This window comes from Mobula birostris, chromosome 24 (assembly GCF_030028105.1).
Source record: "Mobula birostris isolate sMobBir1 chromosome 24, sMobBir1.hap1, whole genome shotgun sequence".
In the NCBI taxonomy this organism is placed as follows: domain Eukaryota; kingdom Metazoa; phylum Chordata; class Chondrichthyes; order Myliobatiformes; family Myliobatidae; genus Mobula; species Mobula birostris.
Genome location: NC_092393.1, coordinates 55516360 through 55588154, shown reverse-complemented (window position 1 = coordinate 55588154; position 71795 = coordinate 55516360). Strand labels below are relative to the sequence as shown.

Sequence of the window (71795 nt, the reverse complement as noted above, 5' to 3'; positions counted from 1 at the left end):
CCATCTGGCAGTAGAAGCAGTTCCACTAGGGTTAGTAGCTAAGCCACATATCAAGACCAGGAGCAAGACTTGGATGTCAGAGGCTATTTGAGACACACACCACTGGGAGCATTTAATAGGTATTGGGAGCTTATCCCCACTTCCTCTCCCCACCCCACACCCTGGCTGTGACAACCTTAAGGAACTGTATTTCATAACTGGCTACATTAAATACACAACATAGTGACTATGGAAGCCCATCCAGTGAAACGCCATTCACCCCACCCTCCAGCTCCTGTCACCACCCCTTGATACATCCTCAGATTCTGCATCTACCCGATTTATGCTTGAAAGTCGAATCTCTGTCCACCACTTTTAGGAGTGTGATCAGAATGCTCAACGTGTTAATAATTTCCTTTATCTTCAATCTCTGCCCTCTGATTATCAGCCCTTAATTGTTCCTTCTAACTCCATCTCACAGCCCTCTTATTACTTCCCCACCTACAATTTAAGCTCTAAAGTTGAATCTCTATCCTCCACCCCTTCAGGGAGAGCAATCGAACCATAATCCATATAACCATATAACCATATAACAATTACAGCATGGAAACAGGCCATCTCGGCCCTTCTAGTCCGTGCTGAACTCTTACTCTCACCTAGTCCCACTGACCTGCACTCAGCCCTTAACCCTCCATTCCCTTCCTGTCCATATAACTATCCAATTTAACTTTAAACAACAACATTGAACCTGTCTCAAGCACTCCTGCTGGAAGCTTGTTCCACACAGCTACCACTCTCTGAGTAAAGAAGTTCCCCCTCATGTTACCCCTAAACTTTTGCCCTTTAACTCTCAACTCATGTCCTCTTGTTTGAATCTCCCCCACTCTCAATGGAAAAAACCTATCCACATCAACTCTATCGATCCCCCTCATAATCTTAAATACCTCTGTCAAGTCCCCCCTCAACCTTCTACGTTCCAAAGAATAAAGACCCAACTTGTTCAACCTTCCTCTGTAATTTAGATGATGAAACACTCAATATTTTCCTTTACCTTAAGTCTCCGCTCTCTGATTATCAGCCCTTTATCTTTATTTACTTTATCTTCACTCTTTAGGCTATTAAGTACTTCTATCAAATCTCCTGGTAACCTTCTTTGCTCTAAGGAGAACAGTTTGACTTCTCGACTGTGTAACCGGAATCCCTGCGGCTGAGATCCTTCCAATAACTCTCTTCCTCCTCCTCTCCAAAAATCGTCATGTCCTTCCCAGCCGGTAGCACAATGTCCTGACCCCTGTGCTCTGTTAAAGCACTGGCTCCAATGATAATCACTGATTAACCAGTCTGCATGTTCACTAATCAGACTATAAACTTTCCCAGGTGCCTGAGTCCTGAAGGTGGTGTTGTGAGGGTGAGAGTCTGACCTACAGAAAGGACAAGAGACCCCATGCCTGTTCATTGTTGGATTCCCATTGTAACATCTATTCCACCCACTCTCCCTCACTCTTGTCCCAGCCTTGTGTGATGGAGTTTCCTCCCAAGCCCACCCCCTATCCTCCCCTCCCTTTGTGGGGAGCTCCTTCCATCCTTCCTTCTTGCCCCATTTGCAGTGTTATTTCCGGTTTATGCTCCAGAGCACATCACACCACCTGAAAGATTCTGTGTTACCATCGTAAACGCAAGAGATTCTGCTATATAAGCTGTATTCAGCTATAAAGACCTTGGTCAGACCCCACTTGGAGTCCTGTGCTCAGTTCTGGTCACCTCACTGCAGGAAAGATGTGGATACTATCGAGCGTGCAGAGGAGATTGACGAGGATCCTGGATTGGAAGGCGTACCTTATGAGAATAGATTGAGTGAACTCGGCCTTTTCTCCTTGGAGCGACTGAGGATGAGAGGTGACCTGACAGAGGTGTATAAGATGACGAGGGTCATTGATCGTGTAGATAGCCAGAGGCTTTTTCCCAGGGCTGAAATGGCTAACACGAGGGGGCACAGTTTTAAGGTGCTTGGGAATAGATACCAAGGGGACGTCAGGGGTAAATTTTTCAGACGGAGAGTGGTGGCTGCGTGGAATACACTGCCTGCAGTGGTGTTAGAGGTGGATACAAAAGGGTCTTTTAAAAGACTCTTGGATAGGCACATGCAGCTTAGAAGAACAGAGGGCTATGTGGTAGGGAAATTCTAGGTGGATTCTAGAGTAGGGTACATGGTCGGCGCAACATTGTGGGACAAAGGGCCTGTAATGATTTCTAGGTTCTATCTTCCACGTTCTATGCTGGAAATCTTGAAGATCTCACACACAAAACGCTGGAGGAACTCAGCAGGTCAGGCAGCATCTATGAACGGGAATAAACAGTTGATGTTTTGGACCTGATGAAAGGTCTCTGTTTCTTCCTCTCCATAAATGCTGCCGGACCTGCTGAGTTCCTCCAGCATTTTGTGTGTGAGATCTTCAAGGTTTCCAATATCTGCAGAATCTCTTGAGTTAATGATCTTACCAGGAGTCCTGGGTTCAGTTGTATCACTGCTGCATTTCAACACCACTGCCTCTACTTCCTAGAAGGCTGAGGAGATTTGGCAAGTCCCCAACACCCTCAATAGAGTTTACAGATGCACTGGATCTTATCCAGATTGGATGGAGTTGGAGGTCAGGGGCAGTAAATGAAGAGCCAGGGTGGGAGCTGAAGTCGATTTCAGAGTTCTCTGGAGTAGGAGGCCATGATCTCTATGGACAGCAGATGTTGACCCTGTGGACAAGGACTAGCGACTTGCTACCCCACCCTCCTCCAAAGAAAGATCCCCCAGTTCTGGGATCAGAAGTCCTCACGAACAGGAGACACAAATGCCAGTGACCGCCCCCCCCCCACCCCCACACACATGCCAGGTCAGCGGGCTCTGAGGACAAGGGCTGGTGAGCTGCCCTCCCCCAAGGTTGGCAAGGTCCCCCAGTTTCAGGGTCGGAGGTCCCCTCGGCCAGGAGGCACAAAGGCCGGGGACAGCCCGGGCTGGTGAGTCCTGGGGTCAGAGGTCCGTGCAACTCTGGAGTTTGAAGCACCATGGTCGGCGAGTCCTGGGGTCGACACCGGAGGCTGACGGTCACAGACCAAAGCGAGCAAGACAGGAAGTCGAGGCCCAGGGGTCGAAGCTCCTGGATGGGCGTGTCCAGAAGTCAGAGGCCCGATGTCTGCGAGTCCGGGCCAGGGGCTGGACGTTGGAAGCCTGGACTAGCCTGTGCTGGGGTTGGAGGTATGCCTGGTGTGCGTAAGGAGGTGGGAGGGAGGAAAGTGGTGTTAAGTTTGTGTTACTGGGAAGCCAGGCGGCCGTGAATAACACACACGAGAGACAGAGAGGCGAGGAACAAACATGTGCAGAGTATCTTACTTGTAAGTCATCCAGCCAGAACGCCCTCCCCAGTATGTTCAGTACGAAACACCCAGGGAAGCAGCAACCCCTAAGGGTCAAAATATACATCAATACATAACTTGGGGCTTGTTCCGTTGTCATTTTGTGTTCTGCTGAACACCGTGGGCATGCTATGTTGGCACCAGAATGTGTGGCGATATTGCGGGCGCGTCCCATGAATGTGTTGGTTGTTAATGCAAACGACGTATTCCTCTGTATGTTTCAATGTACGTGTGATAGATAAACCTGAATCTGAAACTGCCAGGGCAGACCCACTGCTTTGGAGCCGACTGCACTGTCTCCTGGCCAGGCACAGCTGACACTGCAATCATCTTTGAAGTTAAAACACTCCTGACAAGCTGCATCTGCGTTCACCAACATCCCTGCTGAGCTACAATCAGGACGTCTGAATCAGATAAGGCTCCACTCACACAGAGTGCTGAGCTGGTGAGGACTGATTGGACCAACAGTGCAACTTGGCAGTTACAGGACAGTTTTCGTTAACTTTCAAGACTCAGATCAGTAGCACATTAATCAAACGGTCTATCCAGCTCCTGAGAATTCTGATCCAGTTCCAGAGTCTTCTGCTTCTCAGGGCAGCTCACTTGCTGGATTCTCTCCCAGCAGAGACATCCTTCCAACATTCCTCTAATTTTTCTTTACAGCTGTACGACCAACCATTGCTCTGACCAGGAAATTTTCACGTGGCCTGAACACTGGACAGCATTTTAAATGTATTTATTTGTAAAATACACATCAAACAAACACAAACCACAACTCGCCACACAAGTAAACAATGTCAGGCTGTCAAAACAATTGACAAGGTCCAATGGCAAAAGGAAAATGTTTTGACAAAACAATTGACAAGGTACAATGGCAAAAGGAAAGTGCAGCGGCTCTTCCTCTTTAAAAGCCCTCCCGCACAGGTGTCCTGCCACCGTCCGATATGATAGACAACCATCACCTTGCACCCCCTCTTTGCTCAGTCCGTTTGTCGCTCAAGGTCAAATTTGTTTAGATAACCTTCCCACAATGTTCCTTGGAATTTTATACCATGTTAACAGTGTGTAATTGTGTAAGACTCTATTGTTTTATCAAGTCTGGATGGATTTATTGTGTTCCCGATAGTCAAATTAACAATGCAGCCCACTAAAGCACACATAATTCTGAACAGTATTTACTCATCTTTTAATGTAACTACGTTAAAAGGACCAGGGGGCACGGCCTCAGAATAGAGGGACGTCCCTTTAGAATAGAGATAAGGAGGAATTTCTTTAGGTAGAGGGTGGTGAGGTACAGAAGCCTGGAAACACACACTCAATAGTTTAGGAAAAGCTTTTTTCCTTCTGCTATCAGATTTCTGAACAGGCAATGAACCCATGAACACTACCTGCCTATTTTGCTCTATCTCTGCACCGTACATTTATTTTGCATTTCTTATTCTAACTATCGGTAATATTTGTTGTACTACACCCTGCTGCTGCTCCAAAGCAGCATATCGCACGATGAACTCTCTGCGGCCTCTTCATGAGGTACACCAGTACATCTGCTCGTTAATGCAAGTATCTAATCAGCCAATGATGTGACAGCCACTCAATACATAAAAGCATGCAGACATGGCCAAGAGGTTGTGTTGTTGTTCAGAGCAAACATCAGAACGGGGAAGAAATGTGATTCTAAATCAGTTTGATTGTGGAATGATTGTTGGTGCCAGACGGGGTGGTTTGAGTATCGAAGAACCTGCTGATCTCCTGGTACTTTCACGCACAACAGTCCCTAGAGTCTACAGAGAATGGTGCAAGAAACAAAAAAATCCAAATGAACAGCAGTTCTGTGGGCAAGAATGCCTTGTTAATGAGAGAGGTCAGAGGAGAATGGCCTGACTGGGTCAAGCTGACAGGAAGGCGACAGGAACTCAAATAACCACAACGATGTGCAGAAGAGCTTCTCTGAACAGACAACAAGTCAAACCTCGAAGTGGATGGGCTACGGCAGCAAAAGACCAGGAACAAGCACCCAGAGGCCACTTTATTAGGTACAGGAAGTTCATAATAAAGTGGCCACTGAGTGTATGTCAGCGATAATGAACGTGATTCTGAATCTGTGGAATTAATGGCACAAACTGCTGTGGAGGAAAAGTCATTGGGTGTATTTACAGCAGACATCGATAGGTTCTTGATTAGTAAGAGTGTCAAAGATTATGGGGAGAAGGCAGGAGAGTGGGATTTTGAGGAAAAATATATTAGCCATGATGAAATGGTTGGAGGAGCAACACCTCATATACCGTCTAGGTAGTCTCCAGCCCCTTGGTATGAGCATAGAGTTCTCCAACTTCTGGTAATTCCCTTCCCCTCCCTTCCCCTATCCCTATGTCACTCTGCCCCCTCCCCCAGCTGCCTATCACCTCCCTCATGGTTCCGCCTCCTTCTACTACCCATTGTGTTTTCCCCTATTCTTTCTTCACCTTTCCTGCCTATCCGCTCCCTGTCTTCCCTCCTCCACCCCTTTATCTTTCCCCTTACTGGTTTTTCACCTGGAACCTACCAGCTTTCTCCTTCCCACCCTCCCCCCCCCACCTTCTTTATAGGGGCTCTGCCCCTTCCCTCTACAGACCTGACGAAGGGTTCCGGCCCGAAACGTCGACCGATCTTTTCCACGGATGCTGCCCGACCTGTTGAGTTCCTCCAGCGTGTTGTGAGTGATGAAGAAGACTCGATGGGCCAAATGGCCCAATTCTGCTTAGAAGTTTTGTGGTCTTAAATTTTAGCTAAACATATTATTGTAACCTTGTATCTACATGAAACGCTGTTGCAGGAAAGCAGCATCCATCATCAGAGACCCCATCACCACCCAGGACATGCTCTCTTCTCACTGCTGCCATCAGGAAGACAGTACAGGAGCCTCAGGACGTGCATCACCAGGCTCAGGAACAGTTATCACTGCTCAACCATCAGGCTCTTGAACCAGGGGGGATAACTTCACTTGGCCAATCTTCCAAATGTTCCCACGACCAATAGATTCACTTTCAAGGACTCTCCATCTCATGCTCTTGATATTTGTTGCTTATTTATTATTATTATTTTCTTTTTGTATTTGCACAATTTGTTGTTTTATTGTGCACTGGTTGAACACCCAAGTTCTTTATTTTATTTATTGAGAGCAAACTACAGCTCAAACGGCCCTGCGAGCTGTGCCAGCCACCGATCCCCCGATTTAATCCTAGCCCAATCACGGGACAATTTACAAAGCCAATTCACCTACCAACTGGTATGGCTTTGGACTGTGGGAGGAAACCAGAACACTTGGAGGAAACCCATGTGGTCACGGGGTGAACGACAAACTCCTACAGGCAGCGTCAGGAACTGAACTCAGGCTGCCTGGACTGTAAAGCATTGTGCTAACAACTACATTACTGTGTGGTCTTTCATTGATTCTATTATGGTTTTTATTCTATAGATTTATTGAGCACGCCCAGAAGAAAATGAATCTCAGGGTTGTAAATGGTGACATATACAACCCATCCTCCTCCACTCTCACCCTCAAGGCTGTGTGCTGAGCCCTCTTCTGTACTCCCTTTTCACCTATGACTGCGTTCCTGTACATGGTTCGAACTCCATAATCAAGTTCGCAGACGACACCACGGCGGTTGGCCTGATCAGAGGGGATGACGAGACGGCCTACAGGGACGAGGTCCAGCACCTGGCCGCGTGGTGTGCCGACAACAACCTGGCCCATAACACCCAGAAGACCAAGGAGATCATTGTGGACTTCAGGCATGCTAGGAGCCACACTCATGTCCCCAACTACATCAATGGAGTTGTAGTGGAGCGTGTATCAAGCTTCAAATTCCTTGAATTTCCGATGATCTCACCTGGTCCCTGAACTCCTCCATCCTAATCAAAAAGGCGCAACAGCACCTTTATTTCCTGGGGGGAGCACCAAGAAAGCTCACCTCTGTCCCAGGATACTGATGGACTTTTACCGCTGTACCATTGACAGCATACTCATCAACTGTATCTCAGTGTGGTATGGCAATTGTCCCATATCGGACCGTAAAGTGGTATGGTGAAAACTGCCCAGCAGATTATCGTCAGCCAATTGCCCACCTTTGAGAATATCTACCATAAACGCTGCCTGGGCAGGGTGAAAAGCATTATCAAGGATGCATCTCACCCTAACCATGGACTTTTTACTCTCCTCCCACCCAGTAGGCGCTACAGGAGCCTCTGCTCCCACACCAGCAGGCACAGGAAGAGCTTCTTCCCTGAGGCTGTGACCCTGCTGAACCTCACATCACAGCGCTAAGCAGTATTGCACCCATATTGTACTGTCTCAGTACTTTTATATTTGTGTGCTGTAGCACTTTTTATTCGCAGTTATTTTGTAAATAACACTATTCTTTGCATTTCTGGCCAGATGCTAACTGCATTTCATTGGCTTTGTATCTGTACTCGGCACAATGACAATAAAGTCGAATCTAATCTAATCTAATATGTACTTTGATAATAAATTTACTTTGATCTTTGAGTATTGAACACTTAATGCAATGAAATATTAATGTAGTGTTAACAAAATTTTTAAAATAATCACTACTGCTATAGATTACACAAGAGGTTACTACATACAGAAATGGTATAGTATTGCAATAAGCAGGTGCCTTGGTGACCAGCAAGTGAAACATGGTTAACTCAAACAGAGAGAGGATCAATAAATCAGAATGGCTTTAAATGAAGTCGCATTTTATATTGTGAACTTCAACATTATTTCCTCATAAAACTGCCTCTTGTTTTCAAATGATATTTGCATTCACAGTGTAACAAAAGTGTGAGAGAGTTGGGCTGTGGGCACAGGAGCAGGTGGATTCAGTTTAATATTTTGTCTGACAGTGCAGGGGGATCAAGAGTTCGTCTTTTAGTGTTCAATAATCTGATAACAGTGGGATAGAAGCAGTCGTTGAGCCTGGTGGTATGTATCCTTAGGCGTTTGTATCTCCTGCCTGATGAGAGGGGAGCAGAAGTAAAAATAACTGGGGTGGGATGGGTCCATGATTATTCTGGCTGCTTTCCAGAGCCAACAGGAAGTGTAGATGCCACGTGGCACCATGGTAATGTTGCAGTTAGTACAACACTATCACAGATCAGGACAAAGTAGATCAGAGTTCAAGATTAATTGTCATCCAACCATACGTGAGTACCCAAGAATACAGCGTTACTCTGGGGCCAAAGTGCAAAACTCATTACCAACAGTCACACACAGCTCAAGGTGCACATTACATAACAAGCACATGGATATTGGTAAAATGAACCTAGCCCCGGACCCTGGGTCCGTGAACGTTGCAGCAGTCTGCAGTTGAACACAATCAGACTTGTCTTCTGCCAAGTGAACAGTGGGGGGCAGCACTGGACACCATGCCACACCAGCCCCGGCGCTCCGATAGAGCGTGCCGACTCCAACGCCTCTCTCCCGGGTTCAAGTCCGGCTTCGTCTCTAAGGAGTTTGTGTGTTCTCCCCGTGACCATGTGGGTTTCCTCTGGGTGCTCAGGTTTCCCCCCGCTATCCAAAGGACATACGGGTTGGTAGGTTAATTGGTCGTTGTAAATTGTCCCGTGACTAGGTTAGTGGTAAGTAGGTGGGTTGCTGGGCTCGTTGGGCTGGAATGAGTCTGTATCTCTAAATAAAATAAAAATAGAGATAATGAAGGGGAAGCTGGTTTGCATGAAGTGCTGAGCTGAGTCCACAACTCTCTTCAGCTTCCTGCAGCTTTGAGCAGTTGCGTGGAGATTGACAGGTAGTTTCTGGGAGGATGTTTCCTCTGGTGGGGGGTATCTACACTCAGGGGTAGGGCACCACTTCAGAATGAGGGGTTGCCATTTTAGGCAGAGGTGTGGAATGGTATCTTCCCACTCAGAAGGACATGAATGTTTGGAATTCTCTGGATTCAGATTAGCTTAGACCAGCATGAAATTCCTTGCTCCCGTGAAGACCAGGGTAAGCAGTGTATGAAGTAATGTTCAATACGGAGCGGAGCACAAGACGACAGAATGGTGCATAGTTCAGTAGGATAATGCGAGGACTGTAGTACAGTCTGAAGTCGTGACAAGAATATGTGGCCGCGTGGTAGCGTAGTGGTTAGCAAAATGCTTTACAGTTCGGGTGACCTGGGTTCAATTCCCACCGCTGTCTGTAAGCAGTTTGCATGTTCTTCTGTACGTGTGGGTTTCCTCCGGGTGCTCTGGTTTCCTCCCACAGTCCAAAGACCTTTCAATTAGTAGATTAATCGATTAGACTAGGATTAACAATTGGAAGACTGCTGAGCGGCGAGGCTCAAAGGGCTGGAGGGGCATGATTATCTCAATAAATAAATTTAAAAATAAAGAAATGCTGAAGTGACTGTAATGGAATAACTGAGAGGTGTGTAGCCCCCCGGCCAACCTCAGGGTCGCTCAGCTCGCTGTTGTCTAGGGAAACAGCCTTCGGCCCCGGCAAACTGGGTAATAGTTTGTGTGGATGCTGTCTGACCCTGCCCAAATAACAGACAATACACCAGATACGATTAAATGATTTACAGTTTATAGATATTACTGGAACTATATAATTAATAGAGAATAAAATATAAAAGGAAGATAAAAGGCGCCACACTTATCAAAGTTCAATCTCTTCGTGCACAAACAGTTGGAGCTCAGGACCTTCTTCTTCACCCTGCGACCCCTCAGACCACCTCGACCGGCCGCCTGGGATCAACAACGGTGGTCGACCGGACGCTCCACATGAGTCCGTCTTCGTCTCCTCGCCGAATGCCCTCCTCAGGGTCTGACCCCGTTAGCGGACATCACAGCACCTGGTCCATCCTCTGTCTCGCTCTCCCGCCTTCTGCCCCAAAACCCCACGCATACAGTATCTTCAAATACACCAAAACCATAACAACTATCCCAATTGGTTCGTAACATCTTCTTATCACCGCCTAACCCAAAACAAACTGCTAGTGCAAAAACTTATTCAGCGTTTAACATAACAAAGAAGCATTTGCAAGTATAACATAACAAAGAAGCCATTTTAATTAGCCTACACAGTAACATAAGAGACGAAACCCCCTTACAGATGTTAGAGTTAATGTGGCAGCACTTCAGGGAAAGAGGTAACTGGATCAGGAGACTGACGGTAAAGGGGAAGAAGCTGGACATCCAGACTTCCCAGGGAGGGAAGGTCACAACAGGGATCTGTGGAACCATCTGCAGAAGCAAAGCAACAGTGGGATGGAGCCTTGTAGTACTTGATTTCAGGCTTTGTGCCTGCTGCCTCATGGCAGAGGGGAGAGGAGAGAATGTTCAGGCTGGGCGGGGTCTCTACGTCCCACCCTACTCGGGGTGCCACAATAGCGTAGCAGTTAGCGCAACACTGTCACAGGTCGGGGCGCCAGATTTCCGAGTCCAATTCTAATGTCATCTATAAGGAGTTTGTACGCCCTCCTTGTGAACAGGCGAGTTTTATCCCACAGTCCAATGATGTACCAGTTAGTAAGTTAATTGGTTGTTGTAAATAGGGTAAAGTTAAATCGGGATTTGTTGAGTGGTGCAGCTTGACAAGCCAGAAGGGCCTATTCCACACTGTATCCCAATAAATAAGTAAGAACTCATTAGGGGGCAACTGACCTATCTACCCACTCTTCTTTAGGATGCAGGAAGAAACTGGAGCATCCAGAGGCAGTCCTCACTGTCACAGGGGGAACGTGCAAACTCCACGCAGGCAGCACTGGAGGGTGGTGTTGAAACTGGACCAGTGGAGCTGCGTGGTAGCTGTGTCCCTGAAGATAACATGCTTAGGTTCACCTCCAGATCAGGATTTGAATAAAACAAAGAGCCATGCTGCAAAAGTAAACTATTTCTGCCTTCCTGCCAGAGTCATAGGCAAATTGACATTGATACGGGGAGATTAGGTGAGCAAGGCATACAGGTGAGGGAAAGGGACAGTGGAGCAGTGATAACCATGAGGGACTGGAAGGGGAAGAGAGGTGGGCTGCTGATGGCCAAGAGATGAAACATCAAGTGCACGTCAACTTTGGCAGGATTTGCAGACAATGCAGAACCCAATAGGATGAAAGGCAGCGATGCTTCACTACCAGGTGAGCTCAACGCCTTCTATACCCGCTTTGAAATGGAAAATATAGCTACAGAAGATCCCTGCTGCACCAGGTGACACTGTGATCTCTGTCTCGGAGGCCGATGTCTGGCAGTCTTTCAGCAGGCCCCGATGGAGTACCCGGTAAGGCTCTGAAAACTTGACCCAGCCAACTGGCGGGAGTATTCAAGGACATTTTCAACCTCTTACTGCTATGGGTGGAAGTTCCCACCTGTTTCAAAAAGGCAACAATTATACCAGTGCCCAGGAAGAATGGACTGAGCTGCTGTAATGACTATTGCCCGGTAGCACTCACATCTATGTGATGAAATGCTTTGAGAGGTTGGTCATGGCCAGAATCAGTTCCTGCCTCAGCAAGGATCTGGACCCACTGCAATATGCATATTGCCACAATAGGTCTATGGTAGATGCAAACTCAATGCCTCTTCACATGGACTTAAATCATCTTGACCTATGTCAAGATGGAGTTCATTGACTATAGTTCAGCGTTTAATACAATCATCCCTACAGTCCTGATTGGTAAGCTACAGAACTTGGGCCTCTGTACCTCCCCCCTGCAACTGCAACCTCGACTTCCAAACCACAATCTGTGCAGATTGGTGATAATATCTCCTCTTTGCTGACGATCAACACTGGCGCACCTCAGGGGTGTGTGCCTAGCCCTCTGCTCTACTCCCTCTATACCCATGACTGTGTGGCTAGGAATAGCTCAAATGCCATCTATAAATTTGCTGATGATACAACCATTATTGGCAAAATGTCAGATGGCGCCGAGAGGGCGTACAGGAGCGAGATATGACAGCCAGTTGAGTGGTGTCGCAGCAACAACCTGGCACTCAATGTCCATAAGACCAAAGAGCTGATTTCAGAAAGGGTACGACGAGGAAACATGAACCAATCCTCATAGAGGGATCAGAGGTGGAGAGAGTGAGTAATCTCAAGCTCCTGGGGATCTCTGAGGATCTAACCTGGTTCCAACATATCAATGCAGCTATAAAGAAGGCAAGACAGCGGCTATATTTCATTAGAAGTTTAAGGAGATTGGTTTGTTGCCCAAAACACTCAAGAACTTCTATAGATGTACCGTGGGGAGTATTCTGACTGACTACATCACTGTCTGATATGAGGGCAGGGGGTGAGGAGCTACGGCACAGGATGGAAAGGAGCTACAGAAAGTTGTTAGTCAGCTCTGTAGTACCCAAGACATCTTCAAGGAGTGGTGCCTCAGAACAGTGGTGTCCATTATTAAGGACCCCCATCACCCAGGACAGAAGCCTGAAAGTGCACACTCAACAATTCAGGAACAGCTTCTTCCCCTCAGCCATCCCGTTTCTAAATGGACATTGAACCCATGGACACTACCTCACTCGTTAAATTTTTGTTTTTGCACTATTTTTAATTTAACTATTTAATGTACATATACTCACTGTAATTGATCTACTTCTTTTTTCTATATTTCATGTATCAAACTGCTGCTGCTAAGTTAACAATTTCGCAACACATGCCGGTGATATTAAAGCTGATTTTGATTCTCTTTAACTGTTGATATTCCTATCACAACGTGTTTGTGAATTTCCTCTCAGGCAACATAGAGTTTTTCAGAATTTGGTGCTTACTAACAGTTTGCACATTAGCGTAACAGTTAGTACAGTAGCTAATCAGGGTTCGATTCCCACCACTGTCTGTAAGGATTTTGTACATTTCTCCCCGTGACCGTGCGGGATTTCCCTGGGTGCTCTGGGTTCCTCCCACGGACCAAAGGCGTACAGGTTGGGGCTAGTAAGTTGTGGCCATGCTATGTTCGAGATGGAACTGGAGTGGCACTTGTGGGCTGCCCCAGCACAATCCTTGCTGATTTGATTTGATGCAAACAATGCATTTCCCTGTATATTTTGATGTACACGTGACAAATAAAGCTAATCTTGAGATCTTCATCTTAAATGCTGCAGATCCTCAGTGGGTCAAGTCAATACTGCTGCGAGAGAAATGGAGTTAACGTTCTGGGCCAATGAAGTTCTATCAACATTTTCACATTTTCTGAGTCGTCAGTAACGATGCAGGCGAGAGGAGCATTGATCCACTGCATTTGCCAAAGGCAAGGTCGAGGGCTGTAACCATGGATGATCTGAATGAGCGGAGTGGAGTAGTGGTAAGGAGGCTGGTAGTAGGGAGAATAGTTCATCATTGTTCAAAAGTGGGAAACAGGCTCACTTTCTGTTAACATAGAAACGTAGAAAATAGGTGCAGGAGTAGGCCATTCGGCCCTTCGAGCCTGCACCGCCATTCAGTATGATCATGGCTGATCATCCAACTCAGAACCCTGTACCTGCCTTCTCTCCATACCCCCTGATCCCTTTATCCACAAGGCCCATATCTAACTCCCTCTTAAATATAGCCAATGTACTGGCCTCAACTGTTTCCTGTGGCAGAGAATTCCACAGATTCACCACTCTCTGTGTGAAGAAGTTTTTCCTCATCTCGGTCCTAAAAGGCTTCCCCTTTATCCTCAAACTGTGACCCCTCGTTCTGGACTTGCCCAACATCGGGAACAATCTTCCTGCATCTAGTCTGTCCAATCCCTTTAGGATTTTATACGTTTCAATAAGATCCCCCCTCAATCTTCTAAATTCCAGCGAGTATAAGCCTAGTCGATCCAGTCTTTCATCGTATGAAAGTCCTGCCATGGTACTCAGCAAAAAGGAATGATGTTTGACAGCAACGTGTGGACTGTGAATCAGGAAACTTATTTACGTCTCAACCCACGCGCACCTGTGATAATGAAGCAAGGTAAGTGACTGATCCAATTGATACTCTGTGGAGAAAGCTTTTATGATGGAGGAACTGTTTCGTTCAAATGCTTCAGGTGAAACCCAAGGCCCAGAAATGGATGCCATTTCACAGCCCAGCTCGGTGCAGTTACTGTGCTCAGATGATTACTTTCAGCAACTGTTCTCATACTTTCACCACACCTTCTTCTAGTTCTGCCGCTTGTGTTTGTTTTGATTAAACCCTTAAAGGGGCTTCCCCAACTAGTCCCCACTTCCAGTGACAGATCAAACCAAAACCCATCTTTCAACTTTCAGCATTTTCTACTTCCTCTCTTGTTTGCAAGTTTTGTATTTAAAAAAAAATAAGCAAATGTCTCAGCAGCCTTGAGATAGATGTGCACAGCTGTATGTAAACTTGTAGTCTAATCTTCACCCAATTTACATTTGACTGTCTCGGTAGGGAGAAGTTGGTCAAAAGAAAGCCTCCTTCTCTGTTCTAGGAGAATTTCTCTCTGGGGTATCACTCCCTATCGGCTGAGGATAGTTGAATCTGCTCCCACACCCCTTCCTCAGATGGAGTGGAAGCTTGTTTTTCTCTGAAGCAGGGTCAAAGGCCAGAGCGAGTCTCTCTGACAAGTCTTTCTATGTCCATACAGTGGGACTGGTCTAGAAGTTACATGCACACTCCCTACTCCCTCCAGCACCCCCTTCTCTCTCTGGGTGAAATTGGGGAGGATGTTTCCTAAAGTGGGGGAGTCTAGGACCAGAGGGCACAATCTCAGAATAGAGGCACACTCAGTTAGAACAGAGATGAGGAAGAACTTCTAAGCAGAAGGTGGTGAATGTGTGGAATTTGTTGCCGCACACGGCTGTGGAGGCCGGGTCATTGGGTGCGTTTAAAGCCGAGGCTGATCGGGACAATAAATCAGCCACGATGGGAGGCGGAGCAGACGCAATAGGCCGATCGACCTAATTCTGCTCCTGGGTCGTACGGGTTGGCCCAGGAGAGGTCTCCCCACGCTGGAGGCACAAGAGACGGCCGATGCCGGGATATGGAGCAACACACGATCTGCTGGAAGAACTCAGCAGGTCAAGCACCATCAGTGAGAAGAAAGAAATCATCTCCATTTCCAGTTGAAAGGCTGCTGCAAAACCTGAAATACAAGTGCTGTACACAGTGGGTGATAAATATATGGAGCCAACTGCCAGAGGAAGTGGTTGAGGCCCTGTACGTTAAAAACACTTTACAAGTAAGTGGACAGGATGATGGGAGTTTGCAGGACATGCTTCAACACAAAACGACTGATGATTTAGTTCCTCTGACGAAGCTTCTTGACTTGCTGAGTTCCTCTGGCAGATTGTGTTTCCCATGGTGAGTCAAGTTCAAATTTATTCTCAGGGTACAGTAAGTACATCTAATACAACCTAGACATTCATCTTCCTGCAGGCACCCACAAAACAAACATAATACAATTCAAAACACACACAAGACCGCTCCTTCTGGAAGAGGAAAAATTGCGCAAGTAGTTGGGAAAAAAATGTCAACAAAAACACAAGGCACACTGACTCCAGAGTCCCAAAAAAGTGAGTCCACAGCCGCGGAGCCTGTCCAGCACTGGGGCGACTGAAGGCCGATGGCTGGGGGGGGGGTGGGGGGGGTAACAACTGCCCCTGAACCTGGCGGTGTGATACCCAAGACTCCTGCACCTCCCATCCAATGGTAGCAGTGACAAGAGAGGGAGGCCAGTCAAATGCAGGCAGGACACTGGACACCTGTCCGTTTTTTGCTCTCATCCTTGACGATTTTAATCTTGCTCGATGATTTAATAGGTGCAGTGAAATACTGCCAACCATGGGTTCACCTCCTGCTATCAGGCCTCGATGCAGCACCCACCCTCAGCAATGGCCACCCCAGCCATACCTCTACACTTGCCAGAGTCCAGTTCACAGAAAAGCCCCGAGTGCAAAAGCGCCAGATCACTTACTCAGTTCAACAGTACACCCTTAAAAGAGAAATTACAGGCTGCAGCGACTGCAGTTCTGAATAAGTATTTCTACTGGAGTATCTAGAAGATTTGTGAGCTGTCTGAAAAACGTCACCGTTGATCACCAGCACCATCTTGTCTCTCCCTCGCTGTCTGGACTCGGCCTGGTTCAGTGGAACAGGCAGAAGGTTCTCCTTTCTCTGAATGGATTGGGATGGGTGGGGATGAGGGAGGAGAGGGGCTGTTTCTCTATCTCTCTCTCACTTTGGGTGCTGAGAACCCAGCCTATGTGATTTCTTTGGGTGCAGTTGGACGAATCCAGGGGAGGTTTCTCCCTGCAGCGGAGCTAGTCCAAGAGAAGTTTTCTCTCCACGGGTCCCTTTCTCCTTGTACTAGGTCAGGGGCACCTCCCCCTTCTGAACATGGGGCCAACTCCTCTCTCCCTCTATCAAATGAGCCTCCCTCGATGGAAGGGGACAGGTCAGGGTGTAGAAGTTCTCGCCGTGAGGGGAGGCTCCCACAGCCTAAACCGCCCAGTGACTCTGACTCTTTCCCCCCGTCCCCTGGACCACCGACCATGATTGATGCTGGCAGATACGGCGGCTGTCCTTTGACACGGCTCACCCTGCGCGTTCTCGAGTTTCACTTCCGGCGGCGGGTGGCGACCAATCAGGTTGCTCCACGAGCCGCTAAACGGGATTTAAGCGCCTGCGCAGTCACGCTCCCCCTCCTATCCCGTCCGCGTCTCCGCTGCCACGTTCCTGCCGCCCGGACCGACCGACGAGCCCCAGCCTCCGCTCCCGCTCCCGCTCCGCCGCCGTCTCTCAAGCCGCGATGTGGCCCGCACGCCTGCTGTGTCTTGTTGCCCTGGCCCTGGCCGCCGACATCCCCGAGGAGGACGACGTGCTGGTCCTGAAGCAGGACAACTTCGATGAGGCGCTGCAGCAGTACCGGCACCTGCTGGTGGAGTTCTGTGAGTGCGGCCCGGGGAGAGGGGCGGCCGGGGCCCGAGGGTGGAAGAGGGCCTGGAGAGAGGGGTGGCCGGGGCCCGAGGGTAGAAGAGGACCCGGGGAGAGGGGCGGCCGGGGCCCGAGGGTAGAAGAGGACCCGGGGAGAGGGGCGGCCGGGGCCCGAGGGTGGAAGAGGGCCTGGAGAGAGGGGTGGCCGGGGCCCGAGGGTAGAAGAGGACCCGGGGAGAGGGGCGGCCGGGGCCCGAGGGTGGAAGAGGGCCTGGAGAGAGGGGCGGCCGGGGCCCGAGGGTAGAAGAGGACCTGGAGAGAGGGGTGGCCGGGGCCCGAGGGTAGAAGAGGACCCGGGGAGAGGGGCGGCCGGGGCCCTGGGAGGGTGGAAGAGGGGACTGTAAGGAGGATGGGAGAGCCCGGGGCATTTAAGGGCCGTTGACCAGGGAGTTTCACGCTGTCAGCCTGGCTCTCAATGAGGAAATAGCGTCCTTGTGTTTCTGTGCGTTGTGCGGGGGCCGGGTTTGCGTGTCGCGTTGTGGGAGCAGTAGTCTGGGCCTCTCGGGCCAGCGGTAGGGGATGGTGGTAAAGAGTCCTTACGGGACTGGGGACTGGCGGCGAAGGTGGGGCGGAGAGAGCGCACAGGCCTGAGGAGAAACGGGAGTAGAGTGACGGTCTGTTAGTCCGGGTCTACAGGAGTGGGGAGCTGAGGGCCGGGTGGGCAAATGGCCGGACAGAGGAGGGGCTGGACCGGGCGATGTGGATGGAGTCCGTGGGCACATCAGGTAGCCCGGTGGAAAACTAATCGTTGCATTCCTTAACGTACTGAGGACGAGTTAACTCAACTGATTTAGATTCGCTCTCCGCCTGGAGGAGGGGCTGCAGTGAAGTTTCACTGTTACTTTCTCTCCTGACACTTCAAAGAGGAGCGATAGGCACTAAATGCTGGAGGAACTCGGCAGGCCGGGCAGCATCAGTGGTTAGGAATGCAGTCGACGTTTCGGGCTGAGACCCTTCGACAGGGCTCAAGCTCCGTTATGAAGGGTCTCGGCCCGAAACATCGACTGTACTTCTTTCCACGGACGCTGCCTGGCCTGCTGAGTTCCTCCAGCATTTTGTGTGCGTGTTGCTCGGATTTCCAGCACCTGCAGGATTTCTCTTGTCTGCACTTTAAAGAAGGAAGTGTTTCCCATGGTGGCCTGCCTGATATTCCTCTGCATTGTCTACATGCAGGGCGGGGGGGGGGGCAACTGAAATGCTGGAATTTATAAGCGTAGCATACGCCGGAGATGCTCAATTTCTACGCGGTGTGACGGAAAGATTCCGTTTGAAGCGAACTGATTTGCGTTTTTTATTCGACAGCTTGCTTTCTTAAACTCGGACTTTTAATACTTCCTGTTAGCTAGAATTTGCCCGTTCCCCCATTCCATCATGGCTGATTGATTCTCCCTCGACTCCATTCTTCTGCCTTCACCCCCGTAACCTTCGCCTACCAATGCGTTTGCGCTAGATTGCACGTACTCGCGGCGAGGAAAGTTGTCGGTTGGCACGGGACGGAGCGGGCTAATTGATAGCTCGAGTTGTCCACTAGCAATTCGGAAAAATGGAAGGGGCGGACGCTCTGCGGCAACTTTAGTTGACGTGTGCGAAAAGCAGTGGCCCGCTTCCTTGTCTCGGGTTCCAAGGAGATAGTGCAGCGGGTGTGTCCTCTGCTCTTAAAGTTTGAATGGTGCCAAACACTTTCAAACCACAAGAATGAGCTGAAACTTCAGGGAGGGTTTTCCACTTCGCTGACTATCGATTGATTTAAAATACTGGTTAGACTATCTCGATTGTAGCTGAAGGTGTAGAATGATTGAAATTTGTTATAGCCTCTGTATTGAATTGCCTTTTAATGACTTTTAGTGGTGCTGAATTCAGGATGGAAAGATTGAATGAAACTCTTTAAACCGCGAGACTGAACTTGGGGGATAAGGGTTTGGGTGAATTTATCAAAACATGCAATGCAACGTCGTTTGAGGTAATGACCAATATACCCATAGGTATGGTGAGAGTAACTTGCAAGTGTCACCGTGCATTGTGGTGCCAGCATAGCTTGCCCACAGTGTTCAGCACAACACCACAAACTCCTTTCCCACCTTCACACAAAGACAGACTGCCTCTGGACCCCCATTCCCGGGCCTCAAGCTTGTGTTTGTAATCATTACCCTCAGTGATCTCAGTTTGCTAGGGCAGTTGTGATTTAATTGCCAGTTTTTGAAGTGTGCTGGGATCAGCTGGGAGATCTGGGATCGGCCAAGGCTACCTGGACCCTTCTCCAAATTGGGGCAGGTGCTTGACCTGAAAGAACTTTCTGACTTGAGGTTGTTTTCTGAACATTTTGTAAGCTGGAGTTTGAGTGCAGCTGATTTGAAAATCAGATAGTGGTTTTGCCCTGTTTAACTGTATGCTGCTTGATCAGAGCCTGAACTGGGAAGTCGTCAGTTCTGGGTAACAGCCACCACCAGACTTGTTAGCAGGGACTTCTGTATGTAGACATAAACACAATAAACTGTTGGAGTGGCTTTAACTACTTAAGTGTTAATAAGATTGCTGCCTCTTCAAAAGAAGAACGCTTACTGTAAGTAAAATTAAGGTTGATTTGTTGCCTGGGTGTCCTCTTGCAAAAGTTGACCTTCAGTACATCTATTTAATTTTAATCATTTGGGTGTGTTAGAAAATCTACACAATACAGATACTCAGCAGTTGTATGGTTTACTGAAGTTTTGCAAGGGTGAGTTTGTAATTTTTTTTCAGATGTTGGGCCAGAGTAGCAGCTTGGTCAGAATAGGGAGAGGGAAGAGTGGGATATTTTGGAAATGCTTTCACTTCAAGTTTAAGTTTGTTATTCAACCGTACATGAATACAGCCAAATAAAACAGTGTTACTCTGGGACCAAGGTGCAAAATGCAGTACCAACAGTCACACACAGCGCAAGGTATACAGTTGCAAGAAAATTGGTGATCCCTTTGCAGTTACCTGGTTTTCTATATTAATTTCTCATAAGGTGGTTTGATCTTAATCTAAGTCACAATAATAGACAAACACAATCTGCCAAAAAAAAAACACAAAAAATTGTACTACTTGTCAATACTGAGTACACCATTTAAGTAATCAGTCTTGCTTTAGAAAAGTATGTGAAACTCTGAGTAATGCCTTCTACAAAAACTATTTGGAGTCAGGTGTTCCAGTGAGATTGGAGGTGTGGGGTTGTAGAGGACACAAGTCGGATAACTGACAGCCTGCTGTTATCAGGAAAGATCGGTTAGTGTACTATACCTTGATCAAAACAACTTTCAGAGGACCTTGGGTCTTTAGAAATGCTTTTCCAGCTTCATGCATCTCTACAATTCTTGAGAATTCATCAGTCCACAGTAAGAGAAATTGTGTAGAGATGGAGGAAACTCACCCCAGCAGTGGATATCCTGCAAAGGTCACACAAAGAACACAATGTGCAATACCAAAGGAGGTGAAAATAAACCCAAGGGTGACAGCAAAAGACCTGCAGAAATTTCTAGAGCTTGCTAAATTCTCTTCCTATTTCCACTTAAAAAAAACCACACTGAATAAGAATGGTGTTCATGGAAGGACACTATGGAGGAAAGCAGTGCTTTCAAAAAAAAACCATTGCTGTGCACCTCAAGTTTGCAAAAGACCACCCAGATGTTCCACAGTGTTCTGTGGACTGATAAGACAAAAGTTGAACCTTTTGGCAGAGATGCACATTGCTAAATTTGGCGGAAAAGAACACCGCACACCAACACCTCATCCCAACTGTGAAGCATGGTGGGAGGGAACATCATGGTTTGCTGCCTCAGGGTCTGGACAGCTTGCAATCATTGAGTGAACAATGAATTCAAAATTGTATCAAGACATTCTACAGGAAAATGTCAGGGTAGTGGTCCGTCGCCTGAAGCTGAATAGAAGTTGGATGATGCAACAAAACAATGAAGAGTAAGTCAACAGCACAATGGTTTAAATATAAGAGAATTAATTCTAGAATGGCCAAGTCAAAGTCCAGACCTTAACTCGGTTGAGATGCTGTGGTGAAGAGGGCTGTTCATGCAAGGTATCCTAGATATATTGATGAATGGGAACAGTTTTGTATGGAGGAATGGTCTAAAATTCCTTGCTGTTGTGCAAGTCTGATCAGCAGCTGCAAGAAACATTTGGCGGTTATTGCTGCCAAGGAGGTTCTACCAGTTTCTAAATACAAGGAGGTTCTATCAGTTCACATACTTTTTCCACCCTTGACTGAATGATTAAACGATGTGCTCAATAAGACATGAAAAGTATAATCGTTAGTGTATCATTAACTTAGGCAGATTGTTTTTGTCTTTTGTGACTTAGATGAAGACTACATTGAGTAATTAATGTAGAAAACCAGGTAATTGCAAAGAGATCGCAAACTTTTCTTCTAACTGTATATAGCACATAAGATATCAGTAAAATAATCACACAAAAACTATACTCCAAGACAGTCCATGAATGATGCAGAAATCTGCAGTTGGCCCTAATACAGCTTGTGTTCTGCCAAGCGAATGCTGAGAAGCCGCACCAGCTCGAGCTTGGATGCCACGCAGCGGTGCCTCTGGTGGAGCACACCAACTCCCTCTCCTGGATGGTTGTAAACTGGTTGCACAAGGAACAGCAGTGGTTAGGGGAGTCATTTTTAATCTGGGTAGTTGAGGTCCACAATAGGGACAGTAGCCGTACCATTTGTAGGATCTTTAAGTGCGATTGGATTTTAGACGTATCAAACAGCAGAAGGGTTCAGTATCAATGGTGACCCTTTGGACAGCGTTGCTAAGAGGAGCAGCCACAAAGATAATGTGTATTATCTAAGTAAATGAAGGTAGGAAAGCCATCGGTTTATTTATTTTTGTTTTTCTTTATTTTTTTGTAATGAGAATGAGTCAGTACTGGTGCACCATAGGGTTGTGTGCTTAGCCCACTGCTGTACTCTACACATGGCTGTGTGACTCAAATGCCATCTATAAATTTGCTGATAATACAAGCACTGGCAGAGTTTCAGGTGGCGATGGAGGTGCGTACCAGAGTGAGATGTACCAGAGTGAGATGTACCAGAGTGAGATGTACCAGAGTGAGATGTACCAGAGTGAGATGTACCAGAGTGAGATGTACCAGAGTGAGATGTACCAGAGTGAGATGTACCAGAGTGAGATGTACCAGAGTGAGATGTACCAGAGTGAGATGTACCAGAGTGAGATGTACCAGAGTGAGATGTACCAGAGTGAGATGTACCAGAGTGAGATGTACCAGAGTGAGATGTACCAGAGTGAGATGTACCAGTTAGCTGAGTACTGTTGCAGCAACAACCTTGCACGAAATGTCAACAAGACCAACAAGTTGATTGTGGAGTTTAGGAAGGGTAAGATGAGGGAATGAAATAGAGGGATCAGAAGTGGAGAGTGAGCAATTTCCTGGGTATCAACACCTCTGAGGACCTGACCTGGATGCAACACATTGATGCAGCTATAAAGAAGGCAAGACAGTGACTATATTCAATTGGAATTTGAGGCCAACTAAGACACTCAAACTTCTACAAATGTACCATGGAGAGCAAACTAGCTGCATGGGGGGGGGTAGGGGGAGTGGGGGCTACTTCACATGATCGAAGTTAGTTGCAAAAACTTATAGGATTAGTCAGCTCCATTGATGGGTACTAGCCTCCATAGTATCCAAGATGTCTTCAAGGACTGGTGCCTTGGGAAGGCGTTGTCCGTTACTAAGGACCCCACCACCCAGGCCATGCCCTCTTCAGGTAAGGGAGCTTGAAGGCACACACTCAGTGATTCAGGAACAGCTTCTTCCCCTCTGCTATCTGATTTCTGAATGGACATTGAACCCATGAACACTACCTCACTTTTTTTGCATTACTTATTTTAACTTCATTATTTAATGGACATATTTATACTTTAATTCAGTTCTCTATATTTACCAAGTCAAGTCTCTTTTTATTGTCATTTGGACCATAACTGCTGGTACAGTACACAGTAAAAACGAGACAATGTTTTTCAGGACCATGGTACTACACGAAGCAACACAAAAACTGCACTAGATTACAGACCTACCCCGGACTGCATAAAGTGCACAAACCAGTGCAGGCATTACCATAAATAATAAACAAGACAATAGGCACAGTAGAGGGCAGTAGGTTGGTGTCAGTGCAGGCTCTGGGGATTGAGTCTGATGGCTTGGGGGAATGTTATAGTCTGGTCGTGAGAGCCCGAATGCTTTGGTGCCTTTTGCTAGATGGCAGGAGAGAGAAGAGTTTGTATGAAGGGTGTGTGGGGTCCTTCATAATGCTGCTTGCTTTGCGGATGCAGCGTGTGGTGTAAATGTCTGTAATGGCGGGAAGAGAGACCCTGGTGATCTTAGTATTTCATTGTACTGCTGCTGTAAAGCTAACAAATTTCAAGACATATCCCAGTGATAGTAAACCTGTTCTGATTCTGAAACCAAGCCAAAGCAATGCTTGCATCTGTTGGAAAAGGGTGATGTGTTTGAAGATAATGTTTCTTTTGGCTTTCTCCAGGTTGGACATGTGTAAGACTTAAAAACTCTTTTAGCACTGCAATTTATGGAGAAAGATGATGCCAGAAACCATCGACTGGAATGTTAACGGAAGGGTTTAATAGATATTTGAGCAGGATTTGATGGACCAGAGGTTGAGATTGATTCTGCGGGTTGTATATTTTAAAGCTGGTCTCTTTTTATATAAAAAAAAATCATCTAATGGAAATCAGGAGAAATGCTTTAACCAGTGAAGTTGGAATAAAGAACCTGCAGCAACTAACTGAGGTGAGTGGTGCAAATTTAAGGGATGAGTTGTAAATTGAGGGCTCTGGAGGTCTTCATCCTGTCTAATCCCTAAGGCTTCAACTGTTTTCTAATTTCCCATTGACAGCAGTGATTGGATTCTCTATTGAAGCTTTACAGGCTGTAATTGTTTGCTACTTGACTGATTCTTTTGGTACTCGTAGTAAACTGGTAAAGATTAGTGTGATGACAGCATTAGTGTACGTACAAAGTACAAGATTGAAGTCTCCTCCCTCGGATTACATAAATTTTATCTGATTATGAAGATCAAATAAAAAGGGAATTTGGAGTCCTCTTGCCACGACCCTTGTACAGAGAGCAATCTTGCCCCTGTTTCTGCACACTGAAAAATGTTGCCTAGATTGGTATAATGGTTTCTCTGAACAGAGTAAGCAGGAATGCTGTCCCTTGCAATCACTTTGCTCGTCACTGGTTTTCTTGGATCAGACGGTTTTTCTTCTGATCTATTTGGAGGAATTCAATCCCCTGTTGGTTATTTACTGTAGGCATCTGGACTTATTATGACTTCCTTTGGTCTGAGGTTGTTTGAAAGTGTTTTGGCAGACTGGGGACAATAGTTCTGGATGGCTTTGGCCCACTAAGCCATCCAGGAGCACAATTGGGAGCATCCTGACTGGCTGCATCACTGCCTGGTATGGGAACTGTACCTCCCCTTAATCAGATTCCGCAGAGAGTGGTGCGGGCAGCCCAGCGCTTTTGCAGATGTGAACTTCCCATGATGCAGGATATTTACAAAGACAGGTGTGTAAAAAGGGCCTGAAGGATTGTTGGGGACCTGAGTCACCCCAACCACAATCTATTCCAGCTGCTTTCATCCAGGAAGTGGTACTGCAGCATAAAAGCCGGGACAGCTTCTTCCACCAGGCCATCAGACTGAAGAACTTGCGCTGATTTGAGTGTATTTCTATGTTACATTGACTGTTCTATTATAAATTATAATAAATCACTATGATTGCACATTTAGATGGAGATGTAAAGATTTTGACTGGTGTATGTGAAAAATGGAAGAAATAAAGTCAATTCATGAAGTATTGTCTGCCTTTTGAGGGCAGTGCTTCTGATGCTAAATAGTTTCCTAACTGCAAATGATCGAGGGCAGGCTGCAAAGTAAATAGATTAAAGTAAATATCACCATATACCATTCTGAGATTCATTTGGTTGCAGATATGCACAGTAAAACAAAGACTTGCAATAGAATCAATGACCAAACTACACAGACTGACGAACAGTCATTGTGCAAAACACAAACTGTGCAAATACAAAAAGCAAATAACTGTAAGTACTAAGTAATGGCATGTGGTGATGAAATTGCAGGCATCCAAGTCATTTGGGTTTGATCTGGAATGAGTGTTTAAAGATAAAGCGAGATTTGCTAGAAGCATATAAAATAAAGGGGCTGACTAGTGAAGGGTCTCCTTGGATGGGTCATAGCCTGTTCATTTTTCAAAGGGGAAGAGATTTGAGTGACAAGGATGTAGCATGTGACCATAAAATGTAAGAGCATATTACATCATTCGGCCCATTAAATCTGCTCTGCCATTCAACCTTGCCTGAGTTTTAACACCATTCTCCCATTCTCTCTCCCCCCCCCCCCCCATAATTAACCTCTTTACCAGTTTAAAAACTTATCGATCTCTGCATTATACATGCAGTAACTTGGCCTGCAGTTGTCTGGCAACAAATTCCACTGATTCTCTACCCTCTGGCTGAAGAAATTTCTCCTCATCTGCTTTAAATGGACATCCCTTTATTCTGATGGAACTTCCTCTCCATATCCATTATATCCAGGCCTTTTGATATTTCAGGTTGGAATCGGGAATGCACTGGAGTCTCCACTGTTCTAAAGAAGATATTGGTCTTGCATCACATCATCCCTTGTAACCGTGCAAGACTGTGACTTGTTTTGCTGAGGTGACTGAAGCTCCTGGGGGCCAACACACTTCATCTTATGGCACTTATTAGGAATGGCTAGATTCACCAGCTTTGGCACGTTAAATAAAGATGTCATGTGGCCCAGAATAATGAGCACATTGCAGTGTACCGTACAGTACCTTACTGCTATTTCTCTAGTTGTCTTTGTTTCTGTAGTTAATAATGCTCTTGCAACTTTTAAGGTTTCTGTTCAGATATTTGCATTACCTAGGCCTTGAGGCCTTGTTTCCCAAGTCTGAGTAGATTGAAAACCTGTCCCCTGACAAGTTATTGTTTTCAGCGATGATAATTGCTTGTCAGTTTCTTTAGTTCAATGATTAAATGGGTAGTTTTACTGTTCAGATATTGTTTCTGTGGTGATTTGGCTAAATTTGAGTAAGGCTCATAGTAAGGGCACTATTAATTAGTCTTGGAGTTATCTAGTGTTCTGCATACAGCTGTCCATTAAGATGAATGTGATTTTTTTTTTTCTAAGGTTGTTGAAGGTGAGTTTCTTGATTTTAAAAATAAATTAGTAGTGTGGGGGTGGGGGATTTTGGGGAGAGGCAGCTTTGCTACCAGCTGTTTTTTGAAGGTAAAAGTTCTAAAGTTGGTCTGTTCTGATATAGTGTCATTTTATGGTTGCAGTTGACAGTGCCAGTTTCTCAGAACCCTTTTAGTTCCTGTCATCTACAGAGCACTGTTTCAAAAGATAATTCCAAGTTTATTTGTCATTCACCCATACATGAATACAGCTGAACAAGTGTGACTCCAGGGGCCAAGGTACAAAGTACAGTACCAACAGTCAGACGCAGCACAAGGCATGTATATTATATATAAGATGGCAGTAAAATAGTCACACAAAAAAAAATTTCCAAGTCCCTGAGTCCAGAAATGTTGCAGCAGTCTGCATTTGCTTGTCTTCTGAGCAAACGCTGGAGGGCAGCATGGGCACCATGTGGAGCCAACTCCACCTCTTGGCTGGCTGCAAGTAGGCAACACCATGGTAGCGAACACCAAATGCCAGCATGGGTGCTGCGCCACACAGCCTGGCACTGATTCCAACACCTTTCTCCTGGACTGCTGCAAATAGGCGACACTGGCCTAGTCCTCACTACAACTGAGTCCACATAGGCTCCCTGATGTCAGATCCACCTATAAACCAGCCAAGTGCCTCATTAATCCCTTAACTGTTCTTGTATATTGTATGGTGGTGTAATTTCCTTGGCAGTTCTCTGTCTGGCACAGACTTGTTTGTAAAGGATTACTTTGTATTAAAATGATACTCTGGTTGGTAAGAGGATATACTGTTAGGATGAATGGCTGCAGGTGTCTTGGCATTAGAAACTATTTGTGTTTTGGGTTGTGTAGCATTTTGATACCGTACGGCAGCTGATTGCGTTGAGCTGAATTTGAAGGAATCCAGAAACAAGTTTTGACACATTGTGAAATTTGCTGTCACACATGTGTAAGTACTGTAGGTTACAAGTATATGTAAAATAAGTTGTGCAAAAGGGAACAAAATGAGGTTGCATTCATGAACCATTCAGAAATCTGATGGTGGAAGGGAAGAAGCTGTTCCTAAAATGCCTGTACTGTACCTCGATGAGAAGAGGGATGTATTGGGTGGTGAGGGTCCTCAATGACAGATGCCAGCAACTTGAGACACCACCTTTCGAGGTTGTCCTTGATGGTGCGGAGGTCAGTTTAGTACCTGTTATGGTGCTGGATAAGTTTACAACCCTGTCTGATCCTGTGCCTTGGCCCCTTCTATAGCAGGCAGTGATGCAACCAGTCGGAACACTGTCCACAGTTGGGAAGCATCAGCACACAGGGTAATACTGGGCTAGGTGGTTCAATTGCATATGCTAGAAATCTGAAATAAAACCTTGCACACTATATTGACCGTGGAAGAGAACCAGTTAATATTTCAGATGAACTGCTGTGTACTTGTTCTTTCAGAAACATAGCTCAAGGACATCAGTCCTCAGGACATGCCACCCAGGGGCTTGTGTTAAGGAGATGTGACTTTGCTGAAAGACGCAGTAAACTTCGAGGAATTTAAGCTTGTACCAGATTCATTGTACTCGTGATAGTTCCTTTCATAACAAAGGAATGTTTTTGCTGTAAGGATACAAGTGCTTGGCCCCTCTGTGCTAAACTTTGTGCTGTTCCATGTTATTGCATGGTGGCACAGTCCAATTTGCTAAAAGCCTTAACTTGAGCTGAATTTGTCTACTGTGCTGTCCTGAGTTCAGCAACATTGCTGCACTGTTTCAGTGAAATCTTTCTAAAAATGAATTGCTATAATCTGGATGATATTCTGGACTCTACAGATGCTGGGAATCTTGAGCATATCTCAATTGCTGGAGGAACTTGGCTTGTTAGGTAGCATCTATGCAGGGGAGTAAACATTCATTGTTGCTCTGCTCTTGAATGTCCAGAATATTTGTATGCTTTCATGAATATTTTAATTTGGGTATGAGATCTTGCACTGAGTGTGGTGAGGTGTACCAATGGTGCGTGTAACTTAATGATTGCTTGATATTCGGCCCCCAATTCAGCGGATTATTGGCACCCAATTGCCCACCATTGAGAACATCTAGCATAAACGCTGCCTGGGTAGGATGAAAAGCATTATCAAGGATGCATCTCACCCTAACCATGGACTTTTTACTCTCCTCCCATCCGGTAGGTGCTACAGGAGCCTCCGCTCCCGCACCAGCAGGCACAGGAAGAGCTTTTTCCTGAGGCTGTGACCCTGCTGAACCTCACATCACAGCGCTAAGCAGTATTGCACCCATATTGGACTGTCTCAGTACTTTTATATTTGTGTGCTGTAGCACTTTTATTCACAGTTAATTTGTAAATAACACTATTCTTTGTATTTCTGGACAGATGCTAATTGCATTTCATTGGCTTTGTATCTGTGCTCTGCACCATGACAGTAAAGTTGAATCTAATCTATTAGTCTGTGACCTGAATTATAACCCGGCACTTTGGCTGCTTCTCCCCCCAGATGCTCCCTGGTGTGGTCACTGCAAAGCTCTCGCTCCAGAATACAGTAAAGCTGCAGCGAAGCTGAAGGAAGAGGGTTCTGACATTAGACTGGCAAAAGTAGATGCCACTGAAGAATCTGAGCTAGCGCATACATTTCTCGTCAGGGGATACCCAACCATAAAGTTTTTTAAAAATGGAGATAAGAAAAACCCAAAGGACTATGCAGGTAAGGCAAATGTGTTCTAATGTGGTAAATATTTTGCGGGCTAAAATTTAAATAAAAATATTATTTGAATTAATCATCCATTGGATTCATTTCATTTAGAGTTGTTCTATTTCCCTTGGAATTAACATTTAATAGGTAGTGGGAGTTTATCCCCGCGATCTTGCACCAAAGCAGGCTGTGACAACCTTAAGGAACCATGCCCAATCTAGTGTCATCACACAAGAGATTCTGCAGAATCTTAAATTGGCACATACAAAATATTGGAAGTACCCCTTGGCAAGTCGGGCAGTGTCTGTGGAGGAGAATGAACGTTAATGTTTTGGGCAAAAGTCTTCATTAGGGCATCACCTTTTTTAATTTTGCAATTTGAGCAGAATTAGACCACAAGAAATAAAAGAATTAGACCATTCTCTGCCATTCCATCATGACTTATTTATTATCCCCCCTCAACCCCACTCTCCTGCCTTCTCCCCATAACCCTTCATGCCCCGATTAATCAAGAACCTATCAACCTCTGCTTTAAAATACTCAATGACTTGGCTTGCACAGTTGTCCATAGCAATGAATCCAACTGATTCACCACCGTCTGGCTAAAGAAACTGCCCCATCTGATCTAAATGGACGTCCCTCAATTCTGAGCCTGTGCCCTCTGGTCCTAGAGATTGCCCTACATCCCCTCCACATCCACTCGATCTAGGCCTTTCAATATTCGATAGATTTCAATGAGATCTCCTCTCGTTTTCTAAGGGGCCCAAAAATGCGCTCAATATTCCCGAGTGTGGCCTGACTAATTGTAGGCTATACTTGGTCTTCATCTGTCTTGCATTGTTTTAATTTTGATCTGTAAAGTCAAGTGTGCAGCTCCATGGCATATTTGAAAACCATCTGCTGGCCATTAACCACCTTGATTCTGGTACTTGTCTACGTACTAGGACAATTTAGTGACCCATTGACTAGCAAATTGTCAGGCTATGGGAGGAACCCAGAGCATCTGAGAGATCAGGATTGAATGCAGGTTGCTAGAGCTGAGGCAGCAGCGATACCATCTCTGCCAGTGGTGTCCCAAAATGTCTGGTCCTTTATTGATCTTAAACTGTTTGTACTTTCTGCAAAATGTCCTCTTCTAAAGACCAGTTTTATTAGTCACACATTCATGAAATATTCAGTGAAATGTGTATTTGTCGTCAACCAATGTGGTGTGAGGTTGTGCTGGGGCAGACCACAAGTGTCACCGTGCTCCCGACGCCTTGACTCACTAACCCTAATCGTACATCTTTGGAATGTGGGAGGAAACAGGAGCACCTGGATAAACCTACACAGTCATGGAGAATGACAGTGATGGGAACTAAATCACGATCGGTGATTGCTGTCACAGTAGCTGCTATCCGATTATAAAGTGTATAGCAGATTGCCTGATTTGCCTTCCCCAGATGCTTTGTACCTTCTGTAATTCTCATGCTGGCAGAGTTGACTTCCCAAATCCTGATCTCCGAGGATGTGGGCCACAGCTTGTGTGAGTAACACCTGCAAGTTGCCCTTCAAATTACATGATGTTTTGACCTGGAAATGTGTGGTTTTGTTCATTACCAGGAGTAAATTAGAGCTTGCCCCTTTGACACAATAAGTTGCTCTCTGACTCCTAATTACCACAAAATCCAACTATTAGTTGCACCTTGACCCATGCTGGATAATTCACTGATCTATTTCTGACTGAGTTGCTCTGTCACTTGCCTCTTCATTAATCCTCTGATCACATTGGAGCTGCTTTTCACTCTGCAAGCTGCTGTTGAGAGGGCAAGATTTGAGTATCATTGTCTTTGTGTGGCTGTTCTATTGAAAAGTTCATCCCCAAAGTCAGACCAAATCCTTGCACTATGCATTTACTCTGTACTTTCATTTGGGGTATGTGTCTGTTTTGTACTGCGATGTCTGGGGCATCCTGCAATTGTCACCACGCATTCCAGTGCCAACATAGCATACCCGCAACGTTCAGCACATCTTAACTGGCACTGCTGTTCCTGGCCAATCCTCAGCTGCTTGCTGAGCCCCAGAGGGTATACAGTCTGGTTTACAGAGTGGGGTGTATTGCCTTCCTGTGACTCGTCTCACCAGTTCAATGCTGGTAGCAGTGTGTGCACTGTGACTTGGATTGCCATCACTCTGCTTGGCCATCGAAAGCTCAGCCTTTTCCCAATTAGTTCCTGAAATCCAAGTTCCCGCTCAAAGCAGCAGCTAGATGAACCTTAAACCCCAATTTATAGGTGAGCTATTTTTAAGCTAACCTTTTATTTTGGTGTTAAACAGTTAATGATCTGGTTAGGAGCCACAGAGGCTGTTGCTGTGGCTTCAGGAATCTAGCTCAGGGGAATTGTTCTATTTAATGATTACTGTCTGGGAATAGACTGCTGTTTGGCAGAGGTATGAGGCTGGTGGTTTTAACAGAAGAGCCACTACATATTTCTGTGCAGATACACCGTTCAATGATAAGAGCAGAGGTGACTTTCTGGGGAGTCATGAATTTTGCTGCTGTGGTTATAATTTGAGATTGAATTTGGAATTTAAGTGCTCGCGCTTTTTCACCAGCATCCCAGCCACAATGATGAAAAGGTCTGGTGTTTGTAGACAAGTTACGCTGAAGTAGAATTTGCAGTGCTAACAAGATGGTGCTTGTACTCTGTAGCAGCCTCCCTTTAGGCTACCCCGATAGGCATATTCTTGTTAATCACCATTTCATAGCAGATTTTAATAAGCAGCAGTGGAAGATCAGAGGTATTTCATGTCTCAGGAATATTACAATAGATTCTGGCATCTTTTCACTTCAATCGGTGCTGTAATACACAGACTGCTCTAGTTTCAGCCCCAAACACCAAACTGCTTTGGGCAGCACTGTGGAAGGAAAATAGTTGATGTTTTGGGTGGAAACCCTTCATGTGGACTGGAGATGGTGGGGAGGTAGACGGCGTATAGAAGTGATGGGGAAGGGTTGAAGAAGAGCCGGCAAGTGATTGATCCAGGTGAAGAGGAATAATAGAGAACAGTGTAGAATTGGTGATAATTGTAACAACCTTGGCTTCACTGTGCTATTCTTATTGGAGGTTAGCTTTATTTGTCAAGTACATTGAAACATGCATCAAAATGCGACATTTCTGTCACCGACCAGCAGTCCGAGGCTGTGCTGGGGGCAGCACATGAGTGTCGCCATGCTTGTAATTTATTAACCCTAGTGTGTTTATAGAATGTGGGAGAAAACGAGAGTAGCTGGGAAAATAAACCCATGTGGGTATGGGAAGTGTGTATAGATTCTTTAGACAGTGGCAAGAATTGAACTGATCACCAGCACTCTGTAAAAGGTTCTATGCTACCATTCTGCCTATAGTCTAGTACTATCCTGGCTTGAAGGTGATGAGATTACCTTATCCCATGTTGAATATTGGATTCAGTCACTTGGTTAGCAAGGAAACCACAACCTGTTTTAAAGCAAAAATTGAGAGCAGTAAATGGAAACCAGAATAGTTAATCTTGCCTATTGAGTATGCTCTCCCATTCATTAATATCACTCATTCCTTAGTATTTTCCTGCAGTATCCCTGCTTCCCTTGATTCTCGATATCCAAAAACATCTTGATCTATGTTCTAACTGAACATTTCCCTTTTAGCTGGAAGACAGCATGAAGATATTGTGAACTGGCTGAAGAAACGCACTGGACCTGCAGCTGACACCATCACTGAGGCAGATGCTGCTGACAAGCTGGTAGACTCCTCTGACGTGGTTGTCATAGGATTTTTCAAGGTACTAATTATTGCTTCAAGATGTGTGAAACATGGACAAGCTAATGCAGCTCTGCCACAGTGAGAGCACTAAATAATCCGGGTAAGGGAGCTATACTGTTACTAGCTACCTGTCTGTGTACTGTACAGCAGACCCGGTCGGTGTATGTTAACCTGCCATGTGTTGAGTAGTTTTTTTAGAAACTGCAAATTACATTTTGTACTTTGCTGTTTTTTATTTGGGGCTGAATATTGTCTGTGGGGCGAATGGACTGCTGGGTATACTGAACTCAGCAGGGTGAACTGCTATTTACCATTGAGAATTGCGTAGAATTGGACTGGTATTGTTTCCATTTTGTCAATGTTTCTAATCTTGCCATTTGAAGTCTTAGAGGTAGAATACAATGAGCCATAGACCAGTATAGCACAGCTACAGGTCCTTCAGCCCATCAAGTCTATGCTGACCACAGTGCCCAATTTCCTGCATTTGGCCCATATTCCTCTAAAACCCACCCCTCTGTACCTGGTCATGTTCTTCTTAAATGGTACTATTGTACCTGGCTCAGCTACTTCCGGCAGCTCATTCTGCACTCACCACCTGAGTGGAAAATGTTACCACTTGTTGCTCTTAAATCTTTTTGCTTGCCCTAAATTGACTCTATCCTGGGGGTGGGAAGGAGGGTGAAGACTGTTACCGTCCACCCTAAGCCTATCATAACTTAAACATTTTTATAAGGTTGTCCCTCTTTCTCCTATGTTTCAAGGAATGAAGTCCCTAGCCTGGCCAAATTCTCCTTGTGACTCAGGCCCTCTAGTCTGCCAACATCCTAAAATCTTCTGCACTTTCACCTTTTGATAAAGGTTTGAACATCATTCGTGACAAGCGGGAATGGTTTTTTGATATTTTTACCACTTTGCCAAAATTCCCTTTGGAATAGTTTGCAATTGGCTTCCAATTAGAATGTTCAGCAAACTGATCTGAGTCTTTCTTTTTTAAAAAAAAAACAACAATGTCCCAGTTGGCTGCTTGATTTCTGTGCATAATGGGAACTAGGCATCATTCCTACAGGTAATGAGTGTGATATGGATTCTGATTGAGGACACACGCATTAATCCCAAAGCTTGCTGTGCTGCTGAGTTTGAAATGTAGATGGGCAATTGTTGTCCTTGGTAGGAAAGTTGGTAATTATTGGATCTTCACAGGTTTATTTGGAGAAACAGCACGGAATGGAGTCTTTCAGCCCAATGAGTTACACTGCCCAGCAACCCACCTATTTAACACTGGTCTAGTTACAGAATAATTTGACCAATTAATCACTAATCGTAATGCCTTTGGACTGCAGAAGGAAACCGGAGCACCCGGAGGAAACCCATGCATTCACAGGGAGAACGTACAAACTCCTTACAGATGGTGCCAGAATTGAATTCTGAACGCCCTGACCTGTAATAGTGTCGAGCTACTGTGGGCTTGTGGTTTGAGATCAGCTTTTCTCTAGCAAAGAGTCCAATGAGGCGGGCCCAATGGAGTCTGACTGATTAAATTGGATCCCTTGGCTCTTTTATCGTAAACTTCCCAAAAAAAAATTAGTCCACAATGCAGTTCTCATGACTATGTTCTCCCTTTGTTTTCTAATGACCTCCGGAGTTCATTCTTCCTCTTGGGATTGGGGGCAGGTGTGTGGTGGAAGTAGCATCTCCTACATTAGCCTGTGGACTGAGTGGGCTGAAGGACTTGTTTATCTGTATATAACTGACCTGGTTAGAATATGTTGGCTTCTGCTTGTCAGCAAATTAGAAATTGGCTTGGTGCTCTGGGTTTCTGCATTAATGTATCCTGGGTGTCAACGTCTCACTGGATCTATTTTGAGGCCCAAGGTGTTGATGCAATCATGGTGAGGGCACACAAGTTGGCTCTGCTTAAGAGTTTGAGTTTTGGTATGCCACCAAAGACTTGCAGCTCTATGGTATAGAGCCTTTTGACTAGTGTCATAACCTGGCCACAATCAGTGCACACGATAATAAGATTATAGACTTGGCCAGTTGTCAGGTGCACAGCTTTCCCCCACTATTGAGGACATCTTCAAGAAGAGCTGCTTCAAGAATACGGCATCCATCATTAAGGATGCTCACCATCTGGAACATCCTCTATATCACCACCATGAAGAAGAAAGTATAGGAGACTGAAGATCCAAACTCAACAGTATAGGAGAGCTTCTCTGACATCAGATTTAGTCCAACACACATGTCCCATCTAGAACATGTATAAAAAGTGCTGCATTCACTGAACATTCCCCTTGTCAAGAACTCCTCCCATCTGTCCCACAATCTTCGGACTGTGGTATCTCCAGCTGTCAGGCAGAAGGTACAACAATATAAAAACAAGGGCTGTTAGGGTGGCTAATGGCTTCTTGCCCAAGCTGTGAGACTTCTGAACGCCTGCTACACATTTGACCATACCTATAGTTAATTGTCATTCAACCAGGCACATGTATAAGGCCAAATGAAAATGTTCTTCCGGGGCCAAGGTGCAAAACAATGCCGACAACTACATACAGCTCAACACATAGCACATAATTAAGATAATAGAAATAAAGGTTACAAAAACAGTCCAAGTCCCTGAGTGAAATGGCCTGAAGATTGGTGGATGGGATGTTGTCCTGAAGCTGCATTTCTGCAAGAATAAGTACGTAGCAGTTCCTGTAGACAAATACAATCCAGTTGTCTACTGAACGAACACTGGAGAGCAGCACTGGGAGGTGCTAGCCCCATTCTAGTCTGCTGCACTTCTCTCTCCCTTGCCACTAGTTGTCTTGTACTGCTGCTGCAAAACAAATTAATCATGTGTCAGTGAAAATAAACCTGATTCTGGAGTAAATTTCTGTCTGTTGCAGAAACGACTTCTGTTATTTTTCTGGGATTGCTGTTGTATTCATGTTTGCAATTTGCTTTCGGCTCTGACTGTTGTGTGAACAGCTGTAACCATGTGGGTGTGTAATTGTTCTCAGCTAGATGGTGGCAGTGCTAATTGAAGTTTGCATTGGCAGACTGATTTTACTCAAACCTGTTAAAAGCGCAGTCTGTTTAATGTGACTCCTGGCTACTGCTGTAGAATGTGAAACCATTCCCTTCTCACTTTAATTGGAACAAACTTATTCTGTACCATTTGTATGATTTGTGTAGGGTGTAATTGTCTGACAAAGCCATCTCTTTTTGCAGGATTTGGAAGGGAATGATGCCAAAACATTTCTTCAGGCTGCAGAGGCCATTGACGAGGTGCCGCTTGGAATCACTTCCAGTGCTGACATCTTTACCAAGTATGATATGAAGGAGGATGGAGTTATCCTCTTCAAGAAGGTAAAAGGCATTTGATCAAATGGGGTGGGACTGTAGCTTTAGTTTTGACTTGGCTTGTATCCAAGTTGGTTTCTGTTGGCAGCTTTGAATCCTGAATATTTTGAACCCAGCTTATTTTTATTTTAGAGATGCAGCATGGTAACTGGCCCTTCTGTCCCAATGAGTCTGCGCTACCAATTACACCCATGTGACCAGTTAATCTGTTGACTAAATCAGCTAATCACTCTTAACTGCCTCCAACAGATTTAAGAACATTAAAATTACCTTGTCACATGTACACCAAAACATTAAAATGGTCAGTGAAATGCATTCTTTGTGTCAATGACCAACGCAGTCCAAGGATGTGCTTGGGGCTGTCAGCAAGTGTTGCCATGTTTCCGGTGGCAAGATAGCATGCCCACAACTCACTAACCCTAACCATACATCTTTGGCATGTGGGAGGAAACCAAGGTCATGGGGGAACTGCAAACTCCTTAGAGACAGTGGTGGGAATTGAACCAGTGGTCGCTAGTGCTGTAATAACGTTACGCTAGCAGCTGTGCTACTGCGCTGCCCAGTTCACTCTGACCTGATTGCCACTAGTTGGCGGTAAGGGGGCGGGGGGGTGATGGAATGGCATTTTGCAGCTTAAAACAATCAGCGGTATTCAGGTTTGCCAAACCAAACTATTCAGCTGAAAATGCATATTAGGGATTCCTTAGTGGGAATTTTTATGCCAAAATGTCACTGTACCCCATCGGTCCAAATACACTTCTAAGCTGATGTTTTTGAATTCTAAATCTATGAACTGGTGGCAATTTCTTACGGCTTGGTAACTGGCCATTGAAGCAGAACTGGTATTACTGTACTTTGAGATTCCTTTATCAGGATATGGGATTTAGCAATAGTGAGAATTACGCCAAACACTTCACAGATATGTTGGTAGTCCATTATAGAAGGATTTGGAGCAAAGGTATATGTCAGGAATGAGACAAATACATGACAGGAGGTAATGTGACCTCCCTTCTCTAACTTTTACTGGAATAGGTTGAAGCAGGTTGAGGTGCATTCCTCAAATCAGCATTGGAAGCAAATATCCTTCCCAAGTGTTTTCACTAATTTTGAAGTCCATGCCTTTACTGACAGTGCAGTGGGTGAAAGGGTGATTATAGAAGTCCATGCTTAGTCTTAATTTATTGATGTAGCATATTTACATTTACTGGCCTGATCACTGGTTTAGAACTAAACACACTTGAAGTATGAATAATTCAGAACTTTTGGTTCATTCTTTGAAATGAACTAATGTTTGGAATGTGACCTAGAAGCCAAGATAACTTGGTCATAAGCCTCCGATCCCTCCCAGCGAAGATGCTGAATACAATGTGCAGCTACGAATGTGGGATTTGGTTGGAAGCAGTCACCAGCAGGTGGCAGTAATTGAACACTGAGCTGACTGATGGCAGTGAGGAAATGACAAACAAGGTTTCCATTGCTGGTATCCCACCCCTTCCTGTGTTTTTGATTGGAGCAAAGTAGAAGAGTCTTTAGAAGTGTCATATTTGCATGCAAGTGCACTTTTTAAACTGCTCAGCTTTTGAACCCATCACTTGTCCGAAGTTCTAAATGTGATGGCCCTTTCAAACTTTATGCATTTCACAGTGATGTCATCATGATTGGATAGTAGATAATATTTAATTATCAGTGATACAAATTTCTGAAATTTTCTCCAAAAATGCAATGGTACATGGTTCTGTGCATATAGGTCTCATTTACTCCTGCTGCATGAACACGTCACTGTTCTAGGTGGCCCTGTGATTGTAGGGGGAAGCATGCAAGATCCTCAGTACAGAAACCCATGGTACTATGCATTCTGCTGAGGTTAATCTTCTAATCCTGAGTGTCCTTGTGTGTATTCGGATCCCTTTTGTGCTGTTGAAATATTTTTGTGGCACGGTATCACAGCATTAATGCTGCTGCAGGACACTACCAGCATCCTGGGTTTAACCCCTGATGGTGCTCCATGGAGCTTGTCACTCCCTCCAAAGTACTTTGGTTTCCTCTCATGTTCCACTTACCTATTGATTAGCTGCTGCAGAGTGTCCTCTAGGTTCAGGCTTGTTGTCGTTCAGTTGTACATGTGCTACCAAGCAAACCAACGTTCCTCTGGACCGAGGTGCACAATGCAGTGTATAACACACACACACAACACAGTATTATTACCGTAAATAAATTAACAAACAGTAAAGTTAACTTGCAACAAGTTTAAAAAGTAAACAGTATAGCACTAATGGTGCTTCATGCATGATGAGACCTGGGTAGTGACAGGGAGTTCGGTAGTCTTATGGCCCTGGGGGAGAAAGCTGTTCCCATCCTAACAGTCTGTATCCTAATCCTACAGTAGGGGGTCAAAAGAGATTCTGGGATGTATGGGAGTGATCGCTGAGAATGCCAAGGGCCCTGCATACAGTGCTCCTGAAACCTATCTGATCTCAGAGGTAGCTGGTGAAGCAAATTGATGAGCATGAGGGAATACAGTATTGGATTGAGGGTGGGTTCTATGCTTTGCGTTAACATAGACTTGATGGGGAAAGTGACCTTGACTTTAACAAAATGAGTAAGTATGGAACAAGTAATAATGGAAACATCAACTGCGGTGGTACTGCTGTAGTAGGCTCAGTTTTAAGATAAAGGCATTAAGTTAAATTGGTTGGGTGGAGGATATTAGAAAAAATTAAGTCTCTTTCTGAGTTTTGCTTATTTAAAAGAGTTCCTGAATTCAATATCAAGGTTAGGTTACTTGTAAATTTAATAGTTGGAGCTGGCCAAGTTTAACCTGTGGCATCTGCCTTTTTGTTGTCTCCTCCTGATGAGATCTTTTCCATGGGAGCTGAAATGGTTCTGGCTGGTGTGGCTAATTGAGCATTGACTAATACAGTTGCTGCTAATTGCAACTTGCTTCAGGGCAATTAGTGGTGAGCTTTGGTGATTTACTTCCAGAGTGTATTGCTGTGTTCGTCTTCAATACAAGCAGTGGCTGGGTAATGTAGTCCCAATCCCCTGCCTGCCCTCTGTTTTAGAACTTTCTGCCATAATCATGTTAATCACTTGCCAGTTGGCAGTATTGCAATAGTGTGGAAAGGAAGAAATGTGTATTGTGAAGTCAGTACCTATTCCCAGAGCTTTGAATCTGTTTGACTCTCTGATTTATTTCTAGGTATAAAAAATCTAGAACCTTCAGAACCAGTTTGATTGCTATGAACCCCACAGTGCAATCTGATGTAATGGAGTGCACAGCCATAGTTTTGGGATTCGTCATTGCGCCGTGTTTTATTAGGCCATTTACAAAACTTCAGTGAAAACTTCAACTTGAGGCATGATGTCTTCCTTTTGAAACAGTGTACCTATGCCACTATGGTTGTGCTACCTGTGGTTCACCGGGGTTTGTTTGCCAATCCAGCACTGGGTTTTGTCCTTGAGCCATTCCTGGGAAAAATAGCTGGAGTGCTTTACACATGCTAATTGCAGAACATGTGAAGGGCCAATGTTGAATGTTTATTTTTAGAGCTCCAGTGGAGCTTGTGCTGTCTCAATCACTGGTGCTAAATCTAGTGGAGAATAATTGTGTGCCTCCTTATGGATTTTCACCTTTATTGTGGCTTGATGTCCTGCAGGGATGTGTTGATCTGCTTAACTTCCCTTCGTAACTGGAGAGCCTGAGCCTACTTGAGTTCTGTAGTTAGAATGCTGTTAGTTTTTAATGGGTATAGTGTTTAGGTTCCATGAGTGATTAGACCACAGCCACTTTATTAGGTACAACTGCTCGTTAATGCAGATAGCTGATCAGCCAGTCATGTGGCATTTCAGTCCATAAAAGCATACAGATGTGGTCAAGAGGTTTAGTTGTTCAGACCAAACATCAGAATTGGGGTGGGGGGGGGCGGGTATCTGACTTTGACTGGTGTCAGGCTGGATGGTTTGAGTATCTCAAACTGCTGCTCCTAGTATTTTCATGTGCAACAGTCTCTAAAGTTAAGAGAACAGTGTGAATAACAAAATATACCCAGTGAGCTGCAGTCTGTGGGTGAAATTGCCTTGTAGTGAGAGGTCAGAGCAAAATGGCAAGACTGGTTCAAACTGACAGTGAGGTGACGGTAACCTGAATAACCATGCATTACAACACTGGTGTGTGGAAGAGCATCTCTGAATGCACAACATGTCAAACATTGAAGCGGATGTGCCCAGTGGACACTGGGTATGGGAGTTGCCTCATAGTGGCTATTGAGTGTATATTAAATGAGGAAGTTAGTTACTTCATGGCATAATATACCATACCTGAGAAAATGTACATCACTTTGTTTTTGCAGAAATCCCTTCAGTTTAAACTTGGGCTACTAGTAGCCATCGTGAATGTTCTGCACATTTGTATCTGGTTCAGGGTTCAAGCCTTTTGTCAATGCTGAAGTGTATGGTATGATCTGTAATTGCTCGCTCTTGTCCTGAAGCAGGATGTGTGAGAAGCCTGCAGAAGTGTTAGCACTTATTTGGGTCAGGGGTCCTCTCCCTCATTCCCCCACAACTTCTCACTACACCTACCCCAAGTAGAAGTAATTTGGAAAGATTCCTGAAGTGATCCCAGGAGAGGCTTAGTAGCTCTAATTGTCAACAGCTGCGGGTTGTATTGTAATAAAGATGGTTAATAGTCTTCTCTCCCCACAGTCATGCTGATTTGTATGCTCCACCTGTCCCCTGTCCTTAATATGATCCTGTGGACACATCCTCTTGTGTTTATTTAGCTCTGATGTTGACCGTACCTACTTCCAGTAATCTCCACATTGTTTCTCTATAATTCCCTGTAGGATTTATTAATAACCAACTTGTATTTGTCAGATTTTTGACCTTGCCTGCAAGAACTTTGGTTGTTGGCTTTTGTGTGAAATCACTTGTGAATCCCTATTTCCTTTGAATTAGGAGGCCATCGTGCAGAGATGAGAGGAATTGGTATCTGGTTTCCCCTGTTATGAACAGTTTCAGTGCCTCCATATACTCCTGGGTAGTGATACCTTGATCACTGGTGACTGGGAGAACTTGTATCTTAGTTACCAGTGACTGCATATTCACGTGCCGTACTTTGTGGGCAGGTTTAAAGTTGGTGTGTGTAATGGGTGTGGGTTGCAGAGGAGGGGGAAGAAAGCAATAAATGTTGTACCAACTGCAGGTAGTATTTCAGCCTCCAGATTAAAATTTGGCTTTTTAAAGCCAGTAGGAATTTTGGTAATGCAAACTCCATTCTTAATCTTGAGATTTTCAGTTCTCTTGACCTAATATCCACACTGGAATTGGTACTGGTATTTGCAGAAAGTAAGGTGGAGTTGGTATGGCAGTTTGCCTTTAAGTCCATGCCTGTTTCTTGTAAATCACTATGAATTGGTCTTGTTTGTTTAATTTAGAGTATTGAACAGGCCCTTCCAGCCTAATGAGCTACACCACCCAGCAACCCACCTATTTAACCCTAGTCTAATCACAGGACAATTTACAATGACCAGTCAACCTCCTAATCTGTACATCTTTTGGACTATGGATGGAAACCGGAGCACCTGGAGGAAACTTGCGGAGTTGCAGGGACAATGTACAAGCTCCCTATAGACCCTCCAGGATTGAACTCCAAGCTGCGCCCCAAGCTGTACTAGTGTCGCGTTAACTGCTACGCTACAGTGATGGTTTTCTTCGAGCCCTGTAAATTATTCTAAAACTTCATTCAGTTTGAGAACTCAGCTTCCACTACATAAAGTTTGAGATTATTACACTGATATTTTGAACTGTGCTTTTTGCTTTTGCCTGTTTATTCAGTGGGGCATATTCAGTCTTTGGAAGCTGCTCTGTTTAACCTCTCTCAGATCTCTATTGCAAGGAGGTGACTGGTCTCCAGTGTAGTTTTACAGCTGAAACCCTGTCATTGAGGAAAACGACTGCTCTTTGAGTACATTGCCAGATGTTTAGGTGGGTGTTATTTAAATTGTTATTTCTCTTTCAGTTCGATGAAGGCCGTAATGTCTACGATGGAGAGATTACTAAAGATGGTCTGGTGGAATTTATCAAAAGCAACCAGCTGCCTCTGGTTATTGAGTTCACTGAGCAGGTAGGCAGATGGACTGAACTGTTTCTCAAACCATAATCCTGACACTGAGCTGAGCCATTAAAGACGGAATGAAGATATTGTTTATTTATCACATTTACTTCAAAACAGTGAAATGCGTGTTTGCATAACCAATGGATGTGCTGGGGCAGCTCACAAGTGACGCCACACATTCCGGTGTCTTGATAGATGCTGCTTTTTATTCAATATGAGTTTGTGGTTATAAGGGCAGGGTTGTGTGAAGACTGATTCTAGCCATTGGGCCTTTTGGTATGTTAAAGGCAGGGGTGCAGTGATGACCTGGCTAAGTTAGAACTTTGTACCACTGATTCACTGGCATGGATTAACATGGCCACAACTTAAGTATTCAACATCGTGACTGAAGTGTGCTAAACATCTTCACCACCCTGTCTACCTGTTGCCACTTTCAAGGAACCCTAGTTGTGCTCACCACTGGCAGCATTTTCAGTCCAAATGTACATGTAGTCTTGTGTTTATAGTTGGCCTAAAAGCAATATCTATTAGACAGTGATTTGTGTGATGGCTCTGAATAGAAAGGGATGGGTACAATGTACAAGACATTTGGGCAGGTGTTCCCAATTTCTTCTATGTCATGGACCGATACCATTAAGCAAGGGGCCCATGGACCCCAGATTTAGAGGAATGTGGACTAAATGCAGTTAAATGGGACCAGCTCAGTAGGCAGCTTGGTTGGCATGACAAAGTTGGCTGAAGGGCCTGCCTTATGCTGAATAACCTGGTTTGCAAATGTCATTGACGGAAGGAGATCTTCCATTTACCTAGTGTAGAGTGCAAGTCTGGAACTTGGGACTATTAGATGGGCAGTAATTACTGTCATTGCCAGTGAGATCCACATCCCATGAACATTTGGTTTTATTTTTCCTTTGAAAGACTGAAATATTTGGAATATGTGCGTTCCTCAATGTCTTGAGCTCAGGGTTAAGTGGTTGCCTGTTTAGAGATGCGGACTCATACCGCACTGTTAAAATTGTTGCTTCTGGGCACCCTGAATGTTGAGTATTTGAAAGCTCAGATTGGTGGACTTTGGAACACTTGAAATTTGTGTGGGAAAACAGGTAGTGGAGGGTTTCCTGTGGCCAGTGGGTCAGTTCTTTCTGTATATTGGCCTTGCAGGAGCTGGTCTTTGGAGCACGTGAGTGTGTAAGATAGTATGGCACAGTACACGTCTCAATGTCGTGTCGACTGTTTAATCTATTCTAAGATCAATTTAATAATAGATACCTAATTAAATGAGGTTGAATTGGGTATATCCAGAATCTGCTGGTTCACAGGGGAACTGAAGTATGAGTGGTGGTTGACATGTTCCTGTGGGAAAATTTTTCAATACTGACTATAGACTGCTCTGGGTTCTTTTGCAGTCTGCCCCAAAGATCTTTGGTGGTGATATCAAAACCCACATGCTGCTGTTCGTCCCCAAGAGCTCGCCCACCTTTGAGGACAAATTGAGCAACTTCAGGAGTGCAGCAGGAAACTTCAAGGGGAATGTAAGTATGCCAGTGATCTTTGTCCAACTGGGAGAAAGTCTACCAGTGCCTTAAGATGCCAGCCTTAAAGGAAGCTTTCAACGCATGGCTTCGCATTTGGAACAGGTACTCCAGTCAGATTTATTGTGTTTACTTATCTGGAGTCGGCATGAAGTTGTTGTTCACTCTGGTTCTGAGAGCCTGTTCTAAATGTTAGTGCATCTGGGTACAAGTGCCTGGGTACAAATTGTATTCCTACCATTTTGAGACACAAGTTTTGGTGAACAAGTGGAAATCTTAGTTGTACGGAGCATTATGGAAATTTTCAATTTGACTGCCAAATCCTATAGTTATAGAAACTGGCTTTTGTATTAGATTTGTATTCCCTTGTTATATGAATCAGGTATTTGAAGTTAGTCATATTATGATTTCTGTTTATGTTGGCTGGATGAATCTACAATGGTTATTCTTTAGAGTGTGCCAGCTTAAGAATGAGATGCCTTTTCATATCTGGGTGTGCACATAGTTTTGGGCTGTATTGAATAAGTCAGCAAATTTTGTCGGGTCCTGGTAGTCAGTGATTCTTGCATGGTGTAGAGCGGGGGTTCCCAACCTTTATGCCATGGACCCCAAGTGAGGGACATTTGGTGTAGGTGTAGATGTTCATGTGGTTTTAGTACAAATTTGAGTTGGCCTACAGTGGGAACATTGACCATTCAGACCCCAAACTTGGGCAGAAATGAATGTTTCAGGAAGAATAGATGGTTTACTGAAACCAATCAAGTAATATTAGACAGGCAAGGTATGGTTCTTGGATCAAAGAAGGTTGTGGGAAGTTTGGTGTATCCTAGTGGAGGTTTAGATGGGGGAAAGCATGGTGTACAATCACTGTCTTGAGCTGAAATGCAGTTTGTCCCTTCGGTCAATTGACTTCCTTCCCCTCACCTTTCCTGATAGGTTCTGTTCATCTACATTGACAGCGAAGTTGAAGACAACCAGAGGGTTCTGGAGTTCTTTGGCTTGAAGAAGGAGGAATGTCCTGCCATTCGCCTCATCACACTGGAGGAGGAAATGACCAAGTACAAGCCAGAGACAGAAGACGTCACAGTGGAGAATGTCAAAAACTTCTGCAGCCAGTTCTTGGAAGGGAAGCTGAAGGTGAGGCCTTTCATCATTTGTAAAAAGCTTCGTCTGCGTGAATCTGCAATGACAAATGTTTGCCCGAGTGTAAAGGGAAAGTTGATAGTGTAGAGCTTGGAGAAATTGAGGCTGCATGTCCTCGGGTGACCAACAACTGGCCTGCTGGACTTGTATCTTGGTGAGATCGTGGATTCATTTATTTACACATACATTGAAACATGCAGTGAATGTGATTTGCTTTAACCATCAACTTAAGGATGCGCCATATTCCAGTATCAACGTAGCATGCTTACCATGCTCGTCGACAACACAGAACACAAGCAGCAAAATGGCAAAAAAAGCCTTTACTGCCCTCCATCCTTCTCATCCACACAAACACTCCTCTAACCCCAGGACAGGCAGAGACAGGCCTTCAATGGACTAGAACTTGCAGGGGTTGGCCGATCTCATTTAACTGCATGTTGCCCTTGGTTCTGTTACACATACATGTTGTTGGGCACCTCATTTCTGAGACATACAGATTCCAAGCAGTTCTAAATACCAGCATACTGACTTGATCAGGGGAGAACCTATATTTGTGCAAATGAGAAGGCAAAAAGTTCAGGATGGGTGCTAATAGAGTGAAAATTGTGCGTATCCTAAAGCTGCAACTGTAACTAGGCATGGTTTCCTCCACGACTGGGATGTCTCCCCACCCCCATTGTAGGAGTGGAGGAGCTGGTAGAATTGTCCTGTGCCAATCTGAATTGATGCCACAACACCTTTGCAGAAGGTACCAACTGTATTATGCACTTGGGATAATTTTGAACAGATATCAAATGACAGAAGTACAAAGGAAGCAGAGATTGAGATGGGCTGTACTGGATGGAAGTGTGCATCCACAGTATTGAGCTTAGATTAAGCAAATCAGTTTGAGGCCAGGATAAAATTAGTTTTAAGATTGCAAAATGCAATTTTAAGCTAAGTTTGCTTGATTTTTGTACGCAGTGATGTTTACCTTGTGTTCCAACAGTTAGACATGTATTCATGGTTCATGGGATGCAGGTTCCCTAAGATGAATACAAAACCTCAGATCACAGACTAGAGCTACAGGAAAAGTTCTAAGGCCACTGTGCTGAGGTCACCAGTTCTGTAAACCAGTTACAGTAAATGTGCACCAGTTAATCTACAGTTAGGTTTGAGTCAAAGGTCAAGGAGCGGATGTGGAATGAGCTCAAATCAGATTTAATATCACTGGCATATGTTGTGAAATTTGTGGTGTTGTGGCAGCAGTAAATAGCAATTTTTTGTGTGCCATACTCTGCCAGAGCCTCGGTGACCACTTTTCAAGTGGTTGTCTTGGAGGAAAGATTCTGTGAGTGGTCCCCCACGTCTTTCTCGCAGCGCAGTTTTTTTTTACAAGGCTGAGTTGCGAGCTCGACACTCAACCTGGCACGGATGGAAAGCGTGCCCGGGAGCGGCCCGACTGGATTCGAACTCGGGAACCTTCGCTCCGGAGTCGGGCGCTGATGTCACTGTGCCACCAGCCAGCTACATAGCAATACAATAAAACAAATTACAGTAAGAAATGTATATTAAAAATGAATTAAGTAATGCAAAAAGAGGTAGTGTACATGGTTTATTTTCCATTTACTAATCTGGTGAAGGGGAAGAAGCTGTTCTTAAAAGAAAACAATATTTTAGGCTCCTGTATGGTAGTGATGAGACGAGTATTACCTGGTGGTGGGGATCCTTAGTGATGGAAGCAGCCTTTGAGATATCGCTTTGGAAGATGTCCTCTATGCTGGGGAGGCTAGTGCCCACGACGGAGCTGTCTGGGTTGGTTTCTACAACTTTTTCCCGATCCTGTGCAACTGTGATGGTATTAGTGGAGGCAGATTCAGTTAGTGTTTAAAGTGCTAGGTAACTATCCAAGAGAATTTGCTTTGGTAAAAGATGGTGTGGAATTGAGGTTACCTCGACAGACTTGATGGGCCAAATCTGTTCTGTGACCTTTGAGATTCTGTTGCTTGTACATAAATTTGAATTTAATGTTTTGAAATGTCAAGTTAAAGATGCTAATTTTGCCTTTGATATTTAGCCTCATCTCATGAGCCAAGACATTCCTGAAGACTGGAACAAAGCACCTGTCAAGGTCCTTGTTGGCAAAAATTTTGAGGAAGTTGCCTTCGATGAAACAAAGGATGTTTTTGTTGAATTCTGTAAGTCTAAAAAATTTGAGTTTTAAATTAAGTAATTTCTCTTGAGCTTTGAATCTTGCATTAAATGTAGCATTTAGTATAACACACTATTACAGCATTCGCAACCTGGGTTCAATTTTGCTGCTGTCTGTAAAGAACTTGTTTTCCCCTGACAAGCGTGGGTTTCCTGAGTGCCACCTAAATGTCTGGTGATTAGTGTAGGATTGTGAATGGTGAGCGGAGCTCCTAAACCTTGGTGTTCTGAACAGAAATTGCACTAAAATTTATATAAAACTTGTACCATTGTAAATTTAAGATTATGCATTGTATAAAGCTTCTGCTTTTTCTACCCAGATGCCCCATGGTGTGGTCACTGCAAACAGCTTGCTCCGATCTGGGAATCTCTAGGAGAGAAATACAAGGATGATGAGAAAATAGTCATTTCAAAGATGGACTCAACAGCGAATGAAATTGAAGCTGTGAAGATCCACAGCTTCCCTACACTGAAGTTCTTCCCTTCAGGCTCTGAGAAGAAGGTAAGCAATGATCAGCGTGATTCAGCAACCATGTAATGGCCGTTGGCTCCTGGGCAGGCGAGATGACTTTGGATTCCTAGCTATTTCTCCACCAGCCTATTTAAGCCTCCATTCCAGCTATAAATAGCTCAGTTCAAGCTGGATGTGACTGCCTTTGCTGGAATGAGGTGGCCTGTTCCTTTTTTTAGAATCATGAATTACAGTAACTTATCCACTGACTCTGAATATTTTAAATAGAGGCTTAGATAAGTGCTGTGCTGTAAATGAATATTTAAACATACTTTGAATAGTTAGAGTAGTAAGACTATGAATTACTGTATGATCAGATGCAACTCAATGTTGTCACATAAGGGTTTAGAAATGGGAACTGAATGGACCATCAGACTTTGAAACCACTCCACAACCCATGATCCACTAATATGGATAGAAGATTGACTGACTGGCAAGAGGCAGAGTGGGAATAAAGGAGCTTTTAGTTGGCTGCCACTGACTAGTGTGCTACCGGGGCTGGTCTTGGGACCGCTTCTTTTCATGTTATACATCAATGATTTGGAAAGCGGAATTAATGACTTTGTAGCCAAGTTTGCAGACAATACGAAGATGGGTGGAGGGGCTGATGGTGTTGAGGCAGAGTGTCTGCAGAAGGGCTTGGACAGAATAGGAGAATGGACAATGTAGCAGATGGATATGGTGTTGGGATAGAAGGAATAAAGGTATAGATTAATTGTTAAGTAGGAGAAATCAGGAATTACAGGTGCAAAGAGACTTGGGAGTTCTTGTGCAGGGGTCTCTAAAGGTTAACTTGCAAGTTGAGTCAGTGTAAGGAAGGCAAATGCAAGGTTAGCATTCATTTCAAGAGGACTAGAATACAAAAGCAAGGGTATAATGCTGAGCTTTATCAAGCATTGGTCAGACTGCATTTTAGCTGTTGCGAGCAGTTTTGGGGCTCCTTTTCCAAGAAAGATGTACTGGCATTGGTGAGGATCTAGAGGTTCACAATGTTTCCAGGAATGAAAAGGTTAATGTATGAAGAGTGGTTGCTCTGGGCCTGTACTCACTGGAACTTGGAAAAATGCAAGGGGATATCATTAAAACTTTTCAAATATTGAAAGGCCTAGAGAGTGGATGTGGAGAGGGTGTTTCCTATAATGAGGGAGTCTAGGACTTGAGGGACATCCCTGTAGAACAGATGAGGAATGTCTTTAACCAGAGGCTGGCAAACTTGTCAAATTCATTGCGTCAGACAGCTGTGGAGGCCAAGTCACTGGGTATATTTAAAGTGGAGGGTGATAGGTTCTTGCTTAGTAAGGGCATCAACGGTTACAGGGTGAACATAGGAGAATGGGGTGAGAGGATAATAGCTGTGATGGAATGGTGAAGACTGGACAGAATGGCTTAATTCTGCTCCGATGTCTTATGGTCAGCAATCTGATCTCCTTTGGAGACGTGCACAAACTGCTGGAGGAATTCAAGTCGAGTGGTAATGTGTTGCTGAAGGTTTTCAGCAGCTGCAAAATCTGCTTGATCTCCCTTAGTGCCATCTTCTGCCACTATCTCCATATCCCTTGATTCTCACCCTGCAGTCAGTCCATGATCTGTTTTCAATGACCTTGATGACTTGGCCTGGTAATGGAAAAGATTTGCCACTCTCCTGGGAACAAATTCTCCCATTCATGTTCCAAGTAGCCTCCCTCTTAGTCTGAGATTGGCTACTCTACCAGTTTGGACTTCTCAGCCAGAGAATAACATCTTGCCAGCATCTAACATTGAGTCTGTCAGATCTAAGTATTAGTTAGATCTCTTGTAAGTTTGGACAGCTATCTTCCCTTATCTTTATCTCCGCTTTTGATGAACACAGTGGTCCTGTAACAAGTCTAATGGATCTTTGCTAAGATGTAGTGTGTATCTTGGGTGGTGGGGGACAGAAATTCTACATGTACTACAGGTGAAGGCTTTGTATAATTGTAATGTCACTTTCACTTCAGTACACAAACCTCACAATAAAGGCTCTACATGTGATCTGCCTTTCCAATAGCTTGTTCCACCTGTTGTGCTTTGGCGACTAATGTGCATAGGCCCTAATGTTTAAGATGGAATAGTACAACACTGGTCCTTCAGCCCATGATTTTGTGCTGACCTATGTAAACTTTATGATCAATCCAGCCCCCCTCTCCTATATAGCCCATAAACCTCACTTTTTCTTTCATCCATGTGCCTATCGAAGAGTCCCAAATGCACTTATTGAACCAGCCTCTGCCACCACTTCTGGCTGTGCATTGTACCCACTACTCTATTGTCCAGTGCTTTGCCTATGACCTAGTGATTCTCCTTTCTCCCCACACCTCACCCTGCCTCCCAGGATTGTTATTTATCCTGGTTAGTCTCGTCTGTAACTTCTAATGATTCCACAACTGTCCTATAATGAGGCGAGCAGAACTGAACATGTACTCGCAAGTGTGAACTAACTTGAGTTTATAGAGCTGCAACTCTGGGGTAAATGCTGCTTTGGAAGGGATGTTCTGATGTGCATTTCAGTTTATTTAGAAATATGAAATGTAGTTTGAAGGAGTTATCTTTAATCTTCTTAATGATTTTTCCACATCACATGAAGTCACTGGTAACCAGAGTATTGAAATGCTTGATTTCTCCCTGAAATGTGAACTTGTATTTGCAGGTCATAGATTACAATGGTGAAAGAACACTTGAAGCATTCATCAAATTCTTAGAAAGTGGAGGAAAAGATGGAGGTGCTGCAGAGGAGGTGAGTACTACCGTGGGGTCAGATTGGTTTAGTTGGCCTGGGGCTTTGGGGGAAGGAGAGAAGGTCCTCCCACGATAACAGCCTGAAACACAGCAAGGTGATTTGGAGTCTGGCCAGGTACTGTGTGGGAAGCACAGTCCTTGGCCAGTCATTGTCCAGATTAGAGGTGCTGCCTCTGCCATACCCAAAGCACAGGTTTTGGATCTTCAGCCCATGATGTGCCATACTAATTGAACTAGTAATTTAATGCCTGGCTAAACTAATCCTTTCTGCCCACTTTGTCTGTATCCCTCCATTCTCTGCATTCGTGTGCCTTTTAAACGCCATGTATTTCTCTGCCGCCACCCTTAGCAGTGCATTTCAGGAGCCCACTAGTGTATACTTAAAAACAGAACTCTGCCCCGTGCATCTCCTTGGACTTGTCCCCCTCACCATAAGGCATGTTAGAGATTTTGACCCCGAGAGAAGCTGGCTTTGTACTAAATCTACCCTATGTTACACTACTCTCAGGTCTCCCCTCAGCCTGTTCTGTTCCAGAGAAAACATCTGAAGTTTGTCCAATTTCTGCTCATAAGGCATGCTCTCAAATTTGGGCAGCATCCTGGGAAACCTCTTTTCCACTCGCTAAAGCTTTTGTGTCCTTCTGAGATCCTTCCTGTAACCAGGAGCTGAAATGGTTCTGGCTGCTGTGGCTAATTAACTGAGTGTTGATTAATGTGGTTGCTGCTAACTGCAGCTTGCTCTGGGGCAATTTGTGGTGAGCTTCAGTCAGTTATGCGCTTTGAGTGTATTGCTGTGCTTTTGTCTTCAGTATGAATAGTCGCTGGGTAATGTCCCAATCCCCTGCCTGCCCTCTACCTTTGAAATGTTCTCTCTGCTGTGTTAAGTTATTCACTTGCTGGTAGACAGTATTGCAATTACTTCATTGTAGTGTGGAAAGGGAGATGTGTAGAGTATTGTGAAGTCAGTACCTATTACCAGAGCTTTGAACCTTTGACTCGTTGATTTATCTTTAGGTATACAAATCTAGATGCATCAGCACCAGATTGATTGCTACATGAATCACATAGTAATCTGATTTTATGAGATGCCCAGCCAAAATTTAAAGACTCCTCATCATTATGTACTGTCGTATGATGTGGGCAATCATGGTCTCATGACCATGATTGTTCTTAGTAATTGTTTTTCTACATAAATAGTGGGCAGTGTCTTCAAGATGCCAGACCCCGTCCTTTATCAATGTTCAGTGATTGCCTGGCATCAGTGGCCACATAACCAGGACTTGTGATATATACCAGCTGTTCATTTGACCATCCACCACCTGCTCTGATGGCTTCATGTGACCCTGATATAGGGCAGAGGGGAATGAGCAGGTGCTACACCTTGCCCAAGGGTGACCTGCAGGCTAACGGAGGGAAAGAGTGCCTTGTGCCTACTTTGGTAGAGATGTATCTCCACCCTGCCACCCATATCCATAATCTAATTTAATAACCTGTTCCTAAGCCTTTATCCACTGTGGGCAGTTCAGTGTCACTGTTCCAGCTAAGAGGTGCTTACATTGAACCTTGAGCTTTGCAACTTGGGATGTTGCCTTAACATTTGGAAAGTGGGTGGGGAAACAGATTTTATTTTCAGTAAGATGGCTTTGGCTGCTGAGAATGCTACTATCATTTGGTGCTCTGAGTTTAGCAAGTGACGTCTGCAGATGCCTTTCCCATTCCAAAGCACTGCCAGTATTGGTGGGTTGTGGGACTTTCCTGGAAATGGGGAGGTTGGCGTGGGGATGAGTCTGATGTAATACTGTGAACAACTTGTCTGGAAGCTGCCTCTATCTCACCCCTACTTCCTGTCCTATAGGACCTTGAAGACATGGAAGAGGATGAGGAGGGAGATGAAGAGACAGATGGAGAATCAGATGACGAAGAAGCTGATCATGTTAAAGATGAATTATAAAATTGCAACCAAAAACACTACAGCTTTTTGTACAATTCAAAATGCAGTAAACATGAAATATTTGGCATCAAGTCTAAGTTGATAAAACCAGGGAATATGCAGCCAATTGTCAGTGCACATCGTGCAGTTTTCATTTTGTTAATTTATTAGGGATCACCATCCTTAATTGTTCAAGCCACATCTATACTTTGGACTTTTTTGTTTCCTGTTACTGATTCATGTAATGTACTTTTGTACAGATTTTTAACTTGTTTGTATTAACATTGCGTCTTTACCTGGTGATGGACGGTTTTCTTGCACTTGTCTGAGTGCCTAAATAGAGGTGAGTGAACTAGAGGCCACTGCTGGGGGAAGAGGAAAAATTGGAGGGGGGGGAGGGCTTTGGGGTTGTTCAGAAGTTTAAAGGAAGAGGCATCTAGTTTTGTAACTCAGGGACTCTTCTATTTCAGTTTTAAAATCTGGACCCAAGATCAGTTTTTTTTGGTGGGTGGGGTAGAAAGGATCACGCAGTAGATGAAGCATAGGGAGAGGGCTTCATCTATGAGTTGTGCAATTCTTCAAGCATTCCGATGTGCTTAAATGGAGGCAAACATTTGGTGGCCAGGATGAAATTAAAGAAAGATTAAACTTTTCCATTCTGAGACTCCTGTTTGCATTTTGTCAAGCTGGTTGGTTGTCTTTTCTGTCTTTCTCTCTCTCCTCTTCTCCTCCCCCCCCCCCCCTCCCCCCCACCCTTGAGCCAAAGGTATTTGGGTTGTGATTCCCATGACAAGTATGGTGCCAGTGGTAAAATGTTACCCATGGTAAGTATGAGGCCAATGACTAAATGCTCACAAATGATTTGAATAGAGCTGCATCAGTTGGGTATCTGTTGACTATCTCGTATGGTGAACTCAATTGGATCTGCTTCAGTCATAATCTGCATTTTGGAGTTTGCAATAGCAACAGTTATCATCATTATTATTATTATTATTATGTGCTGTGTCATATCACATGGATGATTGTGGTCTCATGACCATGATAGATCCAGGCTAATTTTTCTACATTGCCTTCTGGGCAATGTCTTTACAGGGTGGATGATGCTAGCTATTATCAATACTCCAGAGATTGTCTGCCTGGTGTCAGTGGTCACATTACCAGGGCTTGTGATAGGCACCAGCTGCTCATATGACCATCCACCACCTGCTCCCATGGTTTCACGTAAACATGATCAGGAGGCTATTGGATGGAAGGAGCACTTTGCACCTCTTTTGATACACATCTCCACCCTGCCACCCAAAGTATCAGCAGTAGCTGATGTATTTCTTATGCAAAGATTATTCAGCCCATTGAGTTTATGCTAGCCCTTGGCAGTTCCATTCCACTTGTTACTTTGAGCCTATTTTGCACTTCACCCTCTAGTTCAATTTTTCTGATTAATGTAAATATGGGAAAAATGTGTCACATGATCAGACAAACTCCACACACTATTCTGTACCAAATCTGAAATCTGCAGATTTCACTTTTCTCTGCAGACCATCTCCACACGGTTCCAGTTTCAGTTCATCAGTAGTTGATTTAGTCCGCAAGTTGGAATTGTACACTCACTTGATATGGTAACATTGCCATATTATTGTAATGAACAGTCAAATGCATAAGACTGATGAAGAACAATCTCGAGTCGAGAAAGAAAGGAATTCTGCTTATCTGAAAGACAAACTTGTGTGCATCACTTTTGACTTTAATATGGGAGGTTGTCCATTTGTAATTGGGGGTTTGTAACCTACAGACAAGCTCAAGTGTCATTGAAGCTGTTCTCAGCTGTTTGGTTACTTCATATTTTTTAAATTTAGATGTACAGTGGTAATGAGTCCTTCCTGACCAATGAGCCCGCACTACCTGTTTACACCCATGGCCACAGGGAAAATGTACAAACTCCTTGCAGACAACAGCAGGAATAGAACCTGGGTTGCTGGTGCTGTAATAGTGTTGTGCTAATTGCTCCTCTACTGTGCTGCCCTGTTGCATCCCCACCTTCAGCATTCCTGGGCACAACCTGCTTTGTCTTCTTGAGGTCCTGGGCACAAATCTGTCACAGGCTGTAGTAGGAGTGGCTGGCTCTGGTGTCCATGAGAATGTAATGGTTTCTGCTGCATGTAGGGTGGTGAAGTGGGTCTGAGCCACTATTTTCAATTTACACCTGCCAGAGTTCCTAGAAGGCCATTAGAAGTTTCGTCCACCACGTGGACCGGACAAGACAGGACATCTGATACAAGCTGGACACAGTCCACTACTGTGGCCTCTGTTGTAATATGTTCCCATCGAGCACTTGGAGAACAGCTGATGTTTGTACTTTGATGCTTGCCATTCAGCCTGTCAAATCTGTTGGCTCAACCATTCTGTTAATCCTGCAGATTCAGAATTGGCTTGCCTGCAAAAGGCAGAGGGTCGTGATGGAGGGAGTACATTCAGATTGGAGAGTTGTGACTAGTGGCGTCCCACAGCGATCGGCTCTGGGACCTCTACTTTTCGTGATTTTTATAACGACCTGGATGTGGGGGTAGAAGGGTGGGTTGGCAAGTTTGCAGATACAGAAAGGGTGGTGGTGTTGTAGATAGTGTAGAGGATTGTCGAAGATTGCAGAGATACATTGATAGGATGCAGAAGTGGGCTGAGAAGTGGCAGATGGAGTTCAACCCGGAGAAGTGTGAGGTGGTACACTTTGGAAGGACAAACTCCAAGGCAGAGTACAAAAGTAAATGGCAGGATACTTGGTAGTGTGGAGGAGCAGAGGGATCTGGGGGTACATGTCCACAGATCCCTGAAAGTTACCTCACAGGTGGATAGGGTAGTTAAGAAAGCTTATGGGGTGTTAGCTTTCATAAGTCGAGGGATAGAGTTTAAGAGTCACGATGTAATGATGCAGCTTTATAAAACTCTGGTTAGGCCACATTTGGAGTATTGTGTCCAGTTCTGGTCACCTCACTATAGGAAGGATGTGGAATCATTGGAAAGGGTACAGAGGAGATTTACCAGGATGCTGCCTGGTTTAGAGAATGTGGATTATGATCAGAGATTAAAGGAGCTTTACTCTTTGGAGAGGAGGATGATGAGAGGAGACATGATAGAGGTGTACAAGATATTAAGAGGAATAGATAGAGTGGATAGCCAGTGCCTCTTCCCCAGGGCACCACTGCTCAATACAAGAGGACATGGCTTTCAGGTAAGGGGTGGGAAGTTTAGGGGGATATTAGAGGAAGTGTTTTTACTCAGTGGTTGGTGCGTGGAATGCACTGCCTGAGTCGATTCTGGAGGCAGAAACACCAGTGAAATTTAAGAGACTACTGGACAGGTATATGGAGGAATTTAAGGTGGGGGCTTATATGGGAGGCAGGGTTTGAGGGTCAGCACAACATTGTGGGCCGAAGGGCCTGTACTGTACTATTCTATGTCTATACTCCTAATTTACCTGTAATTTAGCACCTTTTAATTAATTCCCCTGACCGTCCTGTTAATTAGCTTTATACCATGTATACATTGAAGCAGTCATTTCTTATTTATGGAATGTGGGCGTTGCCAGCTAAACTAGCATTTATTACCCATCCCTAATTGCCCTTGGGAAGGTGGTGATGAGCTGCCTTCTCGAATCGCTGCTGTCCCTGAGATGTAGGTACACCTATAGTGCTCTTGGAGAGGGGATTCCATGATTTTGACCCAGCGACAAGGAATGGCGATGTGTTTCCAAGTCAGGGTGGTGAGTGACTTGGAGGGGATTTCCAAGTGGTGGTGTTCCCGTCCTTCCAGATGGTATTGGTCGGTAAATGGTACACTGCTGCAACTGCTCGTTTGCATCAATGACCAACAGTCTGAGGATGTCCTGGAGGTAGCCTGAAACTTGCCAAGCGTATCTGTTTAGAATGGGGGAGGAACCTGGAGCGGGGAAAACGTACCAATTCGTTGCAGACAGCCAAGGTACAAAACAGTCACTAAATTCTTAAATAGCACGACCTGAAGGTTGGCGGATTGTCAAAGTACGAGCCCCATTTCGTGATTGCTGTTACTGTAAAGCGTTATGCTAATCATTGTGTTGCCCTCGGTGCGGAAAATGGCTCATCCAGGCAAAGCAGTTGTGACCAGGCATAGCCACGAGTGTGGATGTGGCTGGGTACACCTACACCACAGGTAATCAACCATTGACTGGTTAATCTAGTAACCAGCATGTCTCTAGAGTGCAAGAGGAAATGAGTATCTGCAGATCCCCAGTGGTTAGGGATCACATGCAGTCTCCACACAGCAAAGGCTTTGAATTGGGCTAGGTGAGAGGAGTGAGGTAGCCACCTGCTTTACTGGGTTTTATTGGATCAACTACAGGTTTCCAGTTGCATTGCTGACTGTCCAGAATTTCCTGCTGCACCCTACTGAAATTGTCACCTCTCAACCCTCTACATTCAGTCTATTTTCGAACTATATGCCCACTGTTGTATTCAGCGAGAACCTTTAAATTTCATCTTGTCAGGTGGGACCCATCTACCATTTCCTCGAGTCAATCTCACAATTCACTGTTTTGTCAGCTGCAGACTGAGAATCGTATCTTGTACAGAGGTTTATATTAAAATTAATCTTCATAGTGAAACACAACATACTGTAGACGCAAGAAATTATTAACGTAAAATGCTGGAGGAACTCAGCAGGTCAGGCAGCAACCATGGAAAGGAAGTCGAAGTTTGGGGCCGCGACCCTTCATCGTGCCTGGAAAGGAAGAGAGTGGAAGCCAGAGGGACACCCCTCCCCCCCCGCGGTCCAATAACGCTACCACTCACTGCTGCAGTTGTCGACTGCATGGTCTTAAATCTCCTCAAAGTTCCTATTATACAGTAGCTTGCCAACTGCCTTTTCACAGTTCCATGTGCACCACATTCGCCTCAGTTCCTGCACCGTTTTTTTAAAAAAAAATCTGAAGTTAATGTAGTTTGCCTTCCACAATTGTACTTGGCTGAGGAAGAAACAATTGACCAAAAGTTGAAAGGCATTTTTCCCCACACACGAGGTGAGTATATGGAACGAGGCGCCAGAGGAGGTGCTCACCGACCAATGTGGCTGAGGCAGGTGCACTAGTATTTAAGTAGTTGGGTAGGTATAGGGAGCAGTGGCGCTTAATGTGATATGGGCTGAAAGTAGGAAATCAGGACTGGTTACTCTCACCGACCAAGGATGCATTCGATCTGGGCCAACTGTTACCCACTACCAGCCTTTCCTGTACTAGAATCAGGTTTATTATCACCAGCATGTGTCGTGAAATTTGTGAACTTAACAGCAGTACAATGCAATGCATGATAATATAGGACAAATAAATAGATTACAATAAGTGCATTGAGTAGATTAGAATAGTGTAAAGCAAATAACATATTTAAAAAGTGAGGTAGTGTTCATGGGTTCAATATCCATTTAGGAATCGGATGGCAGAAGGGAAGAAGCTGTTGTTAACTTGTGAATTAAACCACCTTCGAGATTCTGGCGGCATCCTTTTCCTTGGAGACTGGTGTCAAGAACATTTGATCTGTTGGTCTCCCAGAAGATGAGGCGACGTAGACAAAAGATGACGAAACTGGCATCCCAGGGGTGAATTAAGGAGAAATTTAAAACAAAACAAAACTTCTGTAAAATTCAGTGATGTAGTAAAAGTAAATTATTTGTCATCATTTGCCACGAGGGCAGTAGCCCGTGCAGTTGCCTTCAAAGTGTTAGGGATCATCATCTTTAGTTGACGCCACAGATTGACTTCTAGTCTTGGGATTCTGTTCCGTACTTCCGCGCTCAGACATGTAACTTGTTCCTGTTAACATTACGTCTTTACCTGCAGCCAGTTCCTCTGGCGTTTCTACCTCAATGAACATACCGCGAGGAAGGAACCCCGCTTCTCTTAACAGTTAACATCTACTGTACATCGATTTTTAAAAAAAAACATATTTGGTGCTGGCTGTTTTTCACTCATTTTTATTTTCCCTAGCACTATGAATACTGACTACAGCACAGAAACAGGCTCTTGTCCTGTTATTCTTATGTGGAATTATTATTCTGCCTAGTCCTACAAACCCGCACCTGAACCATAGCACCCCACATACCCCTCTCAAACTTAAATGTAGAGATCAAACCCACATCATCCACTTCGCCTGCAGCTCGTTCCAGTCTCCGAAGGAGGAGGTTCCCCTTAAACATTTCATTTTTCACCCTTAACCCATATTCCCTTGAGTTGTAATCTCACCCAGCCTGAGTGGGGGTGGGGGTGGGGGGGGGGTGAAGCCTGCTTATATTTAGCCTATCTATATCCCTTATAATTTTGTATAGCTCTGTCAAATCTCCCCTCATGCTCTTACACTCCAGGAAATAAAGTCCTGTTCAACCTTTCCTTATAACTCAAGACCAGGCAACATCCTTGTAAATTTTCTTTGTACTCTTCCGATTTTATTGATCTATTTCCTGTAGGCAGGTGACCAGAGCTGGGCCCATCCTGTCTCTTGTACTCTATTTTGGTCATTCGGGGAGTTGTCTCTCGAATTGTTCTATCCTTCTCCACGTCGGATTCTGTAACATCCCGTCTATTGTCTTTACCGAAACTGACAGCGGATACTTACTCCGCTGGAGCACGGCGCGTCAGTTGATTATTCTCATGAAGGACAAAATGAGCTGTTAGAATCGCCAGAATGACTTTGCAACGAAAAGTGATGTTAATTTCGAAAACAACAGGAATTCTGCAGATGCTGGAAATTCAAGCAACACACATCAAAGTTGCTGGTGAACGCAGCAGGCCAGGCAGCATCTGTAGGAAGAGGTGCAGTCATTTCGAACTAAGCGTTGTGAAACGGCTGTTCCCAATTGCTACATCCAGGTTGCCCTCCCACACGCTGCAAATCTGTCCAGATTCCGCAGATGCTGTCAACGTGCTAGTGTGTGTGAGGCCCATCACCACCCTCTGCGCTCCGCTTTGATTCTTCGCTGCAACCGGGTGATGTAAGTTCCCGCCACTCTCGCGTGTCCTTCAGAACAAGTGGGCTCCGCCAGCAGGGAACACACACATTGCTTAAAGTCAACCTTGTGTGTAACCGGAAACATTTAATCAGGATTCTTCAGAGTTTAGACCTCAGTCCACCCCCACCCCACTTTCCTATCCTGGCTTCTTCCCTCTTCCCTTCCAGTTCTGAGAAAGGATCCCGGCCCGAAAACCCAACTGTTTGTTCACCTGCATAGATGGTCCTCCAGTACTTGGCATTGCTGATCAAAACTTCCAGCCTCTGCAAAGTCTCTTGGGTTAACGTTTCCTCAGTCAATGGCAGTAAGATGACAAATTACAGAAGGTGACACGGCGCAAACCAAATCGCCCGAATCGATTTTCATTAAAACAACACACATCAAAGTATCTGGTGAACGCAGCAGGCCAAGCAGCATCTGTAGGAAGAGGTGCAGTCGACGTTTCAGACTGTTAGTCCTGATGAAGGGTCTCGGCCTGAAACGTCGACTGCACCTCTTCCTACAGATGCTGCTTGGCCTGCTGCGTTCACCAGCAACTTTGATGTGTGTTGCTTGAATTTCCAGCATCTGCAGAATTCCTGTTGTTTGCCATTTTCATTAATGCTGGTTTTACTTGCGTCGGAGTCTGCGAAGATTCGAAGAGACATCTGAAACGTTGATAAACTTCTATGGATGTGTGCTGACAGGCTGCATCACAGCCTGGTATGGAAACACCAATGCCCCTGGATGGAAAACCCTACAAAAAGTAGTTGGTACAGCCCAGTCGATGATGGGTAAAACTAACTCTCCCCCCCCCCCACTATGGAGCATATCTACATGGAGTGTTGACGCAGGAAAGCAGCATCCATCATCAGGGACGCCCACCACCCAGGCCACGCTCTCTTCTCGCTGCTGCCATCAAGAAGGTGGTACAGAAGTCTCAGGACTCACACCACCAGGTTCAGGAACAGCTATTACGCCTCAAACATCAGACGTTTGAACCAAAGAGGATAACTCCACTCACCTTCACTTGCCCCATCACCCAGGCGTTCCCACAACCTATGGACTCACTTTCAGCGGTTCTTCATCTCATGTTTATCATTTATTTATGTATTATTCCCTTCTTTTTTCTATTTTTTTGGAACACCGGTTGAACGCCCAAGTCAGTGCGGTCTTTCGCTGATTCTATTATGATTATTATTCTGTTGCGGATGTATTGAGTATGCCCACAAGAAAATGAATCTCAGGGTTGCATGTGGTGATAATAAATTTACTTTGAACTTTGACTCCGGATCATTCGGTTAACTCCTTACCTTCCGCAATTATTAGCTCACCCGTCTGCTGGATCCCCAGTCTAGTAACTGAAGACCCACACCACAGGAATAACAGAACGTGTCTGAGTGCTGGAGAAGATAGGGGTGTGTCATCCTCGGATTCATCCAGTTCAGTGCGCGGTTCATGGAAACGCAGGCCACCCTCAGGAAGGAGGAGCAACACCTTGCATTCCGTTTGGGCAGCCTCCAACCTGGATATCGATTTCTCTTTCCGTTTAAAAAATCTCTCCCACGCCTCTCCTCTTCTATTCCCCACTCTGGTGTCTTACCTCTGCTCACCCGCCTATCACCTCCCCTGGATTCCCTCCTCTCCAATCAGAGTCTCCAGCCCTTTACCTTTCCTGACCACTTCACCGATCATCTCTCTTTCCAGTCTTGATGAAAGGCCTCGCCCAAAACGTCGACTGTTTATCGATTTCTATTGGTGCTGCCTGACCTGCTGAGTTACTCCAGCGTTTTGTGTGTGTTATCCTGGTAAATCTCCTCCGCACCCCCTCTGAAGTTTTCACATCCTTCCGATGATGAGGCCTATGCTGGAATGCTATGAAGGGGCAACTAAAATTTATGATAACATAAGAGCAGTCGATATCGTTTACTTGGACTTTCAGAAGGCTTTTGACAAGGTGTCCCATGTGTGGTTAATAATCAAATTACAGGAAGTAAGGGTTCAGACTGCGGTGTGCGAATGGCTCAAAATCAGAAAACGACGAGGTACGGTGAGAGGATAATTTTCACACCTAGAAGATGTTAAAAGTCGGGTTTCGCAGGGATCGATTGTGGGTCCGCTGCTGTTTTTAATTTACATTAATGATTTGGATAAGCACATAACAAATAAACTAGTAAAGTTTGCTGAAGACACAAGATTAGTGGGACGGGCTGATTGATTAGTAGGACAGCTGAATCAATTCCGTTAGATCTAAACAAAATCCAAATATGGGCAGATGAATTTCAATGTAAATAAATGTAAAGTATTACATATAGGAAGTAGAAGTGTTAGCTATAAATCTACAGTGGGGGGTATTGAGTTGGAAAGTGCACTGTGTGAGAAGGATTTGGGCGTCCAGGTAGACTCATCGCTATCAACATCTAGACAACGCACAGAGCGATCAGGAAGGCTAACAGATTGTTGGGCTATATCATACGCTGAGAGGAGTTCAAGTCAGGAGACGTTCTCTCTCAGCTGTATAATGCGCTTGTGAGCCCACACCTTGAGTGCTGTGTACAATTTTGTTCTCCATTTTGTGTGAGGAATGTCAAGGCGCTGGAGGGGGTCCCGAGAAGGGCGACCAGACTCATTCCAGGTCTGCAGAGTATGAGCTATGAAGAAAGATTGAAATAATTAATCTTTTTCGTCTAAGTAGACGTACAATGAGAGGAGACATGATAGAAGTGTTCAACATCCTTAAGGGTAGAATTGGATGACAGGTGCTACTTGAAAATTAATCCATCGTCAAGGACACGGGGTCACAGGTGGAGACTGGTTAAGGGAAGATTTCAGACCAACATCAGGAAGCATTTCTTCACACAGTGAGTTATGGACACCTAGCTGTGTAGTTGAGACTAGTACCTTAGAGACTTTCAAATCTAAACTCAATAGTTATTTCAACGCACTATGCGAACAGGAATTTGGCAAGCTTTGTGGCCTGTTGTCAAAAACTTTCTGATGTTCTAACTGGAGTTGGCGTTTATAGAGCTGCAATGTAACATCGCGGTTCTTGAGCTCAATGCTTCGACTAATGAAGGCCGACCTATCCTACGCCTTCTTAACCTCCCTATCAACTTGAGAGAGCTTGTTTCCTTGCTTGTCCAACTGCGCTGAAGACTTTCCACAGATATTGGTGATTACAGTACAAAGGCACGCGAAGGGTCGGCATTCTGGGAAGAGAAACAACTTTCTTCAACGCACTTTTTTTTTGTTTTATTGTATTCTATCGCTTTGACTTTTGTACTTCCGAGGGCGGTTACAGTGTGGATGCGAGAACTCGGTCGAAAGGCGAGTCGTCCATACCGAGATGTGAAATTCTGTTTCGGAGGCGGGCGGCAGGGTTAAACATCTCTTGTTAGCCATTGCGTACGTGTGTCAAACAACTCAAATCCATTGCAAGTTCACACATGGAAATAGAGAGCCTCATGTACGAATGAAACGTGCACGGAGGTTTGTACCGTAACCTTTGGATGGTCAGGGAAACGCTTGTCTGGATCTCTTGGTCAATCAGTCTGGCCTTTCGTACCTTCTCCCGTGACACTTAAACGGGACAAACAACCCAAAACAGGTCACTTGGTCCCTGCTGTGGTGTTTATGTCTCATCTTAATAAAGACTAAGGAGAGATTGCCTTTATTTGTCACGTGTACATCACAACATCGTTACATACGATGAAATGCATCGGGGATGTGCTGGGGACAGACAACACGCTTCGCCACGCTTCCGGCGCCACAATTTACTCACCCTAACCCGCACGTCTTTGGAATGTAGGAGGAAACCAAAGCATCTGGACGAAACCCACAGGGTCAAGGGGAAGAAGGTACAAACTCTTCACAGACGGCGGCAGGAATTGAACTCGATCTTACAGTAACCGCTACACACCCGTGCCGTGCCTTGATCTTACAGCGACACCCTGCTCCGCCTTTTGACCAGCGGGTTCCACCACAGTTGTACGTCCGCTGGGTAAAACAGGTTCATCGTTCCCTTGTGGATTTACGGATTGTGCTCTGCAACACGTGAGGCAAAAGGCAACACGCTGAATTGTAAACAGGGACTGTTGCAACACCGTGAAACCTGACTGGGGCTCTGTGACATAAGGTCATCCCTGAGGTCTCAGTTGCGGTAATCTAATGACGCTGCATATCGGTTAGCTCAAAGTCACTCAGGAAGGCTTAGTAGCGCGGCCAAAGCCCCTGGAAGTAGCGGGGCCTAATATTGGAGAAACACGAGACTGCAGGTGCGGGGACTTGCAGCAAGAAATAATTTGCGGAAGGGGCTCAGCGGGTCAAGCAGCATCCGTGGAGGAAAAGGAATTCTCGACGTTTCGAGTGGAAATCCTGCATCAGGATCTTTTCCACCCACAGACGCTGCTCGATCCGCTGAGTTCCTCCGGCAGATTATTTGCTGCTGATGGCTAATATTCTTGCCATGACTTGTTTTGGCCTTCCATAAGACCATGAGATATAGGAGCAGAACGAGCCCATTCAGCCCATCGAGTCTGCTCCCCCATTCCATCATGGCTGATTTATTATCCCTCTCAACCCCATTCTTCTGTCTTCTCCCCATAATCTTTGACGCCCTTCCTAATCAAGAACCTATTAACCTCCACTTTAAATATACCCAAATGACTTGGCCTCCACAGCCGTCTGTGGCAATTCATTTCACAGAAATTCGTCCTAATCTCTGTTCTAAAGGGACGCCTTGTATTCTGAGACCGTGCCCTCTGGTCTTGGACTCCCCCATTATATGAAACATCCTCTCCACGTCCATTCTAATCAAAGAGGGGGTCAAATAAATGAGACCCCCTTCCCCAAACCTCCCCGCTCTTCTTATCCTACCCCCGCCACTTTCTGACCCTGCCCTGATCAATCAGGACAAGAGATGACGCCGGCTTCCTCTCCGGCTAGTTTGTGCCAGCGTAAACCGGCTACATAAATGCAACTCGTGTCTCTTTTATCATACCCTTTAATGGGTCACTCGCTATTAAACCCTTCCCCCACTCCTCCACCGCCGAAGGGTGGGGGTGTGGAGAGAGGTGGGGCACACGGTCGGTGAGACAAGGTTCCCATAAATAGAGCGGACAGCGGTATATAGGCAAGTGCGCAAGAGCGAACGGGAGTTCTCACCGCCGATCCGAGTGCGAGGAGTTATCTACAGTTATCCCCTTTCGTCCAAACCGCTTACCATGAAGTATTATTCGACCCGGGCCAGGTACGCGGTGGCTCCCGCCAGCCTGAAGTCCACCCGCGCCGTCCGCTTCCCGAACGATATAGTATTTCAGGATCACATTCGGCAAGGCGATCTGGAACAGGTCGGGCGCTTCATTAGAGCGGGCAAAGTGAAGCTGGACTCTCTCTACCCGTCTGGTGAGTTTCTGATCCGAGAGTTTTGTTGGGGGGCGGGGTTGGTCACTCGTTGCCCCCTCGGGGGTGGTAGAGATGCCTTCGGTGCTGGAAAAGGCGCCCGGTTCTGGTGTCATGGGAGTTATTTCCCTAAGGGGCACCTCCTCGTCTTGTGTTGCGGAGGAGATGAGAAACCTTTGCCCTTGTGTGTAAAGGGAAGCGGGGCATAGTAATCCCAGACAATTCTGGAGGGCGTGTTTTAAGGTGAGAAGGCCAAGGTATGGAGCAGGTTTTAGAACATAGACCAGTACAGGCCCTTCGGCACAAATGTCTGTACCGACCATGATGCCATTTTAAACTAATCCATCTGCCCGCACGTGGTCCATATCCCTCCAATCCCTGTCTGTTCGCGTGTCTGTCTAAATGCCCCTTGAACGATGTGTCCCTATGTGATTTCATCAGCTCCCCCGGCAGCGCTCTCCGCGCACCTACCACACTTCGCAAAATAAAAATAGCTCTTCCCGCACAGCTCCTTTAAACCCCCGCCCCCTTACCTCAAAGCTGTGTGGAAGTGATTGCTATTTCCACGTGGGAAAAAGTTTCTGACTATCTTTAAAGTTCAAAGTCAATTTATTATGAATGTATGTGGCATATGTTACCATATGCTACCTTGAAATTCATTTTCTCGCAGACATTAACGGGGGAAAAGAGACAAAATGCGAAACACTATACACAAACGGACAAAGTCGTACAAACAACCAATGTACAAGAGGACAAACTACAAATAAAAATAATACCGAGAACGCGAGTTGTAAATAGTCCTTGAAAATTAATCAATCTAATTGGCTGGTTTCCCAACCAATCAGAAGGCAGAGTGTGGTAGTAGATGGAGCGTATTCTGCCCGACCAGTGGTGTTCTGCAGGGACTTGTGCTGGGATCCCAGCTCCTTGCGATTTTTATAAACGACGGACGAGAAAGTGCAAGGGAGGGTTAGTAAGTTTGCAGATGACCTGAAGGCTGGTGGTGTTGTGGATAGTGTGAAGGTTGTTGGAGGTTAGAACGGGTCATTGACAGGATGCGGAGCTGAGCTGAGAATTGGAATTCAATCTAGAGAAGTGTGTGAAGTAATTCACTTTGGAAGGTAAAACTTGAAGATAATACACAGGGTTAATAGCAGGATTCTTAGTAGTGTGGAGGAACAGAGGGAACAGAGGGCACTGCTCCTTCTAAGCCGCGCGGGTGCGCAGCCGCACAGTAGCCGGAATGCTCCCGCGCACATAGCCTTTGTTGCCGCGCAGCTGGGATTTTCTCTTAAATGATGTGCTGCGCAGCTTTCAGGCCGAGTTAAAAAAAAATCCTGCTCAGGGCTATTGTTGGTCAGTTCAGCTGTGAAAAAAAAAATCTATGGAACACTGGATCTTGGCGTCCACGTCCAGATATCTATGCCTCAATGTTGCCGCGCAAGTTGATAGGGCGGTTAAGAAGGCGTGTGGTGTATCGGTCTTCCTCAGTCGGGACACTGAGTTCGAAAGCTGTGAGGTAATGTTGCAGCTCTATAAAACTCTGGTTAGACCACACTTGGAACATGGTGTTCAGTTCTGGTCGCCTCATTATAGGAAAGATGTGGAAACTTAAGAGAAGATGCAGATTATCGAATATGCCTTATGAGGAAAGGTTAAGTGAGCTCGGGTTTTTCTCTTTCAAGGGAGAGGGTGAGAAGTGACTGAACGGAAGTGTTCAAGATAAGAGGTATACATTGAGTGGACAGCCACAGATTTTTTCCCCAGAGCGGAAATAGCTAACACAAGGGGGCATAAGTTAAGGTGTTTGGAGGACCGTGTAGTGGTTCAGAGGTAGGGTTTTCTTCTGCACTAAGAGTGGTGTGAGGAATGTGCTGCCAAGGTTGGTGGCAGAGGCAGAAACATTAGGGAAATTTGAGAGACTATTATACAGGCACCTGGATGATAGAAAAACGGAGGGCAATGTAGGAGGGAAGGGTTAGAAGGGCCTTGGAGTAGGTTAAAAGATCTGCACGAGATTGTGGGCTGAATGCCCTGCACTGTGAAATGATGTTCTATGTGTTCTTAATTTCAGGAATGGCAGCTCTCCATGAGGCGGTCCTCACGGGCAACCTGGACTGCGTGAAGCTGCTCCTCAAGTATGGAGCTGATGTTCTACAGAGGGACGAGGACGGCTGGACAGCCCTCCACATAGCCTGCAGTGATGGGCACACAGAGATTGCAAAGTAAGGAGCAACTTCACCCTAACACTGACAACTGAAAGTCGACATTCGAAACGTTTTTTAAGAAATCATCTGTCAGGGTATGGCAGTCCATTAGTGGTTCCTCCTCATCCACCCTTTGGGCAGCACAGTGGCGTAGTGGTTAGCATAATACTATTACAGCACTGACGACCTGGTTTCAATTTCTGCCACTGTCTGTCTGTGAGGAGTTTATGCATTCTCCCCGTATGAGCTTCCCCTGGGTGCTCCAGTTCCCTAACATTCAGACCATGTCATCTTCTTGGACCTGCTATCAGGCACAAGGTCCAGAAGCCTTAAGTTCCACATCACCTGGTTCAAGAACATCTACTTTCTCTCAACCATTTGGTTCTTGAGCCAGCCAGTACAACCCCAATCATCGCATCAGTATAATACCATCACCACTTTGTACTACAATGGACTATTTTTTTTCTCTTCTAATTGTATTCTTCTTTGTAAAACTTCTGTTTAATGTGTTTTTCTTGTAAAAAATTGCACTTAATTTATGTTTTCCTGATGATTGTTGTGTCCCTAATATTATATCATCACGATGCTACAGCAAGAAAGATTTTTATTACACCTGTGTAGTTGAAAGTTCAAAGTAAATTTATTATCAAAATGCATATTTGTTATCATACACAACCCTGAGATTCACTTACTTTCAGGCATTCACAGTAGAAGAAAGACATACAATAGGATCAGTGAAAACTACACCCAAACTAAGACTGACAAACAATCAATGTGCAAAAGAAGACAAGCTGAATAAATACAAAATATATAATAATAATTTAGAAAGAACTAATACCGAGAATATGAGCCTTGAAAGTGAGTCCATAGGTTGTGTTCAGTGATCATTTCAGTGTTGTGGCGAGTGAAGTTATCCACTCTGATTCAGGAGCTTGATGCTTGAGGGGTAATAACTGCTCCTGAATCCGGTAGTGTGGGACCTAACTCCTTCATGACAGCCCCAGTGAGAAGAGAGCATGGCCTGGGTGGTGGGGTCCTTGACAATCCTTGACGTGGGGTTCTTGCAGCAGCGCTCTTTGTAGATGTGTTCAGTGGTCGGGAGGTGTTCTCCTGTGACAGACTGGCCACTTTATGTAGGCTTTATGTGTACACATGTGCATGTGATAGTAAACTTAACTTTGTTTTGAAGCCCTGGTTATACCTGCACAGAAGCAGAAATGATTGTTTCCACTTTAATTGTTCTTGTAGCAGTGTTTTACTTTGCCTTTCACCCTTCCAGGTACCTACTGTCCCAGGGAGCTCAAGCGGATTCAGTGAATGATGATGGGGAGCTGCCCGTAGACCTGATCGACCCAGAAGATGTCGAGCTGCAGTTGCTTTTCGGGCCCCGAGGGGCTGTTTGAAGAGATGCCTGAAATTGTGCAATGCGATTCCTTGGAATCCTCAGCAGTGATTTGTGGATGGTGTACTCTAAGCAGCATACTGTGAAGAGCAAGGGAAGGAGGAGGTCTTCGACAAGGACCCACGCCACTCCCCCGAGTATATTCCCTTTACTTCTTCGTTTCACCAGCGTTGTTGTTTCATTAATTTTATTTTAGCAAGAAGTTTAACGAATGTTTCTATTGCAAGGATTACTGATCAAAATTTCCGACTTCCTGCAATGGACTGACCACTGTGGAGCTCATGGCCATTAACCAGTCTTACATGCACCGGAGTCTTAACTTGTGGCAGTTCTGTTGTAACTTGTATTACTTAAATAACCTCACTTATTCCAGTGTGAAGCTTTAATCTTTTTGGTGACTTGTGTTTACTGAATTTTAAACTCAGTTTACCAAGTATATTTGCAGTTCTCTCTGAAATCTCCACACTTCCTGTTTCTTCAACACTCTCCTCAAACCCTTCCTCCTTATCCATACATTTGACCCCAAAAATCTTTCACTGCACTGTTCCCTCTAAGCTGTGTGGGTCCGTGGCCGCACAGTAACTCAAATGCTCCTGCACACATAGCCTTTGTTGCTGGAATTTTCTTTTATATAATGTTAATATAATTTTGAAATCTATGTTAATCTAATTGTGAAATACCCTGTAATTAATTATGTGTTAATGAATATAATCCACAAATTTTCTAAATGACAAATGTACTACATTTAACCTATTTACATTGTCAGTGTTTCAAGTTACAATATTTACAAATTGTAACAATAAACACAGAATGGAAGTTGGCAGCTCATTGTTAATGAACTGCTGGCCGCTGTATGCCAATGCAGTTTTCCCACTCAGAGCAATGGTTGGTCCATGCAGCTGTCAAAAAATAATAATAGGTTGCTTCACTGTCAACCTCTGTTTGATTATTCTTTTGTAATGCAGCTTGGAGTATTTTACCAGAAGTTGAAGTTGTTATGAATACTGTTACATGTACAGGACCATGCTTTGTATATTTATAAATGAATAAAGTTATACATTTTGTTACAAAGCATTGTGAAAGTTGACTTATTTAGTTGGCTGTGCATGGTTTCTAAGTGGTTCCCATCAAGCCCACATTGCTGTGAATAACTGGGACTGATTATACGTCCAAAATCTCTATATGATTATCCTCCACTCACTGCATTTTGCTGACAAAACCGCTCTACTTTTATCAGGAGAAGTAGCTGTAGTTCCTGCCATTAGTTCTGTTGCCTCAGTGTTTTAAGCAAAGTCTGATCTCTGATTAAAAGCAGTTAGAGTAATGCTTTGCAGCGCTAGTGACCTGGGTTCAATTCCCGTTGCTGTCTGTAAGGGGTTTGTATGCTCTCCACATGGTGTATCCTTGGGTACTCCAGTTTCCTCCGGAATACATTTTAAAGTTGTTTGGGTAGTAAGTTGTGGGCATGCAATATTGGGACTGGACAGGCTGCCCCCAGCACAATCCTCAGACTGTGCTGGTCATTGACACAAATGCTGTGTTTCACTGTATGCTTTGATGTACGTGAGACAAATAAACCTTCAGTCATTAAGCTGATATGGTTTACTGCGGAATTAGTTGTTTCCCATCAACTAGGGAAAGTAACCGAGCACATTGAATGGGCTTGTGTTGTCCAAAAGCTGTCTGTAATTAGCATCTTGCTATATATCTGACAACTCAAAAGTTGTCTGCTGAGAAGGATGTTCCTCATTATGTCTGTGTCCCTTTGTAATGATGACTGTGGTAATAAACTCAGGTTTCCCTTCATTTCTCTCTGATCTTTGCAGGTTCTAAAGAAAGCAGCCTCCATCCTGGCCAATCTCTCTGCGTGACTACAATTCATCAGCACTGATAGAATTATAAATCCACTCAGCATCCTCCCTCGTACTATGCCCAAGTCCTGTTCCTGCTCTTTACTCATGAGGTCTCTTTTGACAAAACACCCATCACCTTCCCCTCCCTCCCCCACCCCCGGTGCCCCACCTCCACACTCCATTCCAAATTTAAAGCAAATTCAGATGCACATTACATGTACATGGAAATATATGGTAAAATGTGTCGTTTGCGTTAACAACCGACATAAGCAAAGGATGTGTTGGGGACAGCCTGCAAGTTACCGTCAAACAAGATTGTATTTGCTGCTCCTACTTCCCTTCCGGCGGAGAGTTTTAAACTGCCGTGTTATCATGATTAACCCTCCAGGAAGACCACAACCGTGTCGTGGTTCGGAGGCTTGCGTGCCTCAGTGACCCGGGGCGCTATGCCGGCTGGAGTCAGGGCCTCGTGCTTTGGCTCCTGGTAGGGTCACCCATGGCAAACAGGTCAAAGGGCAGAGGCCAGACTAAGAGTGGTTTTCTCAAGGTTCGGGGGTTCTTAGGGCTAAAAACCCTGAATGGTCAAAAAAAGGTTACAATAAGAGCAATGAAGAATCCTTCTACGTCTGTGTGTGACGGTAAGGACAGACGGAGATAGAGGACCTTCATTGTTGGCTTAAACGCCAGTGGCATAACCGGCAGTGCGTAAGTAAATAGTGGTTAACACGGCACTATTACAGCTCGGGGCGTTGTGGAGTCCGCAATTCAATCCCGGCGCCGTTCTGTAAGGAGTCTCTGTACGTCCTCCCTGTGGAATGTGTGGGTTTCCCTGGGTGATCTGGTTTCCTCCCTCAGTCCAAAGGCACACCGGGTAGGGTAATTGTCCCTTGATTAGGTCACAGTTAATCGGGTTTGTAGGGGTTTGATGAGGCTCGAAGGGCCATAAAGGCCTACTCCGTGCTCTATCAATAAAATAAGTAAAATCATTTGGATGTAAAGAATTTCCTCAACTCCTCTCTAATCCTCTCATCAATTAACCTTCCCTCACTAACTCAGTTCCCTCCACCAGCCCTCTCCTCTGACCTCCCTCGGCCTCCACAGCCACTGACAATCCCCAGTCCAGCTGCCTGAACCACCTCCCCCCCACCACCCAATGCAGGAATGTTGCGCAATTCTGAAGCAAGCCTCAAACTCCAGGACCAGGAGGTGAACGCCGATTCCGCGTAAGTGACAAGGCTTATGCAGGGCAATGCCGCAGATGGAGGTGGCCTGACTAAGAGCACTAACGAGGGGTGTTAAAGCCAGCAGATCACTGTGGCAGCCACGGACGTGACAGTGCCTATGAGGTAATCTCTTGGCAAGCAGCAGAGA

At 45.0% G+C, this 71795-nt stretch overlaps 2 protein-coding genes across 2 annotated transcripts; both read left to right on the top strand.

Moving 5' to 3' along the window:
- The first annotated feature begins 16989 nt into the window (after positions 1-16989).
- p4hb (prolyl 4-hydroxylase, beta polypeptide) lies at positions 16990-53211 on the top strand. Its single transcript, XM_072242659.1, has 11 exons — positions 16990-17244; positions 29064-29270; positions 32926-33059; positions 36254-36391; positions 42402-42506; positions 43904-44029; positions 44966-45166; positions 47229-47349; positions 47683-47864; positions 50539-50625; positions 52483-53211. The coding sequence occupies exons 1-11, from the start codon at positions 17106-17108 to the stop codon at positions 52576-52578; spliced, it is 1536 nt and encodes a 511-aa protein (XP_072098760.1). The 5' UTR covers positions 16990-17105; the 3' UTR covers positions 52579-53211.
- An 11477-nt stretch (positions 53212-64688) lies between these two features.
- ppp1r27a (protein phosphatase 1, regulatory subunit 27a) lies at positions 64689-69642 on the top strand. Its single transcript, XM_072241969.1, has 3 exons — positions 64689-64965; positions 67037-67187; positions 68449-69642. Exons 1-3 carry the CDS (start codon positions 64785-64787, stop codon positions 68570-68572), a joined length of 456 nt encoding a protein of 151 aa, XP_072098070.1. The 5' UTR covers positions 64689-64784; the 3' UTR covers positions 68573-69642.
- The last annotated feature ends 2153 nt before the right edge of the window (positions 69643-71795 follow it).

Excerpts from the sequence above, each read along its gene's own strand:
- p4hb (XM_072242659.1), top strand. The coding sequence starts at position 17,106 with ATGTGGCCCGCACGCCTGCTGTGTCTTGTTGCCCTGGCCCTGGCCGCC. Across the intron at positions 45,167-47,228 it reads TCTTGGAAGGGAAGCTGAAG|CCTCATCTCATGAGCCAAGA; the intron begins GTGAGGCCTTTC and ends TTTGATATTTAG. Across the intron at positions 47,865-50,538 it reads CTTCAGGCTCTGAGAAGAAG|GTCATAGATTACAATGGTGA; the intron begins GTAAGCAATGAT and ends TTGTATTTGCAG.
- ppp1r27a (XM_072241969.1), top strand. The coding sequence starts at position 64,785 with ATGAAGTATTATTCGACCCGGGCCAGGTACGCGGTGGCTCCCGCCAGC. Across the intron at positions 64,966-67,036 it reads GGACTCTCTCTACCCGTCTG|GAATGGCAGCTCTCCATGAG; the intron begins GTGAGTTTCTGA and ends TCTTAATTTCAG. Across the intron at positions 67,188-68,448 it reads GGGCACACAGAGATTGCAAA|GTACCTACTGTCCCAGGGAG; the intron begins GTAAGGAGCAAC and ends TCACCCTTCCAG.